Genomic DNA, 56,120 nt, shown 5'->3' with positions numbered 1-56,120 from the left:
CTCCCACCCTCCTCCCAGAACTAAACGCCACGGTGTGGGAGAACAGATGATAAAACTCACACATTCACCACAAAAATCTGTGGCAAAAAGAATATATATGTGTGAATATATATATATATATATATGTATATATATATATTTTATATTTATGCCAATGTACTCAGTCAGTACAAAGAGCAAAATAGTTTACCATTTCCTAAATACAAAATAGAGCTTTCCAAAAAAATGAAACACACATTAGATATAAACCATCCAAAACTTGAACGATTGAAAACTGTATTCAAAATTAAATGACCCAGAGCAGGTCTCTTTCTGAAAAGTTCCCTTCATATCGGCAAAATAGCCTGTACTACTGAAAACACGACGACGCAAGGGAGGCCTCTCAAGGAGAGACAGACAGACCAACGGCAGACACCAGAGACAGACGACAGGGAGAACAAGAAACCCAAGCACGATTCTACACCGTTCAAGGCAGCACACGAGTCAGAAAACACATACCGGGGGGAGGGGGGGGAGCCCATCAGATCGTGTCTAGGCCAAGCTCTTCTCTGTACACAAGGAACACAAAAGAAAACTAGGGGGGGCTAAAAAACACCCACACCCACCCACACCCCTGACAGATGCCACTAACAGTGACTAACGGGGGGGTGGGGCTAAATCCAAGCAGGGGGCTGTGGCGAGGGCCCTGGAAACAGGCCGCCCCCTGCCCAAGAGGATCGGCCTTTCAGGCTGAACTGGGCAGAGACTCGTGACACCAGGGTGGGCCCGGCACCTCTCCTGCCTCTGATGAACCCCAGGCCACCTGTCTGGGCTTACATTTTAGACTTCATGCCAGCACCAAGTGGAAAAGGGATTGGGAGGCAGAAACCAGCTTGCCCAGAACTCCTCCCCTCCCTCCGCAGACCGAGGGGGCAACTTCAGCCTTCCGCCCCGTAGCAGCTTGCTGACCTCCTCAAAAGCTGGGTTTCTACAGGTGGCAGCATATTCAACAGGAAAGGGACAGAGCGGTAACTATGAGGAAGGAAATTCTGCTGATATCCTAATTTAGGCTTTCAAGTTGACTCACCTCAGCAAACTGTCCCCCCCACCAGCCCACCCCAAGAGGAAGGTTTACGTCGCACAAGCCTTCTGAGCAGTGCCACTCCGCCCTCTCAGTTCCTGCCCAAACACCCAGGAGAGAAGCCCAGGAACCGCCATCAGTCCTGTCGTGTCACTGTCGCGCGTCCCCCCCCCCCCCCCCGCTGGCTGCTGCAACGCTCCTCTTGCCTCGCCTGGTCCAGTGGAAACCATTTCCACTTGCAGCTGCCAACCACGGGACCTGTCGTCATCAGAGACGGCCAGATCAGGATCTGGAGTAACAGAAAGATACACGGGGCCCATCCCCAGGAGCTCCAGTGGCTGTGAAGAAAGGAAGGGAAGGACGGACCGGAGCGCGCTTCCCTTGCCCAGCAGCAGTGGCCCCTGAACAGCCCGGCTCTGCGTCCCCCCAGCAGGGCTCGAGACAGGCGGACCGCCCGGGCCTGGGCACAGCAAAGTGGAGCTCTTCAGCTTCTCTCCCGAGGCTCCTACCCAGCGGTTCAATGTGGGTGCACTTGCAAAAGTGGGGTGGAGGCTACGTTTGGCCTGGGGTCCAGGTGATCCTTTGAGAGGGGGGATTTGACTCCAAACATCCAATAGTCACAAGAGCTGAAGGGATCTTCCCAGTCTCCTTTCCCATCAGGGCGCTTCTGAAATGGTAAGCGGGAGTGTGGGGGTGAGAAAGGACAAGGGCCGCCGAGTTTAAACACTTCTGCCTCTTCACAGCCACCAACACTGCCTCTTCCCCCCTCCCTTGCTGAAGACTGACAGACAAGCTGGCCCCTGACCCCTGCTAGCTACTCCACCTCTCTGCCGCCCAACTATACTTTGCACTCCTTCCCTTACGGCACTGCTGTTTCTGGGACCGTCCACACAACATTGCCCTCTATTCACCAGGCGTCTGTTCCCCTCCCCCTTTCGCTTGCTGTTTCCCCCAAAAGTCGTTAAGCGTGATCTTCTTGGAACAATCGCGGTCAAAGTGCCTTTGGACACTGGGGGGCAGGAGGTGTGCTACGCCCTGACTGCTCAAATGGCTGAGACTGGACCAACTGAAACGGAACCCAAACGAGACAGGAGAGAGGCTGGGTGGGAAAGCAGAGATCCTGAAGTCTCCCGGGTCTCCCAACCTTCGACGGGGCTCAGGCGTCCTTTGTGGGCAATGTTCCCAACAAGCCACAAACTGAGAAAGACTCGTGGAGCTGCATTGGGAGCCAACGAAACCAGGAGAGGCCAAGCGCCATCAAAGCTCAGACAATCTGTCCTCAGGATGGCTGCTCCTCACCTGGGTAGAACGAGAACCATCCTGTCCCGGGCAGAGAAAGAGCCTTGCCCAAATCTCCAACTTACCCCAGGCCATTAGAAGGAGCCGGCCATATTACTGTTCCCCTGGTTCTGGAGAGACACCAGCAGGTCATCGATCTTCTTCATGCTCTGATTGGGGGTCATGGCGGAAGGCAGCTGGGTGCTCTCCGACAGTTGCTGAGAGAGGAGCGTTGTGACAGACTGCTGAGCCTCACCCTGTGGCTGACTGATGGAGAGCATCTGATCTGACATGGCAGCTGGTCCAGATGTTAAGAGCTGGCCACAGTCTGTGGAGGAAGACAAGTGGTATGCATTTGGAATACGCCGCGCCTCGTCACTGAGCTCCAGTCTCTCGGGCAAGACCAGCAGCCGCTCTGCAGCACGCACCCCATCCCTGGGCAGAACCCTTGTCCCGCCCGACCAGCCCTTGCTCCCCCAGGCACGGAACTAGCCCCAGGTGTCAAGAGGGAAGAAGCGCATCCTGCGTCTCCTCTGTGAAACACCCACAAGACTTCCCGCTCACTCTCCTGTACCTGTCTGTGTCCGAACCCTGATGCACGCAGGCACCCTTGCCTGTTCAAAGGAGCCCCTCCTCACCAGGCCCTGTATCCAAGATCGTGCCATAGAGGCACACAGAGATGCTCCCACAGCCCTGCTCCAGGACACCGGCAGAGGGAGAGTTCACAGATTAAGACATTCAGAATGAAGCAGAGACTGAGGACAGATCCAGAGCAGCCACCCGGAGGATTCTCTGTCGCCAGCGCCCGCCTGGAGGCTTCCACTCCTTTTCTACTACCCTCAAACAGAAATTGGCACCTGTGCCAAAAGGGCTGCTACCCCAAAGGTTAGGCCCTTGGACACCCACACAAAGCTGACTTCTACTGACTCAGACTCCCTGGGTCCTTCAAGGTCAGCATTGTCTACTCAGACTGGCAGCAGCTCTCCAGGGTCCCAGGCAGAAAAGGGTCTTTCCCGTCACCTCCTGCCTGGTCCTTTTTAACTAGAGATGTGATGCTGCCAGAGACTGAACCTGCCAAGCAAATGCTCTACCACTGAGCCACGCAGGCTCTACGGTGAAAGCCTGGAGGTAACACTTTGGCACATTTTACGACTGGGTGTTCCTTGGCTTGGCCTGTCCAGATGCGACTGTGTACAAGCCCAGTTCCAGGCCCTCCATACTTACTGTCTTGGATGCCGAAGAGGAATATCCCAGATGTCTGCTGAGATGAAGCTGAGGAGTTCTGCAGCTGGTTGAGGGCACCACTGTGTGTGTTGTGGAACAAAGCCGCCTGCTGCTGCTGCTGCTGCTGCTGGGGGGGTGACGAAGTGCTCTGGATGTTGGCCATGCTGCCCTGGGAAGAGTAGAGGGAGGGCTGCTGCAGCTCCTGCTGGCTGATGCTGCTCTGCAAGGCAGACATGGAAGCGGAAGAGATGAAGAGGGTGACCGGCTGCTCTTGAGAGCCGGGCGAGCCCTGGACCAGCTGCATCTGGGGAGAACTGTGGAACAAGGTGGGCTGCTGTGGCTCGGCTTGGGCAGAGCCCTGTCTCTGGCTCTGGAACTGCATGGGCTGCTGCTCCTGATTCATGCCAGTTGGGGGGTGAAAGAGAGACTGGCTCTGCTGCTGCTCCTGGCTGGCCATCGAGCCGGGACTGGCGCTGAACATCATGTTGGACTCTTGAGACGTCATTGGGCCCAGGGAATTCTGACTGCTGAACCGCATATTTTGCTGCTGCTGCTGCTGCTCTTGAGTTGAGGCGCTGTTCTGAAGAGCCACGAGTGAGTGTGAGGACTGGAACATGGCCCCCTGCTGGCTTGGGGACACCCCAGAGGGAGGGAGGGAGCCGAGGGACACTTGCGGCTGGAACAGGCCCTGCTGCGGGTTCTGGGGTTGCTCTTGGGAAAGCAGAGGGCCCTGGAGGTGGGAGAGCTGAGCTGCTTGCTGCTGCTGCTGCTGCTGCTGGAATGAGGGCTGCTGCTCGGCACTCGCAGATGTCTGCAGGGAAGAAATGGCGCTCGGGGTGGCGAAGAATGGCATCTGCTCCTCCTGCGTGACAGAGCCACTCATGGAACTCTGGGTGAGGAACATGCTGCTCGGCTGCTGGTCTTGCACAACCGAACTGCTCTGCAGGACTCCCATGTTGCTCTGGGAGTGAAACATTGGAGGCTGCAACTGCTCAGAGGAAGAGGAAGTGCTCTGGCTGTGAAAGAGTGAGCCCTGGGTTTCCTGCGAGATGTTCTGGGCATCTCCCATCGGGCCCTGAGAATGGAAAAGCTGTGCCTGGGAGTGGGGAGCCTGCTGCAGAAAGCTCCCGGTCTGCAGAGACATCATCTCCCCACTCTGCTGGAACAGGGCTCCCCCTGGCTGCTGCGTCCCGCCACCCTGGACGGCCATCATGTTCTCGGAGGAAGGGAACAGATTGACTTGAGACTGACTCTCTCCGCTGTGCTGCATCTGGACCATGGCCTGAAAGACGGTGTTCTGCATCTGCTCGGCCTGGCCTGAGGCCTCTTCGTTCTCAGCGGAGCCAGAAGACTGAAACAAAGTGGGTCCGCCGGCAGAGACCTGCTGCTGGGGTGGGGTAGCAGCTTCGTTGCCAGACACATTGGCTGGAGAGAACAACTCACACTGCATCTGCATGTCTTCTGAGGCCGACAGCCCACCCATCATGTGGGAAGCTTGCTGGTACACAGGAGGCTGCTGGAGGCTTCCGTTTCCCGAGGAGGTGGTAGAGGAGGAGAACAGGTCCGGCTGCATCTGGCCGGCAGCCTGGCAGAGGCCTTGCTGCATCTCCAGCACCATCGCTGCAGAGGTCTCCATGGCCTGCTGCTGGCTGGACAAAGAGCTCTCGGGCTGCTGGCGGGCGCTCTCGGTCCTCCCGGAGAGAAGGTCCTCTGCTCTCGAACAGGCCGACTCTGAGGAGGGAAACATCCCCGGGCTAACACGGTTCTGCATTTGGCTGACCTGCTGGAACATCTCTACGTTGAGCTGTTCCTGAACATCCTCGTTGTCCGAGCCAGAAAACAAAACGGAGGACAGCTGCTGCTGAGCTTCCAGCACTTGCTGGACCAGGTCCACGCTCCCACTTCCTCCGCTGCCAGCAGCGCTGGGCTGGAAGTTCCCCGCCTGCAGCTGCTGGATGGTGTTCTGCAGCTGACTCACCCCCTCCGCCGAGGAGAACATGGTGGACGAGATCTGCTGCTGCTGCTGCTGCTGCAGGGCCTGGGCCGACTCCTGCAGGGGGGGCTGCTGCTGCTGGGAAGCCTCGGCCAACTGAGACAGGGTCATCGCGGCAGGGTCTGGCGGGGCCTCCCTCGAGGAGAACTGAGTTGCCTGCTGCAACAAGGCGTCACTGTTCTGCAGCTGGCCGGGAGCCGAGGCGGCTGGGAAGCTGCCCGGCTGGGCGATGTCTTGCGTCTGGAGGCTGGGCATCCCCTCTGGAGCATACGCTTTGGGCTGCAGCTGCTGCTGTTCACCCTCCGAAGCCAAGGCCAAGTGAGAAGCCGAGGAGGAGAAAGTGCCACTTCCCAGCATGGTGGGCAGGCTGCTCTCCAGCGCCGCTGAAGAAGGCCCAACTATGCTGCCTGCCTGGAGCGGGAAACACAGCAGAATGTTCACACGTTAACATGTCAGCATATAAAAGTGTTGCTTGATAAGACACCAGGCTGGTGATCTAATTGACAGTTCATGACAGCTACGTTAGCTAGTTCATACCGGTTCTGACCAGAGCAAGAATGCCTGTGCACAATGACTCAGCATTGAATGCTGACTGGTGTTTGTTCTGTGCTGATATGTATAGAACTGTGAATGGACTGTACTGTTTCTCTCTGCTTCCAAACGTGGTGTCTGGCGAAGCACTCAGTGTGAATTATGTAAACAAATGGAAGTAGTTAGCACAAGACAGTTTGGACTGTTGCCTTCTGTTTCTTAAGACCTCACCAACTCAGAGCTCATCACCACACAACCGCGACATGGCATGCTTGCCTGGTACCTTCCTTGCTCCAAGCTCAAGGCCGAAAGCGTGAAGGGCTATGCCTGATTTGCCTTAAGTGATGAAACAGCAGGTATTTATGCCAAAGGTGCACGTGGACAGTGTCTGGAAAGGCACAACCCACCCGTAAAGGTCTTCTTGGAAAAAGGCCACCCCTTTCACACACGGCTGCCTGGACCCAATTCAGGAAGGCATTTGAACCAGCGTCTAGTTGGGCAGGGCTCTAGAGTCCAGTGGAGTGAAGCGACACAAGAGCAGCCCTGCTGGATCAAGGCCAGAGGCCCATCTCGTCCAGCATCCTGCCCCACAGAGTGGCTGAGCTGGATTTCCTGGAGGGCCAACAGCTAGGTGATAGACGCCAAGGCCTTTCCCAGCTGCCGCCGCCGCCTCCTCCTGGGACTGGGATTCCAGAAGCGGACTGGATGCTCCGGTCCTCTTCCGTCACCACAGCCAGTAGCCATTGATGGACCCATCCTCCAAGACTCTGTCTAACTCACATTCAAGGCCATCTAGGCTCAGGCAACCACTAAGCCCACCGGCAGAGTGACTCCTGCAGTTTAGCTACCCATTAAGTAACCATTTCCTTCTGTTTTCCTACCAGGTTTCAGTAAAATACTCTCTTGGCCACTGCATGAGCAAGCCTGAGCAGTGACACCACGCTCTGGAGGTCATTTGTTCACAGGGCTGCCTCAGTCAGAGGCAACCTGATGGCACGTAACACACACACACATCTGCTGCTGCAGGCGGAACTGTATGCACCTCCATCGCCCCCTCCCCCTCCTGTCTTCTTCTCTGAACTGCAAGGTCCCGGACTCTTCAGCCTTTCCTCCTAGGAAAGGTGCTCCAACCCTTGCCTCCCTTTTCTTTACTTTTTCCAGCTTGCTCACTGCTAATCCCAGATCATTTATTAACAAATCAAATAGTCCCACCACAGATCCTGCAGAACCCTGCTGCTCACGTCCCTCTGCTGCGAGAACTGCTTCCTCTTGTTTAAAGAGGACATGTCCTCTTATCCCATGACTGCTGAGCTCATTCAGCCATCTCTGATGAGATACCCTGTCAAAAGCTCTTTGGATGTCTAGCTATAGGATGTCTACTGGATCGCCCTTGTCTACTTACTCATTAACCTGTTCAACAGGATTCATTTTCCAGCACACTTTGTTCCTCAATATGCTTAAGAACTGTTATCTTAAATAACAGTTTCTACTAATTTACACAGAAGAATTAAGCAAACTGCAGTTAAGCAAACTGGCACGTAATTCCCTGGATCCCCTCTGGAAACCCCCCCCCCCTTTTTTGCAATTAATATTTTTATTTTATTTTGCATCAAGAAAAATATACTTTATTCAAAAAATTATTATCATTATCAATTAATAGCAGTCAGATGAACAACAACATTGATAAACACTATATAATTCAACTCAAGGTAGGGTCTCAGTAAGAAACAACCAACAACAATAAATCAACAAACCACAACCAACAACCAATGAAAAGAAAACTCACCTAATGCAGCCTAGAGGAGTATAACGTAGCTTACTAATAGAACGCGAAATCCCTATATTTTTGAGGTAGCTTATAAGCCTGCTTTTGGTGTGAAGACACATATTCAAAGAATATAAACCACTTGTCCATAAAGTCGTTTACTCTTATCGGGTTATCAAATACAAGGAGCTGAGTCGGCAGTTTATCAGAGGCTGTCCCATACTTTTGCTCTCCAGTGTGTCAAAGTAGGTATCTTATTCAATTTCCAATTTTGTGCTATGAGATATTTAGCAGCCATTAGTAGTAATGGTAATAATTCAGAGGTCTGTTTGGTCAGGGTTATTTTAGGCCAATAGTGTAACAAAAGAGACTCAGGAGAGTTAGGCAGTTTATGGCCTGTAATCTTTCTCATTTCTTCCAGAACCTTTTCCCAAAGAGTATTGATTCTAGGACATGCCCACCAGCAGTAAGTAAGTGTTCCAGGGTTGCCACATCCCTTCCAACAAAGGGGAGTGGTCTTATATTTACATTTAAATAAAAGTTCTGGGGTGAGGTACCACCTCGCATATAGTTTGAATGTTGCAGTTTTAGATTTGTGGATTTAGTAAGAAACATACAGGAGTTCCAGATTTCTAGCCACTGATTATCAGTTAATTCAGGATTGCATTCCTTATGCCATGCCTTCTGAATTGTAGATATTTCTGTCTATGACTTAGTGTTAAGTAGGCTATAAATGATTGCCAGTAAACCTTTTGAACTAGGATATTGTTTTTAAAAAAATAATTAGCTTGTGGTAAATTTGAAAGTGTTGCAGCCATGAGATTTTTATACCGTATTTTGTTTCAATCTGTTGTTGTGTCCCTATATTACCATTAAAGATGAAGTCACAGATTCTGAAGATCCCTTTATTTCTTATGTTCAAAAGGAAGTGTTTTCTGCACCTGGAGGAAACCATGGCTGTCCTAAAAGGGCTGCAATAGGAGAAAGTCCTGGCACTAAAAGATGTCTATACTTACACCATAATTGCAAAGTAAACCTTAAGTAAGGGTTGGTTAGTTTTAAGATGTTTCCAAGGTTAGATGGGATCCATAAAAATTTGTGGAGATGAGCTGGGAGCAAATCCATCTTTTCCATCTGAAGCCAAGGTTTGGCACAAAATGGTATAGCATAATAATGTATGACTTTTAATTAGGAGGCTATACAATATTTTTCTAGATCAGGGAGTCCCAACCCCCCTAATCTAGTTGGCCTAGTTAAGGTGGCAAAGTTAATTCTCGCCCTTTCACCTGACCATAAGAAACTCTGTAAATATTGTCTCCAGGTTTTAAAATCATTAAATGTCAACAAAACAGGTAAGTTTTGGAATAGGAAAAGAAATTTTGGTAATAAAATTGATTTAAAAAGCAAAACTTTTTCTACAAGAGTCAGGTTTAATTTGGTCCATTCCTCAAGAGTAGACTTAACTTGCATTGTGAGACTCTGGACCCCTTTTTAAAAAGCAGTGTGACATTTGCCAGTTTCCAGTTGTTGAGCACAGAGGCTGATTTTAGTGATGAGTTACATATGCTGGTTAGCAGATCAAAAATGTTGTATCTGAGTTCCTTAAGGATCTCTGGGTGTGAGCCACTTTGACCTGGAGACTTTAGTTTCCCTAGCAGTCCTAAAACCTCATCATTCATCACCTCAATTTTACCTAATTCTTCAGACTTACCAGAAGCAGTGGCACTGATGCAGGTAAGGTGACCCACATTTTCTGCAGTGAAAACCAACACAAAGTATTCATTCAGTTTCTCTACCATCTCACCAGCTTCCCTAAGCAATCCTTACATCCCTTTGTCATCTCATGGCCCAACCGGCTGCTGATATATTTGAAGAAATGCTTGTCTTTTTTTTTTTTTTAAGCAATCCACTCCTCAGATTTCTACTTTGCTTGTTTCGTCAGCTTACATGTGTGCTTCATATGCACCTCTTGCTGCTGCTAATGTTGTCCATAACGAACACCTGAGAATGCAGAAGCATCCACTTACCTTAAAGACCGGAGGAGATGGTTTCTCAGCCGCAAGTTCCATTGGAGCAGCCTCTTCACTCTTGATCCCGCTGCTTGGCCTGAGTGGAGTTATCAGGGCACTGGGAAGGATATTTACCTTCTCCAAGTTGCAGCCACTGGGATTCACTGCAGGTAGAAACACAGAAAATGAGCTGCCACCCAGGGCCACAAGAGACCATGACTGGGATGGGGAGATATCCTTTAGCTTTCACTGCTCTGTACTATCACACTAAACAGCATCTTGGGAAATCAGCTCTTTTCACACACGTTCTTATACCAAGGGATGTAAAGTAACAATGAGTAAAGGAAGTAAAGTAAAGCTTTTCAGGAATTTTTTACTTTGTTACAGAAATGATCCTGTGAAGAACACATGGAAGAAAGATTAAAACCTCCACTTACAAGCACCAGACTAGCCAGCAAGCAGATGAGTAACATTAGGATGTAAATGCTGACTCCGTGTGGCAGGGGTGAAAAGGGCAAGCCCCATATTAGGGATTATTAGGAAAGGGACTGAAAACAGAAAAGCCAATATTGTGATGCCCTTGAATAGATCTATGGCGAGGACTTATTTGGGATACTGCCTGCAGTTTTGGCTGCTGCTTTTTAGAAAAGGTAACTGCAAAGCTGGAAAAAAGTGTGGAGAAGGCAACAAAGACAATCAAGGGACTGGAGCACCCTTCCAGTGATGAAAGGTTAGAGAGGCTGGGCCTTTGAAGTTTGGGGTGGGGAAGCAACTAAGGGGTGGGACATGACAGAAGTTTATAAAACTATGCATGCACAGGGTGCAGAAAGCGGATAGAGGTTTTTCTTCCTCCCCCATAATACTGACACACATGACACTGTCTTATACTGAATCAGACTGTTCGTGCATCAAGGTCTGCATTGTCCACTCAGACTGGCAGCTGCTTTCCAGAGTCTCGGGCAGAGGTCTTTCCCATCACCTCCTGGCTGGTGCTTTTAATGGGAGATGATGGGGACTGAACCAGGGACCTTCTGCATGCAAAGCAGAGGCTCTTCCACTGAGCCATACCCCCTCCCCAATACTAGAACTCATGAGCACTCAATGAAGGTGATGGACAACAGATTCATGAGAGACAAAAGGAACTACTTCCTTACTCAATGAGCAATTGACCTATAGATTGATTACTACTGGACGCAGCAATGGCCACAAGAATGGATAGCGTTTAAAAGCAGGTTGGACAGATCCATGGATGAGAGGTCCATTAATAGATACCAGTCACAATGACTGAAGGGAACCCTCCATATTCAAACCTCTGAATACCAGGGCTTGCATCAGGGTGCTGCCTTGGCCTCTAGGCCTTGACTGCCTGGCACCTCTGATGTTCTGAGGAGTCAATGCCACCGTCATTTCATCATGGCAGACAGAGAGTAAAAAAGATCAAATGGAGGTAAGGGCCTGAATTGGGAGTGGGATGCAAAACTTCCCCTGAAAGTCTGCAGGAAGTTGCTGTAAATTAAAACAGCCTCCGGAACCCATTTGCTACAAGTCAGATACCTGTGACGGCTTCGTCAAAAGAGCAGGGCTGGGCTGGGCTGGCGGTCTCCTGCTTCACGCTAATGTTCAGAGCACCGGCTGCAGAGGCAAGGAAAGACACCACCGACTTTCAAAAGAGATGAAGCAAGAGGTTTCCGAGACAAGGCGGAAAGGCTTATTTCAAAAGCCTAAGCGTCCCCCATAATAATTAGCCCCTGCAAAAAGGAAGTCAGTGCCATCGGGTCAAGACCTGGCTTTGACAGAAGGCCAGCCAGGCCCTCAGTCTCTTCCCTCCAAGCACCAAAGAGGGCGGGGCAGCCTCCCCAGAAGCACGCCCCAGCTGAGCAACAGCAGGGGCACGGGGCAAATCAGTGCCATCGGGTCAAGGCTTGGCTTTGACAGAAGGCCAGCCAGGCCCTCAGTCTCTTCCCTCCAAGCACCAAAGAGGGCGGGGCAGCCTCCCCAGAAGCACGCCCCAGCTGAGCAACAGCAGGGGCACGGGGCAAAGAAGGTGCTGCCAGAGCCGCTGCTTTGGTTCCTGTCAGACGTTACAGAGAAGCTCTAGAGGGAAGGTTTCCTCTCTCTATCATGATACTAGAAGCCGGGATCATCCACTGAAGCGGAAAGGTGGGAGCTACTCAGACAAAAGGAAGTACTTCTTCACAGAGTATATAGTTAATTTGTGGAACTCGCTGCCACAGGATGTGGTCACGGCCACCAACTTGGAAGGCTTTAAAAGGGGAGTGGACAAATCCATGAAGGATGGGGCTACTGATCGATGGCTACTGATCATGATGGGTTTCTACTCCCTCCACTACCAGAGGCACGGTGCCTCTTGGTTCCCCATGCTGCTGTGGTCTTCCTGTTGGCAGACGGTTGGCCACTGTATGTACAGAAAGCTGGGCTGGACAGGCCCTTCGTCTGATCCAGCACAGCTCTTGTGGTCTTAAAGAGAAGAGAGGCTGTCCAGAAGTACTGGGCCAAGGCCCCCTTCCACAGTGTCAGTCCTTTATCCATACCTGTGTCTGGAGTGTACGTAAATGGCTGTATGTCATGCGATCTCCCAGCATTGGTCACCACATAGATTCCCACGGAAACAGGTGCAGTTATTTGCTGGTCATGATATGGTGGCACCTTCACAATGACATGGTTCTGTATCCAGAAAGAGAGTCCCATTAAAACAAATCTAAAGAGCCTTACAACTGCAACACCAAGAGTGAGAACACCACTGCGAGATCCGTCCAGACCAGGTAAAAGGGAACCCACAAAATCAGGGTGGGGTGGGGATTGTGCCTCTGTTGAAACATCTTTTCGACTCGGCCTTAAGATGGCTGGCGGCATTTGCCCCCGATCACAGGTGGCTCTCTGGAGCACCCTCTGCTTTGCCTGCTCTTCCTCTCCCTGCCGTCTCTGCCCTTTCCACTGCAGAGCATGTACACATGTGATAGGGCATATCGCGTGGGGCAAGGACGAGAGTGTTGGACTGGAATCGGGGAGGCCCAAGTGTGAGTCCCAACACTGCTAGGGAAGCTTGCCGGGTCACCTTGTTGTGAGGATAAAATGGAGGAAAGGTCACCTTAGAGGGTTGTTGTGAGGATAAAATGGAGGAGAAGAGAATGATGGAAACTCCTTTGGGTCCCCATTGGGAAGAAAGGTGGAATATAAATGAAGCAAACGGATGGCCAAAGAACATCAACATGGTGCCTCCCTCCCGACTGTCGCTATGGCTTATTCCTCTCCTCCAACAAGCCACCTACCAAAATACTGGCTGGCCTGGGGCTCAGGGCAAGCAGGGGCATCACTGGGAGAAGGCACCAATGTGGATAAGGGAGGGGAACCGAAAGCGTGGCCTTGGCACCAGACTTGGCCGCCACACTGAGCGACCTGAGGTGCCACCTCTTTTTGCCACTGCTGCGCTGAAAAAGCCACAGGGAAGCAAACAGATGAACCACTCCTATAGGAGCAGCGTCTAGAGGGGTTCGTGAACCCCAGAACGAGCCCCCAGCACCAGAAAAAGGGTCTCAGTAAAGCAAGAGTCATGGAAGAGGAGTCTGGTGGCACGGGAGACAAGTTACGGAAAAACAATCAACCACACGAAGAGAGCTTTGGAAATAAACGGACCTCTTATCTCAAAAAAATCAAATATAGGGACTTTTTTGGTATTTTTTTATATATGTGCATATGTATGCATGTGTGTGTGCACCTGGAAGTCATGGCGATCTCTGGTGGATGATCCCAACCGGGGGCCTGGAGGATATTCAGAGAGGTGGCTGAATAAAGCCTGCCCCCACCTCTGGTACTCCAAGGGGATCTCCCATCCAAGTACTAGGCAGGGTCAACCCTGCTTAGCTTCCGAGATCTGACGAGATGCGCTTGCCTGGGCTATCCAGGTCAGGGCAAATCTGGGGACTTTTTGAGAGCCTTCCGGATATATGATAACAGGATTCTTTTAATCAATTTTAAAAGAATACATTCAGGAGCAAAAACAGAACTGTATCCCAAGCACACGAGAAAGCAAATACCTGATGGAATAGCTCCATGTCAATTTCTGCTTCTGCTTTCCAAGAATTTTCATCTGTTTGGAAGGAAAGCGCAAAGACAAAGCTTATTTGTAGACTGCCCAGGCAGTGGTGTGACCCAGCAGATTCCATGGCTACCCACTAGCACAACTACTTCCATCTTGCCCCCACCCCCTGCTCCATCTTGGGGACGCACCAGACACATTCTCCTGGAAGATCACTTTGGTTCCCTTCAGAAAGTTCTTGCCGATCAGGAAGACGTCCTCTTCCCCCTTCACAGAGCAACTGTGCAGGCTTTTCTTTAGGATCTCTGGCACACCTGCTGGTTGAGCTATGAGGTGAAAAGAGAGGCGCCTCAATTAAGAGCGGGAGAGCAGCGAGAAACATTCCCAAAGTTCTCCATAAGGAAAACGAGTGCTGTTGTACAGCACTGCACAAGGAAAAACAGAGCATCACTGACTTGTAGAACACTCTGCTTGAGCAAGATACTTTTCAGGTCCAAAAGCCTGCTTGCATCAGTGATAATTCCTCCTGGCAGCTGATGCAGAATATACAAGAACCATCATTTATTTATTTATTTATCGCATTTATACCCCGCCCTCCCTGCAATGCAGGCTCAGGGCGGCTCACAGTCAGTACATAAAATACAGTTAAAACTACAAAAAACAATTTCATTATTAATACAGTTGGCGAGGTATCACAGGCCTCGCCATTAAGTCACACAAGGCCAGCGAAACGAGATGGAATCTCTGCTCTGGAAACTGCCTAGTGCAAGTTTCAAAAACCAAGCAACAAAGAGGACTTCACCATACCTACTGGTTGGTTGGGGGCACTCATTTTCCCTTTGAAGTTATGTTTTGGCAGATTTCTAAATGCCACTAGACAGGGGTCAATTATTTTGCCTAGAAGTATGTTTCACATGTTTTAACGTGGTTTTCATTGTATTGAATTTTATATTGTTGTACTGTATGCAAATTGTTGGAACCCGCCCTGAGCCCGTCAAGGGGAGGGCGGGATACAAATCCAAATAAATAAATAAATAAAATAAAGTATCTTACACCCATTAGTTTGCCTCCAACAGCTAATAAATATTTCTCAGTAAAGAAGCCACCTGCCTCAAGCCAGGGGGACGGTTCTCTTCTGCAGGAGAAGTGCAGGCACAACGTCCTCCGGCTGCAACTACACTCTTCTCCAACGTCTCCAGGAGGTCCAAGGGAGCTGAGATCCTTTCCACACAGATGCTGTGTGGATAAACCTGCCCATCAATCTCCAATTTTGACATATTTATTTCCTTCATTATGTCTCCCCCCACACACACACCCGAATTAAACCCAAACAAACAGTAACCATATAAACTAAGCTTGTTACTTCTGTTTGGTCCTTGAATCTGTTAAACATTTTCATTATGCTGTATGCTAATTTACTGCTCACTCTCTACCTGTATGTATGGACTGGTGAGTTCCATTTCACTATATCTGAAGAAGATTGCGTGCACGCAAAAGCTTATACCTTGAATAAAACTTTGTTGGTCTTAAAGGTGCTACCGGACTCAAACTTTGGTTTGATAAGGCGTGTAACTAGCCCACGGCACTGCTTGTCTTTGCTACTTACTGCACAGAATTGGGGTGGACGGTGTCTGTAGCGTCAGAGTGGAGCCATCCTTCCGAGGGATGTTAACGCGGAACACCAGTCTTGCTCGAGTGCTTTTCTTCTTGGAGCCCACAATGCCTATTCGTGCTTCGACATCAGCATTCCTCAGCTTCAGGATTCCTACACAGTCAACCCTGGCACAACAGAAGAGTAGCATTACTAACATGGGGTTTTCCTTGTGAATACACAGACGGAAGAAAGCTTCCCAGATCTCCAGCCAAAACCTTGATGTTTGAGCCAGAGTTGTTGCCACAAAGACAATCAGAGCAGCCACAAAAAGTCACCTGGTCTCTGGGGGCTGTAACAACTATAACCAGAGAGACAGTTTTCATTCTGAAGAGGGCAGATGTTGCTTAAAATCCCTGCTGCTCACACAAACTTTGGCTGGCCTTGGGCAGTTCAATCCCTGCCAGCAACCTACCAGAGGAGTTCAGGGGGAGGAGATGGCAGTCCGTTACTTTGCACATTAAACATTTTAGGTTAAACGGACATTAAGAACACTGAACTTTTAGAAGCAGCAAAACCAGAATCTACGGGCCTAGGTCTAGACTACATCTTCCAGTGGAAGTGAACTTTTCTGCCTCTCCCTTCCCACGTGTCTCCATGAAATGCTGCTCCTGGGGGCGAGGGGGAATGGGTGGGAACTGCCCCTTCCCTCCTTAGACTAGATCCAATTCACTGGCTGCTGCAAACTTAGCTGTTTCCACCAACTGAGCCTCCACTCCGAGGATTTCTACCCTGGAGCATCAAGAGGTCAGCGTGATCAAGCCAAAGAACATCAGGAGGCTCTTGACATATTGCACACAAGCATATTTCTCTGGCAATGACTGCAGTGTGAGAGAAGAACATTTCAGCTAGATGCCACTGAATTGCAGCTGGTGTGGATGCACCCAAGAGCCATGACCGGAGAATCCTAAACTCCAGCCACGAATAAGCAGCCTGCTATATGTTCCAATGGCTACTGCCTCTCACACTGCAATCACCATCAACCCGCCCCACCTACTAAGAGCAACGATTTCAGCCACACATAGCCCAAATCCTGCCAGTGCAGATATTCAAGGCCTGAGGGGGCTGTGGACAAAACGCCAGCTGCTTTGCTTTCCCCCCCTCAACGGCAGCTAACAAAAAATAACTGTCTTCATAAAAAGCAAAACAGTACTTTGGGCCCAGCTGAGGTATCAGCAGTGCAACTGAAGGGACAGATGCAATTTAACCTGGCCAACAGGTGGCAGAGGGAAAGTCACCCGGGCAAGGCAACCCTGCTGGCTGAGTGCTCATCACTGCAGCAACCAGTCATGGTTCCAGGACTGCTTTGCATCTCCCTGATGCCTGAAGCAGATGCAGGAAGGCGTGGACACTCCACAGTGCCTACAGGACCTATTTGTCAGTGGGTCAGGCTCTCATTATCAAACCAGCTTCTCAACTGAAATATTTCTTTAGCATCTACAGCAGATCTTTTGGGCAGTGTTCCCTCTAAGCTGAGTTAGTGTGAGCTAGCTCACAGTTTTTTAGCCTCTGGCTCACACATTTTTGTCTCAGCTCAGGAAGGAGGGCTCCAGAGCAAACTAATTTAGGCAGTAGCCAAATGGCTGGCTCACAACTTTAATGCCAGTAGCTCACAAAGTAGAATCTTTGCTCACAAGACTTCCACAGCTTAGAGGGAGCATTAATTCTGGGTCCTTCTCCGCCTTCCTCTTGCCCAGACAGATGTACAGATTTCCAGTATGATACCCTGTGCACCTCACCGTGCAGGGCGAAGGAAGACAGCTAGAGAGAAACAGGAAATGCGAGGCTGTTCTGTCTCCTACATTCGCCAAGCACTGCAAAAAAATTCCCTTCCAGGAAAAGAGAGAGAACTGGGCAAAGTGGTCCTGTTACCTGTCAGAAGCCAATGGGACACCCAAATAATAAGTAAAAATAAAAATGCAAACTACAGATTTATTTTACAGGACTGCACACCCATAGTCAAAGCAGAAAATAGCTTAAGTTATCTGTGAAGTTGCAAGAATTGTGAAGAGCAACGTTCACAAGATCACACAAAACCTTTGGGGGAGGGGATCCTGCACAGGACCACCAGCACAGTGAAACTCCTCCACCTTCCCCCTCACTTCACTGCTTACTCCCAACTCCAAATCATTAATGAACAAGTTAAAAAGCAGTGGACCAAGTACTGCTTGGATCCTGCACAGGACCACCACCACAGTGAAACTCCTCCACCTTCCCCCTCTGCATGCCACCTCAAAGGCCCCCCAACCCTGCTCATGAGGGATGACCCCCACCCCACTGGTGACAGCATGAAGGAGGAGCTGGTGGCCTGTGGTGAAAATTGACACACACCCCTTCTGTCAGCAGACACCTCCCTGCTGGATCCATCCTCTCAGATAGAGCCACAACTCAGGAGGGATTTGAACACAGGTCTCTTAGCCCACTACAATCACCACCCTCTAGATCCCACTAGCTGAATGAGTGGATGGCACCAGACTCCAGGATAGTTTGCTTCAGAGTAGCCAAGCCACAAGACACCTGCCATTTCCCAGAGTCCTCTGCCAGGCCTACGTTATGTGCGCAGCAAAGCAGACACAGCCAATCAGAGGAGTGGCCATATCAGGGCCAGCTCTGTGAGCACCTCATTGCATAATACTTGGCTAGCTTCAGACAGCAGCCTAGTTGAAGAAGAAGAAGGAGGAGGAGGAGGAGGAGGAGGAGGAGACACCCTGTGAGGTAGGTGGGGCTGAGAGAGCTCTGACAGAAACTGCTCTTTTTTCAAGGACAGCTCTGACAGAACTTGTAACTGACCCAAGGTCACCCAGTGGCTGCATGTGGAGGAGTGGGGAATCAAACCTGGTTCTCCCCAGATTAGAGTCCGCGCACTTAACCCCTGCACCAAAAAGCCCCCTTTGGCAGCAGCACAGCTGAGGCCCGTGTCTGGGCTTGCCACCACAGATACATCCACAGCCAGCCAGAGCCAGCTCCCTGGCAGCTCCCCCACCCTCCTCTGACACAGGCTTTCAGCCTTCATCTGCATCATCTTGCAACCGTCGACCCAGAAGAACATCACTGAAAACTTGCATTTTCCAGAAGAGCCTTCGAGGAGCAATTGCGTTAAAACCAGACTAGAAAATCTTGCCAAAGCCAGTATCATGAATTCAAAGTAGGCCTTCAGCATTTTCCTTGGATAACACAAACCAACCTAAATGAAAATTATCAGTCGACAATGCAGAGCTGGGAAAAGTACAGAAGAGGCCAACCAAGACCATCGAGGTGCTGGAGAACCTTTCCTATGAGGGAAGACTGAAGAGCCTGGGACTTTTTAGGTTCAGGAAAAAACCCACAACTGGGGGGCGGGGGAGAGAGGACAGATGTTTCTAAAATTATGCATGGGGTGAAGAAAGTGGAAAGAGGGAGCTTTTTCCTCCCTTTTCCATAATACTAGAAGCCGGGAGCACCCAATGAAGCTGATGGGCAATAGGTACAGACAAAAAGAAATACTGTTTTACATTCAGTGAGCAATGAAATTGTGGGATTCACAGCCAAGTGACTTAGTGATGGCCACAAGCAAAGATGGCTTTAAAAGAGGGTTAAGCAGATTCATGGAGAAGAGGTCCATCAACAGCTACTAGCCATGGTGAGTAGAGGAAACCTCCATATACAGAGGCAGTCAACCTCAGAATCCCAGTGCCAGGAGGCAACATCAGGGAAGGGGCCTTGGCCACTGTGTCGCTTGGCTCTCCAGGGCAACTGGTCCACTGCTGCGTGAAACAGAAGGCTGGACTAGACTGGTCACAGCCAGTTCCTACAAACTGCTAGGGAAACATTACATTTCCCTTCATCACATGGCTACTCTCCACTGGCAACTACTCTGATGGAATTGCTAGGAAGGAGCTTGCAGATGCCTGTCTTCAGCACCTCCACCAAACTGTACAAAAGCAGGGCAGCCACGCCTGCATGCAGCACTCTCGAGCACAGAAGTGAGGTGGCAGCTCTCGCTCACGTGCAGCGCCAGTTACGAGAAGAACTCCCAAAGTTCAATATCCATGTATGTTCAACATCCCTCAGATGTCTGTGCCTATCAAACACCTCACCTGAAAAGTTACCAGCTAGAATTTTCAAAAGTGGGAGTATCTGCAGTACACAGACAAATAATAAACTGAGAATATGACTTACGCCAGGGTCATGCTGTTGTTTGGATCCAGGCCCACCTCAATGACAGTAGTGCCTTCAATGTCCACTTCTTTGCAGGGTGTGGTGTTTCGACCCATAACCCTGCAGGCCTGATAGAATCCATGAGGCTTCACCCGGCCAGAGTCGTTCCCTACAAACACCTGCAGGGTCACTGCCTCGTTGTGCCCTTCCAGCTGGAAGAAGAGAGGAGGCAGGCAAGAGTGAACAGAGGGAAACAGGTGAAGCAGCACATCTGCAAAACGCTGGTTACTCTGAGCATAACACTAATGGGCGTTAACAGCCAGTTACGCATACAAAGTATTACTCTTGCCGCTATGAAGAGTTCAGGCTATGTTAACCCATGGTAATCTTATCCAGCTATACATAATACCTCACTTATATTTTATTGAAGAGGATTAGACAGACAGAAATCAGCATTCCTGTCTCTTAAATTGAAATAATCTCTTTGCAATGTTATTGTTTTTCAATAACCTAAGATCTTTGGGAAACGGAAGTGTTTTCAGAACTCCAACTTGCAGATGTATTGTTTAAAAAACCAGCCATTATGCAGGAACACTTCATGACACAATAGTGCCCCCCACCGCCAAAGCAGCTGCAGTTTTTAACAGCTTTCCTTAGAAAATCTACATATATCTGAGCTATTTAATCTCTACTACAGTAGTCAACTACGGATGTTGAGCTGCAGGGTTTCTCAAGGGTGGAGTGGGTGGAATACGTAGCCAAGCGATTTACATGTTTTTAATCCAAAAATGAACCTGTGCCTGGTTGTATTCTATGATGCATGCAACACCCACAAACATTCATATCTGACTGGGACCCAGAACAGCCTGCATCACACACAGTGACTACTCCAAACAGAGGCTGGATGGCCATCTGACAGCAATGCAGATTCTGTGAACTTAGGCAAATCATGAGAGGGAGGGGCAGGAAGGGTTGCCTCAGTGCTTAGTTCTTGTGGCCCTTTTTTACACGCCCAGGGAAATGCTGATTGCCACTCTGGGGTCAGGAATCAATTTTTCTCCTGGCCAGTTTGGCCGGAGATCCTGGAGGCTTCTTGTCATCTTCTGGGCGTGGAACAGCAGTCACTACGGATGTGGAGGGGGAGGTATTTGTGAATCTCCAGCATTGTGCAGGGGGTTGGACTAGATGGCCCTGGAGGTCCCTTCCAACCCTATAATTCTAGGACCAGAAATGGACAGCATTTTGCCAGCTGCGTGGATGGGCTGCAAAGCTCCCCCGCCCCCAAATTCTGCTTCACCTCCACACCGAAGTGATATTTTACAAGGCAGGCTTCACAGTGGCACCCGCAGGCACAGAGTCCTGTTCAGCACTGGTATTTATTGCCTGAGAGCTTCCTTGTATCTGCTCTCAGGGAGGGGGAGGGAGAGTATATGCGTGTGGGTACCCACACGCAGCACACCTTGCCTGGCTTCTCTGTGCATTCATTGCAGGGCTGCATGATGACAGCACCGAGGGGTCTATATTTAACACACCTTCCGCCCAGCAAGAAAGGCTTCTCTGTCTCGGTCAGGGAGACAGCCAGTTCTCTGCTACACTCCAAACAACAAAATAGCCACATCCTTGGGAAACATGGAACTGTGTACACAAGTCCTAGTTCAGTGCCGTTTGAAACTTAGAATGGAAACAGCGTGATTGGAGGCCAGCTCTGGGCAAGAGTGAACGGCAGGGGGCTTTGTCACCCGAAAGGACAGGACGATGGCTCCCCACGAGCCCGCTTTTGGCCCCTCCCCCTCCCCTCCCGCCCTACCTTTACAGTGGGGAACCCCTGCTGTGTTCCGTCCTTCACTGAGCCCCGGCTGCCCTCAGTCAGGTAGCGAGCTCGGTGCTGGGTCTCTGGCTGCACCAGTATCTTCAGCTCCTTGCCCTCACTTTTAGAAGGGTACTGACCACATAACAGAGGGCTCTTCTTCCCTCCAGTTGCTTTTGCCACTTCTGATGTTCTGAGGAGTCAAAATAAACCATTGGTCATGTTACCAGAGGCATTCCTCCAAAGACAGCAAGAGCCCAAAGGGCAGGGCACGGGCCTATGAGGTGCTATGGACAGGGAACAGTCGGGAGGAGAAGTCTCTGTCCTCGCACCCTCTCCATATCAGGAAGGAAGCCATCCTACATGTCTAAGGTGATAAAGAGGGCTTCCACTTCAGGACTGGGGTACTGCTGAGTGTGCTGAAGAGAAAGATACACAGCTGCATAGCCAACAATACTAATATAAGCCCAGCCAGCTGACAAGCTACCTGAACTGTGCCATTTCTCCTTTACTGTGACCAGCTGAAGCAAATACTGGTCACTGAATATTGGCTATTTCAAAACTTTCCTGACACCATCTCCCAAAAATACTGTATTATCTAAATATATACCACTAAGCAGAACTCTCACTTCATACGGGAGACCTGAACCCTCGTTGACTAAGATGTCACAAACATCAGCAGTTTTAGAAAAGAGAAAGAGTCCAGTAGGCACCTTAAAGGCTACCAAAATCTGTGGCAGGGTAGGAGCTTTTGTGAGACACTGTTCACTTCTTCAGGCACAGCTAGAATGGGAGTCCATCTATCCTATTTATCGGAAAGTAGAGTGATTAAATAGGACAGATGTACTCTCAGTCTAGCTGTACCTGAAGAGGTGACTCGCGAAAGCTCCTCCCCTGCCACATATTTTGTGAGTCTTTAAGGTGCTACTGGACTCTTGCTCTTTTCTACTGCTAGGGACAAACTACCACGGCTACCCATCTTGATCTATCTCCACGGAAGGCACTGCATTTAGCCATACAGAATGGAAATCCATCAACCTTGTGATATAAGGACGGACTCACGTTCTAGTTGTATCTGAAGACGTGAGCAGTGACTCATGATAACTCCTCCCCTGCCACAAATTTTGTTAGTCTTTAAGGTGCTACTGGACTCTTGCTCTTTTCTACTGCTAGGGACAAACTAACATGGCTACCCATCTTGATCTAGCAGCAGTTTTGAAATGGATACAGCTGAGCCACAAGAAAAGCACTCCTTTAACATGCATACATTAAATTGTGACAAGGCTACTCCCACTGGGGCCATGTGGGTCATACTCCCATTCAGTGCAACTGGCAAATGTTGCTTCTCCCCACTCAAAGAGACTGTGCGTCTTCTGTGGGCCATGACGTTTTTCTTCTACATGCTGAGCACACTCCAACAAAGCTAAATCCATTTAAGACTCCCTGAAGTCAGTAAGAATTAAATTTGCTTAACTTTATTGCATCATGCCCATCTTTTCTCTTTCAAATAAATGTTATTTATAAAGGGTGAAAGGTCATTTTCATCCCAAGCTGAAAAACCAGCACAGGATTTCACTGCATTGGTTCAGATGGAATAATCCACTTTTCTCCCTTCAGCCTGGCCTTTTCAGATGCAAATTAATCAAAACCCTGCCTAGATGTCAGCAATGCAGATTCCGAGTGGCATCCAAGGTGAAGCAGGCAACTCTGGTGCCAAGACGAAGAGCCTGCTTTGCTGCTGACCTTGCAACAGTTCAAGTTTACAGACACACTTGATGGTGATTCTCTGGGGAAGGAGGCTGATTTATTGGTTTTCAGAACCGTCTCTCTCCAACTGGTGTGCCTGCTTTCACAAACACTCAGCCTTTGGCCAGCAGATCTGCAGAGAGGCAGCATACACATGTTCTAAACAAATCTAAATAATAATGCTTGGAAGCTGCACCACACAATCAGTTCCGTAATTGGAACCTATGAGAAGTCCTCCAAAATATGCTTTTTTCTGGCGATCCTAAGGGATCCAGAAAATAACAGACCAGTGTTGAACTAATACTATGGCTCCTGAATCTTAAGAAATCACGGTTAGGCATGCATGTCTAAGAGGCTGCCGAGGAGGCTCCAGAAGTGCTACCAGTCTTTGCTGTCCAGACATGCAGAGCACTAGCAGGGACCGGCACAAGCTGATGTCGACCGAGCAGTTTGTACAGCTGGCATGCCTGGCCACCAATATCCAAGGCCAGCCTTGTGCCCCAAAGGCCAAGGGGCACATTTCTTCTTGCACTCTTGGATGCACACTGAGCATCAGGATATAGGCATGGGAAGCCTAAGCCAATTCTCGTGATCAGGCACCACACCAGGATCCCTTGGTGTCTTATGGGTCTACAATGGGAGCAAGAGGGGCTAACAGAAAAGTTAATAGAAAAAAATGAAGATTGGTATGTTTTCATAGCTGTTTCCAGCACTGGATGCTGTCACAGATGGCCTCGCCAGCAGATCTGTAGATGAAAGACTAAACTCTAGTGACTGCCTGAGAGCCCTGCAAGTTTATCAGGGCCCTATTTCTGCTTGTATCAATGCAATGCAGTATTTATTACCTGAGACTTCACAACACACACATTCAATACCCTCCAGTTGCTTAAAGGCTCTGCAAAAAAAGCTAAACCCTTGCTACCAAAGACTTTTAGCTAGTTCTACATGAACTGCATCTGTGCATTCTTGAAGGCAAGGCATGTTTCAGGATTTGATCTGTCTGCAGGCTCCAAGCACAGCACTGGCCTACCTCTGTGCAATCCCATGCAGCTTTGCCTTGCAGGCTTGCAAATAGAACACACACTGAAGGGGAGACAGACCTGACAAGGGATTATCTTTTGATACGTGCAACCTGTACTAGATATAAACCAACCATAGCAGCAGCTGCAGAAAAACCTACTTTCAAAGAAGTGTTTGGTCAGCTCTTGCATTTGTGGACAGCTCTTGAGGACAGGAATCTTTCAAACCTCATGAGAAATCAAGCTGCTATCTAAAAACAGGCCAGCTGCCTGCCTGAGGTACAGAATCAAAGGACTTGTTTTTGTAGCTTGTGGTTATGGCTCTTTCTGGCTTTGGTGCAACGACACCCTCTCTTTGTAATCTGTACTAATAATGCTAATTCAATACCAGGATTTTAAACCTTAGTCTGTTTGTGGATGTAAAATTCATTGCTGCACAAGCAATGTGTGTAACCAGCAGAAATTCTCTCTATTTCCTATGAGAAGTGGTTAGACGCACGTTGTGTGTGAACTCTCCACAAAACACGTGCACAGGCTTCTTGTCAAACAAGCTGCTTCTCTTTACCAAGGCTCTGCTTCACCATGAAACCAAGAATCATGTCTCCAGCAACCAGAGGCGGATACTCTCAACTAGGTATTATGCACCTCATGCCTCTAATGCCTACATTTTCAGAGTTATTTACAGCAATACCAAATCCCAGACCTAAATAATACATGGCAACTCAACTGGCTAGCTCACGCACGCGTCCCCTTGGCGACAGAAAACGAGGCTTGGAGACCCAGGCTGAAATTTAAAAAGCCCTGATAGCTCACTGGGTGGTCCCTCAGTTGTGGTCCCTCAGCCATGTGGCTGCTGCAAGACGCTAAGGCTCTACTCTAATCTCAGCATCCTTGTGAAGGGGTGGGGGGACTCTGCAAACAAAACACACCAATCTAGCACTGAATTCCAGCAGCCAGTTTGCTGCCCAATGTTACCTGGCACCAAAGTAATGTGAGATTATGCTGCTTTCAGGGACTCCTTACAGCTGCCGGGAGTGACAGACTGCACACAGCTCTAGCCTCCACAAACGGAACTTGCTGCCTGGAAGAACTCGCAACCTCTAACCCTACTCAGCTTTCCTGGCTGATTTGGGATAAAAGCACAAAATGTTTACTGAACTCTCATTTTGTTCTCACAGAGTTATCAGTTGTGCCTAGGAGAACAGAAGACTGTAGGTTGTGCTGGGAGCAAAAGGCTACCCCACCCTACCCAAAAACATCCTTTGGCAGCATCAGGAAAACCACCGTGGACAGTCATCTTTCCCAGGATAAAAGAACATTTTAAAAATATACAGAGCATGTAAAGGAATCCTGCCACCGGATTATGAGGCACAACAACAAGAACAGGATTGTATGCTGATGGGCTGTGGATTGGATCCAAAGGTTTTGCTGGTCAAGCAGAAGACATTTCTGCTCATGCAATCTCCTTTGTGCAGCGACCCACATACGCAGCCTCCCCAAAGGCACTGGAAGTCTCCGGAACCAGTTTTGGGGGGCTGCAAACGAGGGAAAGGGGAAAACAACACACACAACACTCGGAGAAGAACCTTTCTGCTTGCGCAGTGGGATCATCTTTGATTCAAACCATTAACCGTAAACTGCTATGCACTTATGTGAAGAGAGTGTGAAGTGGGAGAGATGAGGAACCACCACCCAGGCATCACCACAAACGATACACACACACACATGCACACAACCGAGAAGCACACAGCGAAATAGGATTAGAGGTTTATTTTTGAAAAAATCAAATACAGAACTGAAGTGACATGGAACACAAATTTGGTTCAGCACATCTTAACATTTTAGTAAGTGTTAATATAACAAGATCAAAATCAGCTGTCTTTAATTGATGGAGCGAGTGAAACAGAAGGAGGCGAAGCGCAGACTTAGATCCTCACAAACAGCTTTGTTTGGAACTGTTGAGGAAGACACGGAGGAGCCGATCTCAGCTTCAGGGGTTATGTTTTTTAACAAGTTTTTTTTTTTTAGTGAAAACCTTCCTATTCACTAACCAGGTTCCAAGGGGAAGTGGCTAGACAACTGTTCCAGGACTTGTTAGTTCAATGGCTGCTAAAACGGCCCACTCTTATGCCACATAAGGGTACTTTGGATTTTAGCATAAGAAACCATAGAACTTATTAAGTGCCCACATCAGCTCTCCCACACATCTGAGAGAAAACCTGAGCTGAACATTAGAAAAAAGTCAAGGTCATGTTTTTAGGGTTTTTTTTTTCTTTTTCAAAATAACACATGTTGATAGAACTTAAAAAGGCAGATACCAACCCATTTCCTGCTTTCAGGTTGCTTTTGCTGTCCGTGCTGAGCTGAGAAAGGACATAGTGAGGAGCTTTGGCACTGTCAGCATCAAAGATATCCATGGTCGATTCTTCACAGTCTCGGCGTTTGATCCCTGGCCTCTGCTTTGGATTTCGTTTTCGTGATTTACGCGGCACCTCAGTGTTATCATTGTAGGAACTGGTGCTCATGTTACTGAAGTTGGAGGGGGAATCCTCCATCCACATGCTGCAGCTCTGCTCGGACTCCAACGTGCACCCCTCATCCTGGCAGGACATCTGGCTGTTGTCCAGCAAGTCTTCTGGTGGTGGCGAGATGTACAAGACCGTGTTTCTCTTCGGGGTGGACTGTGGCTGCTGCTGCTGCTGCTGCTGGGCTGTGTGATTGGTTAACTGGTTGTCACTTACCCCTCGGTTACTTACCCCCATGGCTGAGGAGCAGCTCTCCACTTGCATAGCTTTGCTGTCAGTGACTGAGGTAGAGTAAATGGTGGGGCTGGAAGAGGTGGTAAAGGAGCTGCAAGCACCGCCCATGGAGGAAGAGGAAGGAGCTGAAGAAGCATCTGCGGTGTACAATTCAGAAGTAAATACAGGGCACATGTTCCCAACTGTGCTGGCTATAGCAGTCCCTTTGAAATAATGTGATTGGTCAACTGATTTTTCCCCCAAATGAATATTTGGAATTTGGCTAGTTTCGAATTTAAACACTTCAAGCAATACAAGGCTTAAGCAACAAAAAAAGTATTCGGGAAGTGTTCAAACGGTACTTCCATTTCCACAAGTATGTGCGGCAATCAGGCTTTTTAAACATTTCCTTTAAGTCATAAAAAGGCTGCAAGCAAACAAGAGCACTTTTATTGCCTCAGCAGGACTGAGCAAATTCAAGCCATTTTTATCTAAATCCCCAACACAAGATGGAGAATGCTTGTAGGCCACATTCAGTGCCAATCATTCAGCATTTGAAATTTTTGAAAAAGGTGGGACTGTGCTTAGCCACAAAATATTAAAATAAGTTTCTAACCTATGAAGCAGAGAACTACAGGTCATTTTTAATGCAGACACTCCCTGCTTCAGAGGCAAATCCTGGAATAAAAATATGAGAAAATAAATGAGAAAAGAGCTGCTGGTTATTCCAGATATCAATTATTAAATGAAAAATAAAATATAGAAGTAACTTAACTGTAACAAAATGGAACTGGTACCAATCACTATTTTATGGCCTTTGGACAAATTGCATCACCTGAGATTTTAAATCAGAGCATGCTCAGCACTTAAAGGCAAGAGACGGAGTTCTGCGCCTCCCTTCTAGGAACATGTTAGTTGAGCTTCTGAAAGACATGGTGAGCAGGCCATGCCTCAGTGAAGTGAGACTCTGCCCGAGAGCAAGCTGGAGCAGCGGAGGAGGAGAGCTGGATGGAATAACAGCTATGAGAAGGATTTCTGAAAAGCAGCGCAGGCAAGAAGGGGGCTTAGATACAAAAGGGTCTGTCCACTAAGCCTTCAAAGAACAGCTCCGACTGAAGCAGACTGTGGACCTCCTGCCACACTCCGGATTTGTCCCGGAACACAGAAACAAAAATGGCATCAACAGGTTAACTTGAGATATTCACCTATCTTTGAATCATGCACTAACTAGTAGCCATTTTCTTTACTAAATATGGAAGATGGTAGCTGCTGGAGAGAGCAAAAGGGTGTTTCGACACTTCTGTGAAAGAAGAATTCTGATGGTGACATTAATTCTGGAGTATAAAACCTCAATTCTTTATTCTGGCCAATGAAGACCATTGCAGATTTTGTTTTGTTTTTCTAAATGCACTGAATGGGCAACTTGCATGTTCATCTCACACACTGCCATCTTGGCTGAGTTAAAGCATTACTACTGCAGTAGGAAACCCAAGAAATGTAGACCAAGATCAAAGCAGACTGGTCTTCTATTTAGTTTTAGTTGCCAAAGTTTCAGAAGAAAATTTATCAGTCAGTTCGGTACCAGCACATTGTCCCACAACCCATATCCAACCAATCTCTGCAATAATCTGGAGCTATTGAGTGATACCAGTTCCATTTTCTGAGTCTGTTCCTTGGCAAATGCAGTGGCTGAAACTGGAAGATTCAGTCACTCAAAACTGCATTTCATTTAAAAAAAACACTTTTCAAATCCTTTTTGTATTCATGCATTAATGCAGTGCTTTAGATGTAAAATTTGCTCATTTCAGTGACTATGTAGAGTTGCTGATTTGCAGCCACTTTGCTTTAAATAGATTGCTACCCGACATTTGGTTTTGTTAAAACAGTACTAATTTTCATTAAGTTTGTAAACTCCCACCCACTCTGGAACACCAGTATGCAGCTTGCATATCTTAGGTGTTTGCTGCTTTCTTTCTGCATGCTTAATAATTTCCCCAGTGCATGCATTACACCTAAGGTATGCAATGTGCTTCCCCTTTCTGGGATCAGTCCCCCCAAAGGAAACCCCATGCAGAACATCATCATCTTTGGATGGCTGTCCCAGACAAAGATGATAATAAAATGGTCATGCAAGTTGGGAGATTGCCTTGTCTTCAAGCAAGGTGCAAAGAGCTCATTCGCTGAGCCTGTGACTAGCCCACTATTCTGGCAAAAGTTTCCTTCAGCAAAGACAGCAGGTTAAACATTGTGTTGGCGCTGGCAAAGAAGCAACCATGCATCTATTCAAAGTGGAATGATTTACACCAGTCCATACTGGGGTGGGTATGCCCAGCAGGAAGCATTTATAGACTAATATCCTATTCAAAAAGCCAATGATTGCTTTGACTAAATAAAATTATGATGATGGACACACGTACCCTCCTCCAAGTGGAATTCCCTCTAAAGCGGTTGCATGAGGAATTTAGAAAGAATGATGCTGCTGCTCTTACATAGGTCATCAGGGCCCTACTCTTCTATCACTAGCCCTGAGCAACAGTTCTGCAGATCACAACCAAGACAGTTCAGGTGATCTAAACAAGTGCTTGGTTTACTCAATAGTCACAGCAGTGTCAAGTCAGATGCTTGACTCTTTGGATGCTTAAAGCGAAGTTTAGCTAAAACACCAGAGAAGAGGAAAGCATGTGAGTCATCATGGAGGATAACCTAGAGCTGCCTTATCCTACAGTTGTGGTTGAAGCCAGGTGGTAGACGTCCTCCTCCTGAGGCTGAATGAGGCTCAGCCAGAGCAAAAGGCTGAGCATCACTGAGATGAACCAAGCAATTTGGATGCAATGTGAACTAAGCATGACCTTGAAGAGTTTAAAATGTAATGGCTCGCCCTTAGCTGATCTCACAGAACGAAGTTCTCTCAGTCCAACTTTAAAATACATTCTAAACCACCCCAAAGGATTTAGAAAAATTTTGAAGCCAACTCTCACCCCTCCCCCCCTTGCAAAAAATGGGCAGCCACTGAGAAGTGAGCCCAAAGGAAGATTTAGAAAAATTTAGAAGCCAACTCTCACCCCTCCCCCCCCTGCAAAAAATGGGCAGCCACTGAGAAGTGAGCTACACAATTAGCTTAAGAACTTGTCATCTCACTGGGCATCTTTACGCTGGACAACACACCATCTTCCCATTAAGCCTCCCCCCTTTCACTCTAGGATGGAAGGGATGCCTCAAGAAGCACAAACTCACTGTTGGGGGATGGTTGCATAATTTTACTGCGTTTTGGGAAATACAAGATGAAACACAAATATGGATCAGTTACATCTTAAAGCCATTCTATACATCAACACATGGAAGCTGCCTCCAACTGAGCCAGGCCACCAGTCAACACAGGTCAGTACGGAATGCTCTGGCACAGCGCAAAGTCCGGGCCACCCTCTTCTCCATGCTGCAGGGCATCTCCCTTGGCAAGGCTGCATGAGCTCACAGCCTATCAACATGGCCAAAGGCAGGTTTGAACCTTAAATGTCCTTTCCCTTTTTATGGCAGCAAAGTGGGATTTGTTGGAGCCTCCCCTTTCCCCTCCTCTGAACTGGAATCAGGAGCTGACAAAGAGGCCCAATTAGCTACTGGAGTTACTAACTGAAGCGATCCTAGCCTCCCAAGGATGTAGAGTGCCGAGATCATACATAAGCCCTTTGAAAATTCTGTCCTTCATCCACTAACTGCTAGCTGCAAAGTGATAGCTGCTATTTTTAGGCAAAGGCTGAAGGAAGCCGAGTCCACCAGGGCACAAAGATTCTCAAACCAAACAAGTGTCAGTCTCGTGTTGAGAAGGTATCTGGCAACTCCCTTCTACACAAGACGTCTCCCACTGTGGAGAGAGTAAGAGCAAAGGCCTGAAGTGCCTGTCAGGTTTCTAAACCTTGTATGTCAGCAGTGACTAAGCACAAGCAGCTGATGGGCAAATCTGCTGCTTTCCAGAACCCTAGCATGCATGTCGTGCTCTTCAGGAAAGAGAATGAAAAAATGAGCATTCAACAACAAAGGGATTCCAACAGGCCCAAGCCTCAGAACCTGTCCCTACATTGGTGTCATTTATGATGCCTGGCAGAATCCGCTTTCAGTATTATCTAAAGCTTTTGTGTCAATTAATTTTGCAGGGCCAGTTGACGCAGAGAGGCAGTTTTGAAGTGCCACTGTCAAAGGCAGATGTGTGAACCAAGATGTACAAAGTGGCTGCAAACCTGCTTTCAACACCTTACATGCCAGCTTGGGCTTTCTATTTTTCTTCAGCTTTATTTACTGAAGTAAAGTCAAAAGCTTTACAAGAGTTTAACTTCAATCAGTCAATCCACTATTTAGAAAAAAAACAAAAAGAAAAAGAAAGGAAAAAGACTTAAGAAGTCTGAAAACGAGACCGACCTACACCCTGGGTGAGATTGGATGGGTTAAGTGTCTCTCGCACTATTTGTCTTCACTATTGACAGACACTGTCACACAACCCACCACACGATGCCTGCCTCTGAATGGCGGAGCTAGAATGCAAGTTAAGTGTATTAATAGAGAAAACAACTAGCATCCCAGCACATATCATCAAGCAATCCAATTTACTTCACAAATTCAAGACAATTCAAAGTAGGCTGGTTACTTACATTAAGCCCCAAATTCCCCCTTATGTTCACATGCCAAAAACAAATTGCATTTAAGAGAATAAGTGCAGGATTCAGTCTGCTTTGACAGACAGAAAACCCGTCACTTCAGCACTCATCTTTACAGGTGCACAAGTGGTTATTTCTTACCTGGGATTTTTGCTGGGTGACTCGTGTTCACCAATTCAGACAACGGGGCCTGCCACTCAACAGTGACAAGCTGCTGCAGCCAGTTAGCAAGCTGGAATTCTGAATCCTCACAGTGACTGCTTTTCACCCCAGCTTCCTCCCAGACAGAAAGCAGATGAGTTCTGCTGTGGTATCTTGCCTGATGTCTGTTTCTCAAGCTCCCCTAAGCTACTCAAAATTGCTATCCTGAGTTCTGAAGCTGGTGAGAAACATATCCATGTTCAAACTATCACAGAACTGCTTAATCAGCAAAAACACACAAACTATTCCCTGTAAGGATAGGATCGTAGCTAACATACAAAGTCATCCAAAACAGCAGCTCCTACAAGAAACGTGTCTCGTTTATAGGTTTTAGGAAATTTAAATTAAAATCTGTCAGTTTTTTAAAAAAGGTTTTCTAGATAAAAACAGAGGTACACTGACGAATAAAAGGTCATCTTTCACTGAATCCAGGAGACAGAAAGAGTAGGTAAAACTTGTTACAGGTGCAACCTTTCCATATGGTACATGCCAACTCAGGAAGATAAAGCAGTCCTTCCTAAAACAATCATCTGATGTCACCTAAGCACCAGGTTCTCCTGGGCTTGCCTCTTGGATCATTTATGTGCTAATGCAAGCCCAAGACTACTCAACAGGAATACCAGGCACTGCACCAACATGCAGGAGATGAGCAGTTATAGCATACCTTCAGCCTGCATTCCCAAAAACAAAACAAACCATCCCATCCCCTACAAAACACTGTGCTTTATTCTTTGCATTCTCAGTGATCTTTGTTAATTCACTTGCCAATTTGTTAATTCAGAAGAATATGAAACTATCAGAATAATCTCAGTACTCGTTTAGCAGCAAGAGCTGAACTAAACCCAAGGCCTCATTAACAGTTTCACCTTTGAAATATTTTTCCCAAACAAAAAGAAAAGAGGAAGACGTTCCAGCTCTTAAAGAGATAATCCAAGGAAGACATATCTCAGTTCTTATAAGCAGAAATAAAGTGAAGGCCATTTCAAAGTCTTCCTCATATTCAGTGTCCAAAAAACTACTTATCCATAACATGACAGAAATGGGTACTTCTGATTAGCAGACTTTTGCAGTAACTGCTAAAACAAGCCAGAAAATTCTGAAATAAATTTTACTTCACTACAAACCTAAAATTAAAAAAGGCTGAAATAAAAATTAAAGCTGTACCTAATCATGCATTTCCAACACTAAGCATGCTAAACAGAATAAAGGTAAACTACCTCTGGCCTTTCCTCCACCTTCCAAAGTTATGGCCTCTCTTTAAAGAAAGATGTGCATAGCATGTTTAAGAGATCTGCTGCAGTGCCATAAAGTTTTACATCCAACGGTGAAATATTTGTGTGGCAAATCGGAGGAAGGTTACTCCTTACACACACACTTTCATAGCATTTTCTCACCCTCCATGCCTCTCTTACAGAACAGTTCACAACTCTGGGACACAAAACACAGGGGTGACTGAACTCTTGCACCTTTTAGCAAGAGACTGAGACTGCACAGGAAAAGCACTTCAAATATAAAGATATTTCCTTTGTACAAGCCCCCCTGCCCACACCCCAGGTTCAGGAGGTAGGCACCTTTTCTTCCCATGAAATAGGCAGAGGGCTATCTGGAAATTCCAGTTTGCTAGTTGGCTGATCTGTAAAGAAACCCGCTGTCTGAATGGATGAACATGAAACACACCTTTTAACGTGAAAATAATCAAATGTGCTCTTGAAAGGCAATTGCCAAGACTCCATTAATTTTTTTAACTGATTTGCAAATTGGAAGCCAAACATTAATAGCAGAACTAGCAGTCTGTTCCTGCAGGCCCTCATACCTGAAATCAGCCAATCCTGTTCCTCCAGAAATCTGAAGTTAACTGCAGCAAACCTTTTTGTAACCCGTGTATGTGTGTCCCAAAACCTCAGATCAAAGCACTGAGACAGACTTGGGGCAATCTGATTTGCAGCCCATGACTAGGGAAGCAGAGAACACATGAAGTTAAGTTTCAAGTGAGGAAAGACTGGCATCGGCAAAGGTAACTGCATCAGTGAGCTTAAAGAAGGGAGGGGGATCTTTTGTGTCGCACAGAACACCACTGTAGCTCCGCAGCCAACTTTTGAAAAGATGGTTTGAAGCGATAAATTTGGGGTCCTGCTATCATCTGTAAGACTCATTTCAAGATAAGCCAGATCAGACACAACAGGCTTACACAAAACAAACCATGAGATTTGTTTTCAGGACACACAGGAACATACTCCCACAACGCTGGATTGTCCAAGGTCACCTTTCCCTCCCAGCCATTTGACATTGTGAACAGCTAAAATCTTTCCTATTTGCCTGAAAGAAGCAGCGGAGTGGGGGGGGGCCGCCCTCCTGGCCACTGTCTGAAACTTATTCTGTCTCCGAGTCCCCACCCGAGGCTACCCTGAGAGAATGTAACCAAGCAGGTTATTTCTCCAGAAGACATGGACAGGCAGGCAGAACAGCTCTGTACAAGGCAATATGGCCACTCCGGGGTCAACTGTGTAAAGAGAAGAGACGCTTCCCTGTGCTTTCCACTTCAGCCTCAAGGCGCTGGTCCAGTGGAGCAAACAATCTACAGAGCACTGGACAAACAGCAGTCACAGCCACTTCTGCTAGCCAGTCAAGCTACTTTACCCAGCCTGGAGAAGCACATGGCTGGGCACACTCAGAAATGTGACCACCACCTCCCCAGGAAGAAATAACCAGCAGGAGGATGGCATGCATGGCATTCTGACCAGCCAGTGAAGGTCACCCTGATTTCCAGGACTCAGGAGGCCCCTGCTACAATTCAGCCACTAGCCAGGGACCCTCCGCTGGAGCCTTCCGACCTGCTTGCAAGGAAGGAGTACCCGTGCTCTGGCTCGGGTCTTTCCCCCCTCCCACTCCGGGAGGCGCTCTGGACCTACAGTTATTTTAAAGACTCTCCCAACTGCCCTCCACGTAATAATGTTAGATCAAGGCTGCATTTAAGTGATGAGAGAAATGGATTACCATGCTGACCCTCCAGCTGCACTTCAAGCTGCCCTCTACCTATCAGCACCTATATATTTTCTGAAGAGTGTGTTTTTCCCAGTGGCTCGATGACTTCCTCAGCATCCAAATGAAGTCCTTCATGAAGGCTGCAAACATGTTTTGGCAACCTCATACGTGGGGTAATTCCCTTCACTACCCTTTTTTGGGGGGGCGGGGAGTTTCTCGCCAAGCCATTTGAATGTAAAGACCTGGGCAAACAAAGCATTGCTCTTACAGTCATCTCATCTCACTCTGTACACTTTTCAGTCCTGCTCACTTCTTTCTGCATATTTTTGCAGCACATTAACGTTAACCCTGCAGTTTCCAGTCACTCTATAGTGAAGCAACTGGTCCCTGCTGAATACATGGGAGTTAGACTCCGCTGTGCCTAGACCCAGTCCTTCAGCCATGCAAACAGACCAAGGTCTCGCAGTTCTTCTAGCCCACACTTCCAGGGAAGATTACTGTGATGTGAAGGTGAACCGTATGCTACCAGTTCGGAAACTTTACAGGACACAAATCACAGCAATCCAAGAGAATTATTTTGGGATGGAGTCTTTACAAATGAACTAAAGATGTATTTATGCCATACTTATATGCTGAAAAGAATCTGCTACCCAAAATGAATGCTGTCCTGAAAATTCCTTTGGATTCTATTATTACGGTCCTTAATCTAACACTCTCGTAGCTACGAAGACTACTTCTTTTCCATTTTAAGCGAACTCTGTGTGTTCAGTTTTTGAAAGGAAGTGGATTGACTGTCAAGACAATTAAAGCTGCCCAGAAGTAACAGACATTCAGTTCTCCTTATCAAGACCATCAAAAGTGTGAAAATGACATTAAAATACAGAAGCCAATAGTTACATTCATCTGTGGATTTAAAGCGTTTGTTCATTTCCCAAAAATTCACTTAAATGAAGTAGACTTTAAGTGTAAAACAAGTGATGCTGTTTCAGATCTTCCATAACACACAATTAAATCCACAGATTTCGTTAGAAAAAGTCTTAAAATACACCAACATTGAGCAGTGCTGTAAAGTTTCTACATCAAGTTTAAATCTTGCACTCTCAAACCAAGTGGATGCTTTTCCACAGAAGCCCTTTCTGGATCACTTGGTTCTGCTATTCTCTGCTAGAAAAACCTTAGGGGTATTACAGAGTATACCCGCTGGGGTCATCCATGTAATTTTGGGCCAGAAGGACAAAGACCCCCCAAAATAATCTAATATTGAGAATAGTCCAAAGGTAAAGACAGAAGCTTTCCAGATGTACATCCAATGCTGACAAGAACTCTGATGTCATCTGGCCAGATCAGGCAAGCTGTAACAAAAGCTGCCCATATTTTTAAAGAGATGTGCGGAGTTTTATAAAAACCCACACTACACCAAACGGGGGTCCTCTCAAGCATGTGTCTGAAACAGTGCCTCACACAAGGCATTGCTTAATCTTTGGATTCAATTCAATGTGTAATTTGTGAATTTAGCTGACATCAATTGTCCCTTTATATACCTTTTAAGCAATGAAGAGATCGTACAATAATGTGGCTTAGCCACAAAATCTTTGCAGAGGGAGAAACACTATTTGTCATTGCATAACATCACAGAAACCACAAACCCAAAACATTGTTGCACGTTCTATTTTCTGCCCTGGGCTGCAAAGCAGTATTTGCTAGCATACTCTAACTCAGTTCTAAATTGGCAGCTATCACATCCAAAAAGAATAAATTTGAGGAGTCAGGCACCATATCTAGAGCATAAAAATGTGCCAAAAGCAGAGCAGAATATAAAGATCCTGCATTTGTTAGAATTATGCACCTTCCCACAAAGGTTTAAGGTGGAGCATGTGACATTTCATCTGCCTAACCTCTTTCTTGGGATTTTTAAGACTGCAAACTTTTCCAGCACTGCTCATGTTGTCAAAAATATTAATATGCACTTTAAACGTAATTTGATCAAAGGGAAGTACTTACCAGCAGCAACTACACCTGGAGGAGGCGAACCTGCCTCACCACCACTTGTTTGACTCATGGATGCTACCGAGAGTTCTCTGGAGGGCGGTAACTGCAACTCTTTTGGGAGAAGGTCATAGACAGATTCTGAAAGGGGAAAAGAAAAATATGTTTAAGGCTGGAACCAAGGGGTCCATATTTTAGTAATGCAGCACATCATGCCAGCAATTGCAGAGATCTCTGGTTAGTGAAATCCAGGAGACAGAAGACAGCTTACCCTCACCACCAGTGAAACATGTTCTACACCTCTGCATGGCAGATAAGGACACAAAGAGAATCAGGCTATTAGACAAAACGTCAGGAGAAAACTAAACCAATCTATCCGTATCTTTAAAAAACGTCATAAGCCCCTCTCTACCATGACAATCATTCAAACAATCATCCCGTTCCCCACGCTCAGTCAGGCTTTGGGCATATTTCTTGAACAGCATATCCACCCACGTTGTCAGACTGCAAACCAGGTCCTGTGACATGGGTTCACTCTTCAAAGAAGGGTTAGATTACTTGAAATTTGTTTAAAATATTTTTATGCTACCTCAACAAAAATATTCCCAAGGTGTCCTACAAAAAAATTAACAAATACCAAGTTGAAATTTGGGAGTGTGGGATAAGAATGCCAGTGATTTTAACGCAATGAAATAAAATACTTGATTTAAATAAGATTTCAAAAAAATGTTTATGTATAAACTTTGTGGCTCTTCCAAATTAAATCTATCGTACAAACATGCTTGACAAATAACTGTACATTTTATTTATGGCCCACTAAATTCAAGACTTAAAAACAAGCCAGGGAAAACATCTGACCTATAAAACAAAGTGCCATGAATAAAATAATAGTCAAGTATGAAGACCAAGCAAATCTCCCCACATGAGAGAAACCAGGAGGCGTGACTCTGTTATCTCATCAAGATTACCCACTGATCTGGTCGAGATCACTGGTCCAGAATACAGTGGTGTGAATTCTCATAGGAACTCTACTGACAGCACATATTCAACCGTTGCTCCGCTGGCTGCACTGGCTCCAGATTGAATACTGGACCAGATTCAAGGTTTTGGTATTGATCTGGGACCAACGCATCTAGGGGACCACCTCTCTTCGTATATCCCCCAAAGAGCATTACGCTCAAGGGATAAGCAACTGTGGGTGATCCCTGGCCCAAAAAGTATCCAGCGTAGATAGATTGTTTTGGTATTGATCTGGGACCAACTCTCTTCGTATATTCCCCAAAGAGCATTACGCTCAAGGGATAAGCAACTGTGGGTGATCCCTGGCCCAAAAAGTATCCAGCTGTCCTCAATCAGAGCCAGGGCCTTCTTGGCCCTGGCACCGACCTGGTGGAACTCTCTGGCAGTTTGGTGTAGTGGTTAGGAGTGCAGACTCTAATCTGGGAGAACTGGGTTTGATTCCCCACTCCTCCATATGAAGCTGCTGGTGTGACCTTGGGCAAGCCATAGTTCTCTCAGAGCTATTCTCTCAAGGGCAGTTTCTCAGAAGGGCTTTCTCAGCCTCACCTACCTCATGGGGTGTCTGTTGTGGGGATAGGAAGGGAAGGAGACCGTAAACTGCTCTGAGACTCCAAGTGAAGGGTGGGGTCTAAATCCAATCTCTTCTTCTGCTGAATGACATCCATGCCCTGCGGGACCTAAATCAGTTACACAGGGCTTGTAAGACAGAGATGTTCTGCCAGGACTATGGTTGGGGACAGCAATATTTTTAAGCTAACCTGGCTCCTTCCTTCCTTCTCCCCAAACCAGGAAAGGATACTAAATTGTGTGTTTGTTAGCACCATCTGAAACTGTCAGCTGAATTGTTAAGCCTATTTTAATCTTAATTTTTAATGTTAAAATTGTTGTGTATATTTTCAGAAATGTTGTTTCCCACCCTGAGCCCTGTTTATAGGGGAGGGCTATAAATCAAAACAAACAAATAAAAGCTCTAATTTTGCCCTCTGAACTCTGCAGTGTTTTCATTTCTCAGATCAGGGCCAGCTCCAAAAAGTGACACAGTCAGCCATTTGCCATTATTTGGAAGACAAAAAACCGGCTACCACAACAGCACCACACTTCTCAGTTTACACTCAAGATGGTCGGATGTAGCGCAAGAGAATTTTTGCTTAGCGCATTCCCACACCACTTCCAGGTCAAGGAAGCCTTGTCCAGCACTCTTGTACGTATTTAGAATCATACAGCTAAACAATATGAGTGTTCCTTGAAAGAAACTGTTCTGCTCAATATGTACTTGTCTGTTCTTCTGGAAAGTTGTGCGCATTAATACTGAACAGTATTCACTCAGAAGTTCTACTGTGTACAATGAGTTATCCCTAAACAAATGTGTCTAGAATGAATGCCACAGTATTCCAGAAGGTAAATAAAAACAACAGTTATTGGCGTTCTGTTTTTTAGTGTCATGTCTGCTTATACGTTTTCATTGAATTATTGTATATATAATTTGTTTTTAATGTTGAAATGTTTGATGTTTGCCACCTTGGGAACCCCTATTTGGGTGGAAAGGCAGCATAGAAATGTTTTAAATTAATAATACATTTGCTGAGTCCTTGAATCAGTACAGACAAAACCCAACAGGCACATGTGAATTTCAAAACTATTTTCCCTTATCTCTACATAGAAATAATTCTGTAGCACAAAAGACATTTGGGTAGCATTATCAGGGTGTGGCTTTTAAAAAAAATAAATTGTATTAAAAGAAGTATATAAAACAGCAATAAAGGCGTTTGGGCTTTGGCCACAGCGTGTTGAACTGGATGGGCCACTGGCCTGATCCAACATGGCTCCTTTTTTCTTCTTATGATCTCACAGTAATAGTAATAATAAATATTAAATAAGTGCTTACTGAGTGCCAGAAAGACCCCAGATATATCTTTCAAAGACCTACATAATTATATACTAATCCATATCTTAACAAAATATTGTAACATTATGTACACTGACAGATTCAACTTTTCCCAGAATTGTCAGAAGTTCTGAAATGTGCTTATGCTCCTGTAGGCCTGATTTAGGTGCCAACCAATACATTTTAATTGTTACATGAACCAATTAGTCTGCATGTTTATTCAGAAAATATATCACGAGAAGAAAATGAAGCTTACATTTGTTTTTAAGTAATGGTGTTTAACCAAAAGTTAATTTAAAACTCTGCCCTGAAACCTGGACCCTACATAGCAAATCGGGACCTTGTGAGCCAGGGGTTGATCCGATGATAACTGTTTTGGAACGTTTATTCTGCCATGTGCAGAGGCAGTATCCTGGCCCAGTTTTCATGCTTGGGTCTCGGCACACCTGGCAACTGAAGGTAAATGTACCAGGTACGGATCAGCTTTTGAAGGAAAGAATAACTGACAGCGTACAAGGCATAACCTACCATCTTCAGATACTGCTGCTTGCTGAATTGCTAGCTGGGCGAGGAGGACACAATGCGTGGCACACCCAGCTTTGAGAAATGAGCTTCTGTGCTGAGAAAGGCTAATCCCAAAGACTCCAATCATCAAACAAGACCAGTGGAGATGAATTCTACTGACTATATACACCAAGGTGCACGGAACGCTGTTACCTTCCCACCGAAGCGGTACCTATTTATCTACTTGCATTTTCTTGCTTCCGAACTGCTAGGTTGTGTATATACCTAGCCTCTATCTTGACTATATACCTAGCCTCTATCTTGGCTAAAATACAGAAGAGCTTTTGTTATTATATTTTTGCCTAATGCATAGTTCCACTTGCTTGAAGAGATTAGATGAAACTAGTCTCTTTGCAGAAAAGCCAGACATCTCAGTTAACATACTCTGTTCAGTTCTCCTTTGTTCTGAGAGCTGCAGACCAAGCCAAGCAGCCACCAGTCTGGAAATACAGGACCCAGAGAACTGCACAGTTCCTTGTGCTTCACTAGCTGTGTGCACCTAAAGGGACAGTGAGCCTGTGTTTCTCTGAGAGGAAGCCTGCTTGCGGCCAAGCAGCCCATCTTTGAAATCAGGGAAAATTTCCAAAACAACTTATGATATAATATGGGCGCCTGAGAGAAAATAAAGAACATTTAAAATCGTTAATGGCATCCTAAAATAGTTCTCTGGCTGATAAGAGTTTCAACAATTCCCTTCTAACAATATCACCCCTAAGAGTACAAAACTTAAAAAGGTATTTCTGTACTGTGAAAAAGGAACTAATTTGCCTTTCCTTAAGAGTTGTTGTTGTTCAGTCGCACAGTCGAGTCGGACTCTTCGCGACCCCATGGACCACATCACGCCAGGCCCTCCTGTCCTCCGGAGCTTGCCCAATTCCATGTTCGCAGCATTGATAACACTGTCTAACCATCTCATCCTTTGCTGTCCCCTTCTTCTTTTACCTTCAATCTTACTGTTCTTCTAATTCACGTTAACAAAGATATGTCTTTCAAAACCATGAATGATAACTTAGAGCGACAAGGTGCAGGACCTGAAGAACCCACTGCTCACTGCTGCCTAGTGTCAGCTTCACCCCTCCTGTGAAACAGAGCAGACAATTCTCCCTCTACCCTACCACTACAGCAGAGGTGCCTCCTCCACCTGTCACGCATGACCCAACCAGGCTTCTGTCCCATTCACTGTAACTCTCCTTCAGAACCACTGTCCTCCCCAGTCCTCAAGGTCAAGAACTGCAAGCTGTCCCTGAGACCACAGTCTCGCTTGAGACAGCTACCGTGATGAGCTTCAACTGCACAGACAGGCCATATGGAAGATGTGTTTAAACTTTAACAGTCTGAACAGCCTTGAGGAGACGGTGATACCAGGAAGCTGCAGTTCCTCTAGATAATGGAAAACCAAACAGCTGCCTAAAAGCCAAACCCTATTTGCTGCCCACATGTTCTTAGTGCCAACTACCAGGGGATTTATAAATGGTCACTGGACCATCTCAATTTCAAGCCGAACAAAAGCCGAATTGTGTACACCTCAGTTACTGCCACCTCGCTTTTCCCCTTGGCACTTAAAAAGGAAGACACTAACTACTCCTAATCCATTGCTGTGTTTTCATTTTTACATATACCTGAAATTCTAATCAAGAGTGCGTCAGGGAATGTACAAAGCAAAGCTAACACCGGAGCTTGCTCTTCCGCTCTAGCACATCTGAATGCACACTAGACCTCCAGAAAGGCACATGCTGCAGGGGAACAACTTCAACCAACAGGGGAAAGGGCCCTGGTACTTTCTGGATCGCCCATTAGCCTTCCTGTGTCAGACTGAGCCCCTCAGAACTCTCAGCCTAAGTCTTCTAAGCCTTTGACCAAGTCATCAACACTTTTCTGCGCTAGTCAATTCCTGTTATTTGTTTAACGGTGATTTTCAGAAGCCACCCCAGTATCATTGCAGTGCCCCCTATGTTTACAGCTAAAAATTATACAAAGAATATCATTTGTATGCTTTACAAAGCTGCTGAAACTGGATTTTTTTTTCCTTTGCAGAATTTGTGACATTCTACTAAAGCCCTGGAAAACAAAAGAAAACAGCAGAAGCAGGGACTGAGTATCAGAGCCCTAGTGTTGCTGAAGAGATATGGGGCTGGCAGGCCAAAGTCCAGTAACACACACAAGCTTACTGCTGTCTCATTGCCACTGAAGCTACTCTCTAAACATTTTGCCTCTAGATCAGGTGGGTCACTGGAGGGCCAGACAGCAACTCACAGAAAGCCAGATTTCAACCAGAGGCCAATCCTAGAATAAGTGAAAAGGCGCAAGAAGAACGTAAAAGTCCCCAACGTATCAGACCACATGGCCATCTAGTCCAGCATCCTGCTTCACACAGAAGCCACCTAAGTGCCCTAGAAGGACAATCAACAGGGCACAGAGGCAAACGTTTCCACAGATGTTGCCTCCTACATTGATTTCAGAGGTTTATTGCCCCTGGATGTGGAGGCTTACTTCAGTGACCATTATTAAAGCCCCCTCCAATGCTCCCTCTAAGCTGTGGAAGTCTTGTGAGCAAAAATTCCACTTTGTGAGCCACTGGCATTAAAGTTGTGAGCGAGCAATTTGGCTACTGCATAAATTAGTTTGCTCTGGAGCCATCCTTCCTGAACTAAGACAAAAATGTGTGAGCTGGAGGCTAAAAAACTGTGAGCTGGCTCACACTCACTCAGCTTAGAGGGAACACTTTCCTCCTCTTTATCCACAGGCAGCAAATCCAGTTAATCACCTGTTAAGTTTTTGTCCATCCTGAATCTATTGCCAGTTAACCTTCATGGGGGGACCCTGTGTTCTAGTATATTGGGAGAGGCAGGAAAAGTTATCTCAACCTACTCTCTCCACCCCATGCATACATTTTATAAGCCTCTATTATGGCCCTCTCAGCTGTCTTTTTTTAAACTGAGAAGCCCAGGCTCTTCAGCCACTGGAAAGGTGCTCCAGCCCTTTAATCCTCTTGCTTGCCCTTTGCTGCACTTTTCCCCCAGCTCCACAATGCCGTTTTTGAGTTGTGGTGAACAGAACGGCACGCAGTATTCCAAATGAGGCTGCGCCACAAAGGCATTACAACAGTGGCCCTTTTATTTCCAATTCTTTTCCAAATAATCTCCAGCACAGAGGGAGATTACTAGTTGCAGAAGCCCAGTTCCAGACGCTGAAGCCCTACCTGAAAGCCCCCTTTGCTCTATCAGCGAATGCCCATTTGCCTTCAAAAATGTATGAGCTGGAAGAGGATTCTCAGAAAGTTCAGATCCAAATTCCAGGACCTCTTCCTCTCTGCACAGGCACCTATAAATAGCACTCACTATTACTCATGTCCTTGCCAGATTACATTCTGTAGTAAACACAGCCTATGTTACCAACTTCATCAACGTCATTCAACTTGGCTTTCCTGCCATGCAAGATTTCAGGCTTACTTTTGGTAACCTGGTACAAGACGACACAGGATGTACACATGCAAATAAATGCACACATGCAATGTCGCCGACTACCAATCTGGTGTAAAAATATGGAACTACATTGCCACTGTTACTAATGATAACACAAATGCCCTTTATAAATATCTCTTTACTACAGTACCTGCAGTCCAGGACATTCCTAGCTCACTTCGCTTATGAGATGGTTGCAAAGCCCCAAATCAAAAGCTTAATGATAATCAGATCTGCTCCTTTTGAAATTATCTAGTTCTTTCTCAACAAAAACTACTGGATTTGTCAAGAATCATCGTCTGTTGAATAGAGTTTGAGTTCAGAGGCACCTTTAAGACCAACAAAGTTTTATTCAAGGTATAAGTTTTCATGTGCAAGACAGCTACCCACCTGAATCCATCTTCTGTTGAGTGAGGCAAGAGCATGGGTATTGCATCTGTTCTGCAGTCACTTGGGTAACTGATTAGTTTCGGACCTCCTCTCCCAATATGCTCTGCTGAGGCAGCTCTGCTCATCACACCAAAGCCTTCTGAATGTGCCACGCTGCAAATGGGTAACCCAGACAGCTGCTTGCACTCCAGGATTCTCTGCTGTGGCTCTCACACTCCTATCATTTCACAGACTGTGTAAAATGAAGCTGTTCAGGGAAGTATCCTATATTTGTAATTCCCTTATGTATTGGCCGTTTCCAGCTCTCCCATTGGTTGGGAAATTCCTGGAGATTTGAGGGGTGGAGCCTGGAGAGAGTGAGGTTTGAGGAGGGGTGGGACCTCAGACAGGTACAAAGCCATAGACCACCTTCCAAACCAGCCATTTCCTCCTGGGTAACCATTGTTGCTTATTTAATATATATGCAGAGTACATTATGCGAAATGCTGGCCTAGATGAATCACAAGCGGGAATTAAGATTGCTGGGGAAAAGATCAACAACCTCAGATATGCAGACGATACCACTCTGATGGCAGAAAGTGAAGAGGACCTAAAGAGCCTCTTGCTCAGGGTAAAAGAGGAGAGCGCAAAAGTGGGCTTGAAGCTCAACATCAAAAAAACTAAGATCATGGCATCCGGCCCCATCACTCCTTGGCAAATAGAAGGGGAAGTCGTGGAAGTAGTGACAGACTTCACGTTCCTGGGATCCCAGATCACCGCAGACTGTGACAGCAGCCATGAAATTAAAAGACGCCTGCTCCTTGAGAGGAAAGCGATGGCGAACCTAAACAGCATGATAAAAAGTAGAGACATCACCCTGCCAACAAAAGTCCGCATGGTCAAAGCAATGGTATTCCCAGTAGTCATGTATGGCTGCAAGAGTTGGACTATAAGGAAGGCCGAGTGCCGAAGAATAGATTCTTTTGAACTATGGTGCTGGAGAAGACTCTTGAGAGTCCCTTGGACTGCAAGAAGATCAAATCAGTCAATCCTAAAAGAAATCAACCCTGACTGTTCCCTGGAAGGCCAGATAATGAAACTGAAGCTCAAATACTTTGGCCACCAAATGAGAAGGGAGCACTCACTGGAGAAGACCCTGATGCTGGGAAAGATTGAAGGTCAAAGAAGACGGGCATGGCAAAGGATGAGATGGTTAGACAGTGTCATAGATGCAACGAACATGAAATTGAGCACACTTCAGAGGACGGCGGAAGACCGGAAGGCCTGGCGGGAGCTAGTCCATGGGGTCGCGAAGAGTCGGACTCGACTGTGCGACTGAACAACAACAAACCATTGTTGCTAATCTCCAGGGGAGGGTTGGAGATCACTCAGAATTACAACTGCTCTTCAGATGGCAGAGATCAATTCCCCTGAAGAAAACGGTAAGCTCTGTGTCATTATACCCTGCTGAGGTCACCACAGCAAATTGATGCTGAGTACTGAAGGCCAGGGCACCCGCCCAAAGCCTCTTTCTAGAGTTCATTATATTTATTTCCACAGCAGGCCTTATTCCTAGTATATTTTATGAAGTCAAGGTTCCCACACTCCTACTGTTCTGCAGAATTTAAGGCAGAATTGTTCCAGAGGGCACCTGTATGAAGTGAAAAAAGTTGTAATTGAGGACTTCATTTATATTATGCTCTCTTAACAAAAGTAGTCCTCTGAATTTGTCATCCAGCTTTAACCCAGCTCAGTCACTGCTGCTGTATAGTGATTCACTGCTTTGTTCTCCAATATCAAAATGCTGCTTTACTGTCTGTGTTAGTGCTTTTGCTAATTTTGTTAGTTCTATGTATAGTACTGTTCTTATTTTTACCTGTAATCTGCCCTAAGTCTCTGCAAAAGGTAGACAATAACTGAAGCAAACAAACTGATGGAAATCGCACACTTCTCCTGATAAACCCATTTCATGCCTTTTAAGGGACGGGCAAAAAGTTCAATACTTATTTGAAATACATCTCTTACCACTTGTGTTCCATATTTATGGTGACTTATTAATACTCTTCAGTTTTCGGTTTATAGAAAACTAGTTATATTTTCTATATACCTTTAGTTATTTCCTTAAATAGGGTATTACCAAGCAGGGGGGAAAGCTAGAGACTCATGCTAACACTAAAGAGTCACAGTGTCAATGTAACCACATTACTTTAAATTAAGTTTCTACAATTCAGTCTTGCAGAAATGCATCAAGTCAACTACTTCTTTTTTAAAAAGGAGGAATGTCCAAATTCCAAGAACAGTCACGACCAAATCAAGCTGCCTCAACTTTATTAATTGTATCTTAAAAGGTTATGCAGTAGACCCAACAGATATTCAGAAGAGACCATGGTTCTGTCCTGAACAGTGAAAGACAGACTTCCTGTCTCTGAGGTAATTCTGAGAAAGAAACAGCAATGACACCATCATTATCAGCAATTCATATCCCATCTTTTCAACATTCTTTTGGCAAGCATTCTGTTCAGGTTTTTAGCAATACTTTCTCAATGAAATGGTCAACCACACAGTGATATTTCACCCACACACCCAACAAGCAACAGAGAATATACGGGAACTACAGAGGCCAAATGCAGTCCACAGTGAACTTTAAAACAATATACTAAAATACACTATAAAATCATTAAAGATTTTACCTCATTTTGCCTGGGAGAATCATACTATAAACTGCTGAACTCAAGAGTCAAATCAATCTTAGTTTCGAAGGTAATTGCAGAAGTCACAAAAGCTTGCTAACTGACATAAGTACGCCACTATACTCAAAGTCCAAAACATGCCTCAAAAGTATTTGCAACAGCTGAATTTCAGTGGTGATCAGATTCCTCTGATTCTTATGTATCTGGGGACCTTGTCACTAATGACTCCTAATAATGCCACTGTCATCTTCCTTTTCAGATTCAGAATTAGTGAGACTGTCCCTCAAGGTCTGATTGTTTTCACCATTAGCTTGAGTAACCCTTGCCCTATATAGCTATTAAAAGCCAACATTTTTGTTGTTGTTCAGTCGCACAGTTGAGTCCGACTCTTCGCGACCCCTTCGCCAACATTAGAATGAGAGATTATCAGTGCCTAATTAAGGGCAGGGAATGGTTTTGATGAAGATCAAGGAATCAACACAGCACAACCTGTGGTAAACCCAGTCTTGCCAGTGCCTGTTTCTGCACCATGAGAAAGGCTCTTAGCCAATCCCAGTCCCCAGCCAATAGATCCCAACAAGGCTCCTCTTCCTCCACCACCACCACCAGCAGCAGACCAATTCTCAGGTGCTTTGTCAAGCCTGAGGATTTACATTCAGGCTCCTCTTGCATTTACAGTGCAATCCTAAGCACAGGTACACCCTTCTAAGTCCACTAAGTCAGTGGGTTTAGAAGGGTTTAACTTTGTTTAGGATTGCACCGTTAGTCTCTTAAAAGACCTCAGCACATATTTTGGCATCTCCCCCCCCCCTCCAAATTCCTACAGGGGAACAGTCTCTCTTATGTGAGCTCTATAGGCGAATAGGGCTTACCAACTGCCCCCTTCACATGTGGGCTCAATGTGGTTTACAGAGATCAGATTGACTGTATTTAAAATGAAATTAATTTTAGTAAGTAAATTAAAAGCTCACTCTAAATAGGAAAACACAACTAACTGAACAAGGGTAAAAAATCTGAATGCATGTATACCTTCTTTCCCTTCCCTGGCATTAAACTCACCTCTTAAGAAAGGCTCTCAAAATCTTGCATTCATTTTGTCTCACCCACTACCTTGGTTTCAGTGCTCAGGGATCATCCCTTGTTTTCTTAGGACCATGTACTCCTGACTGCTCTTCTGAGTTGTGATGGTTCCTTCTTCCTCATGAAGGTATGTTAAAAAAAAAAGCAGCTCCACACCCCCCCACACACACACACACCTTTTCCCGAGTCTCAGCAGACTCCCCTTTTCTTACTGTCTGCGGGAAGCTCCACTCTAGGCACTTGAGGCTCTATTATTGCTTAGGTGCAATGGTTGTTTTTTAACCATCAGGTCATAGACATCTTATGCGACCCCACAGAGTTTTCAAGGCAAGAAATGTCACGAGGTAGCTTGCTGTTGCCTGCCTTTGTGTTGCAACCCTAGCCTTCCCTTACGGTCCCCCATCCAAGTACTAGCCAGGGCTGACCCTGCTTAGCTTTCAAGGTGAGGTGAGCCTCTGGGCCATCCGGGCCAGGGCACGGGGTGACTAAGGGCTGCCCAGTGTCCTCCTCTGGCCAAGGCTATATCCATTTCTGTGGCACTGAATGGCTCTGCACCAAGAAGGTGACTCATTCCATTTGTTTCACAACCTTCCGCCAGCTAACCAACACAAGACTGCAAACTCAAGAATTACCCTGTCAGGTTACAAACCAGGGGTCGCCAACGTGGTGCTCGCTCGTGGGTGTCATGGTGCCAGCCAACTCCTTTTCTGGTGCCTGGCAAGTGTTTCTAGGAAGTCGGTGGGGCAAGGGTTCTGACTGGCTGTGCAGATTTTTTTAAATGTTGCTTTGGCAGCAGCTGCCACCACAGCACGCAACGATCTGCGCTGTGTTACTCAAGTTCAGCTGTGGCAATCATTTTGTGGCTGGCAGAGTGTCCTGCAACAGCCATTTTGTGGCTGGGCCCACCATGCCATGTCAGAATTCTAAATGTGCCCACAGGCTCAAAAAGGGTTGAGGGCCCCTGTTATAAACTACTGTACTCAAGTCCCGGAGTGGAAGGCATTTCCCCACACAACCAACTCTTGGAAAAGCTATCCCTGACCAAGCCTATGCTGGTCTCCAGCTTTATGTGAATGGAATAAATTATTGGGATTCTTATCAATCTGGTTTTCAACTAGGTGTTAGCACTGAAACAGCCTTCAGAAGTAATGCACTTAAACAATGGTTATAGATGTTACAGAACCAGTAAGAAAAACGAGAGGCCTTTTGCTTAAGGATCAGATTTGGAACAAATATAGTCTACTCTTCCCCTGGCCTACTGGGTTCTGCAAAGCTCTACTGTTGCCAGTGTTTTCTATAATCTACACTTTGATCACTGGGATAGGTTGTCATGAGGATTTGGGCTAGTGTCCCCAGCATGATTTATTTGCTTCATTGTGTGTGCCCCCCCCAAAAAAAATTAAATCCAAACAAACTTTTTAAACTTAGCTTGTTATTCCTGTTTGGTCCTTGCATCTGTTAAAACATCTTCATTATGTCCACCAGTGGGGCATGGACACTAGAAGACCTCCCACTGTTGCCCCCCCCCCGCACCAAGAATATAGAGCATCACTTGCCCCAGACCTGTTAAAACATCTTCATTATGTTGTATGCTAATTTGCTGCTCACCCTCTAGCTATATGTAGACTGGTAACTTCCATTTCACTGTATCTGAAGAAGTGTGCGTGCACATGAAAGCTCACATCTCGAATAAAACTTTGTCGGTCTTAAAGGTGCCACTCTGGACTCAAACATTGTTCTAGAGGTACGTTTAGTAAGTGGTTCAGCTGATTCAAGGTGCAATAATCAACTACACCGGGCTGCACTCCCTGTGAAGACTCATGTTTACAACCAGAAAATATACAGCAACTAACTCATGTTTACACTCTGAGAGTACTTGTGGACCAGCCTTGCTCTTGAACTGCCAGGTAGTAGTGGCTGCCATAAGGGCCTTTTATCATCTTAGACTAGTCAGTAAGCTGTGCCCAAAGTCTGACCTGAGCACAATAACAAATATCCAGGCCATGTTTAGATTAGACTGTTATACTGCACTCTGTATGGGGTTGTCTTTGAAAGATTCTTGAAATTTCTAGTTAGTCTAACCTGCAGACTACCTGATTATCTTGGGCAAATTGCTGTGATCCATCTTAATTGACTTCATGTTGGTTCCAGGTACAATGCAAAGTGCTGGTTTTTAACTTTTAAATCTAGAGCTAGGATTGCCGCCTCTAGCATCATCCCACATATTCATCAAGATCAGGTAAACCAGTTCGGTGTACCACTGTTTCCAGAAGTTCAGCAGATGGCAACACCTAGGGTATTTTCCTGTAGAAGCAGTGGAATACTGCACATACCAACGCCCCAAAGAATGTCCAACATCTTCCCTCTTGGCTTTTAGGAGCACAGTAAAAACTTTCCTCTCCCATACCTTCCTCTCTCCACTTTGAAAAAGTGCAGAAAAGGGCAACTAGAATGATAAAAGGATTGGAACACTTTCCCTATGAAGAAAGGTTAAAGTGCTTGGGGCTCTTTAGCTCGGAGGTTTACAATATTATGCATGGGACAGAGCAGGCAGAGAAAGTACTTTTCTCCCTTTCTCACAATACAAGAACTTGTGGGCACTCAATGAAATTGCTGAGCAGTCGGGTTAGGATGGATAAAAGGAAGTCCTTCTTCACCCAATGAGTGATTAATACATGGAATTCACTGCCACAGGAGGTGGTGGTGGCTACAAGCATGGACAGCTTCAAGAGGGAATTAGATAAGCATATGGAGCAGAGGTCCATCAGTGGCTATTAGCCACAAGGTATAGATAGGAACTCTGGGTCTGGGGCAAGTGATGCTCTATATTCTTGGTGCGGGGGGGGGGGCAACAGTGGGAGGTCTTCTAGTGTCCATGCCCCACTGGTGGACCTCCTGATGGCATCTGGTATTTTTGGTCACTGTGCAACAGAGTGTTGGCCTAGATAGGCCACTGGCCTGATGCAACATTGGCTTCTCTTATGTTCTTATACAGTTAACCTATGGTCTGGCTGCTTGGTAAACTGATTGGAATCTTGTTGCTTGTTAATACTTTTGCTGCTATTTGTTTTCTCTCATTATGCAACCTTGTTATTACCACCTCATGAAGATTTCATTGTGATTTTACAGTACTACAAGCTGCTTCAGAGCATTTTAGTGCCCAAAAGCAGCAATAACTCAAATAAACAAATACTGTCACACACTGCTAGACTGCTTCCAGTGAGCATGTGGAATAAAGCTATCTGTATTCCTGAAAGCTGTGAGCTTTTTCCTAACTGAAAATGACTACAAGTTTGAAACAAAGTATTCATAACTAGAACATGCAGTAGCTTTCAAGACGTTTCTGTATATGTGACAACCATTATACAAAACTATAAATAAAAAAAGATATCTCAGAGTGAAACACATTGCTCTTGCATTCTGGGAGCACGTCCAGTCAAGGCCATTATTCTGGAACAATCAGAGTAAATTTCAAAACCCTGCTAAAATGTGAGAAACAGCTTTACTAGATTATTTGCTCTCTAATGAACGAAGGTGTCAAATTCATTGGTTACAAGAGCCAGATCTGATATAAATGTTACTTTGGCAGGCCGGGCCATGTCTGCCATAAAATGTAATACCAGATATAAACTTTATAAATGACACAGGCAAACCCAATTAACAACGTTATTTTTTACTCAAAATACAAACAAAAGCAATTGATTCCTAGGCAGGAAAACTGATTTACTGGAGAATCCACAAAATCCCCAATAAATATATTTAATCACATGCAAGACTAGGCTTTTTCCAAGGGACCCCATCCCCTTCCCTTTCATTTTTTGACAGCTTTGACCGCACACACTTCACCGTGCGCACCTGCGCCGCCGCCGCCCCCCCCCGCCCCAGCAGCTTCCTAACTTCCCTCTCTCTCACCAGTTGCTCACGGGCCAGATAAGTTTGACATCCCTGGCTTAGAAGGAAAAACTCACTAGACGTACTCATTAGTGGGCCCTGTACATTAGGAATCCCCAACCTTTTTGAGCCTGTGGGCACCTTTGGAGGCGAAGCCAATCACAAACTGTCCCGGAGTGATGTCACGCATAACTTGAGCAGTCAACGTTTCAGGCTGAAGCCGTGTTTGGCAGGATGCCTTTTAAAACGAACGTCTTCTTCAGAAACATTTTCTTGCATACATACAGCTTACATTCAGTCATACTGTAAACATTTCTGTGCCGTGGTGGCAGCTGCCGCTAAAGCAACTTTAAAAAAAAAAAAATCTGCCAATCAGACCTCCAGTGGCCAGTCAGAAGCCCTGCTGGGCAAAAGCCCCCTGGCCCCACCCACCTTCTAAAAAAACGCTCAAAGGGCACCACGGGAAATCTTGGGGACCCCCGGTGAAAATTAATAGTTTGTACCTTGAATTACCCCTTTCTAGAAAGCGTAGAGTCAAGGATAGCACAAGCAATTCACATATGTTTAGTAGTTTCTACCATTACAGGCAAGATGGACGGGCTCCAATCATTACAATCTCTTTTCCTGGCTTCCTGCCACATCCCTTTGACTCTTATCAGAAGCCTGCAACCCTCTGCTATATTAAGTACAAAGATTCAGTCCACAAAAACAATGTTATATTTCCAAACAAATTATTAATTACTTAAACATTTAAAGGGGTTTTTTTTGCAGTTTACCAAATGAATTCCTTGTTACTTCAATAACACTAAACAGCAGTGGATTTTAAGATAAAAAGAGCCTTGAAGTATCTCTAACCATTCTGGAGGATCACAGCCCACTTCGTTAAATGCCTGATCTGTGGTCTTTGTTGAAGAAGATTCTAGTCAACAAAAGCTGATGCCACAATTAATCTGCCAGGCGTTAGAAGGACAAAAGATTTTTCTTTCCTGCGGTAATTGATTATCACTGATACCCCCATGGGGCTGGTAATTTTATCCTACTTGTACAAGACTTAGTGCCCCATACTCCTATAGTAAATGACACAAGGAAGCCCTTATGACTCACACAGGTGAAGAATGAGTTTCCAAAGAGAAAAGATTGTACTTTAAACTACTATATAAAAGTGCTGTATTTTTAGAAGTCACCTTCAGATACAAGTTTTCCATGTTGGATATTATTTTCATTCAGTATTACAGTTTTGTTGTTGTATACCAAGATTTTTGGAATATCCAAATACATTTAAATGGAATCAAACAACATTGTTTAGAAAGCAGATGATTAAAGAATTTTCAGTTAAGAACATAAGAACATAAGAGACGCCAATTTTGGATCAGGCCAAAGGCCCATCCAGTCCAACACTCTGTGTCACACAGTGACCAGAAATACCAGTGCCATCAGGAGGTCCACCACTGGGGCCAGGACGTTAGAAGCCCTCCCACTGTTTACCCCCCCCCCAAGAAGACAGAGCATCACTTGCCCCAGAGCCCCTATCTATACCTTGTGGCTAATAGCCACTGATGGATCTCTGCTCCATATGCTTATCTGCTTATGCTTATCTGCTCCCTGCTTGGAAATAATTTGGGGTTACAAAAGAGATGATTGAGGGGGTGGGGGTGGAAATGCTGTCCAGACATGAATGAGTAGCAACACTGTCTTGGCACAATGAGATTTCAGCTCTGGTGTTAGGAGCTCAGGGAAAAGGATAATTCAGTTGGTCAGTTGACAGTCTTAAAACAATTTCAAATCTCTCCCTTAAGACATCTGAAAAAATGAGCAGTGACTCACGAAAACTCATTCTCTGCCACAAATATGGTTAATCCTTAAGGTGCTACAGGACTCTTGCTCTTTTCTACTGCTACAGACAGACTAACATAGCTAGCAGGGGTGTGCATTTAGCATTAACCCAGCCAAAAACCCCTGAAAAATCCCTTGCAGGTATTTTTGGGGTCTTATTTAAGCAGAATACAGGTCAGATAATCTGATTGGCTATGGGTATAGCTGAGCCCAAATAAAGCCGACTTTTTTTTTTTTTTGCTTTTATTTGGGTATATTCAGCTATACCGAATAGCTGGTGGGCTCCTCTTGCACCTTGGTTTAAACCGAGCTGCAAGAGGAGCAGCCCAGGATTGGTCCGGGTGGCAGGAGGTGAGGGCTCAAACAACACTGCAGGAGAAGCCCTCCCAGCCAGGTCTGCATGCGGTAGGGAGAGATGTCCCCACCACACACAGATCCTGGAGCCAGCTTCTCCTGCAGCACGGTTTAAATTAAAAGAGCAAAGCCAGCCCCAGGGTCGGGCTGGCCTTTTGGGGGAAAATGGGGTTCCCGAAAAATCCTGAATCCAAATAACAGTGTGGTATTTGGAGCCGGGATTTTTCAGAAACGCCAAAAATTTGGCCGGTTCAATAGACCCAAACTGAAAAATACTGGGTTGGGTTTTTTTACACACCCCAATAGCTACCCATCTTGAGCTATCTATTTAAAATAGCTGGAGGTAAGAGATCCAATTGCTTCCAGTGCTATTAGATCACCACTGATGGCAAAGTAAATGCAACTCAGTCATGAAGGAGTTTATGTGTAGAGGCTTAAAGCACAAAAGTCGTTGTAGTTCTAAATATTCACCAAATACTTAAAACGCTGAATAACAGATATTCTGACGTAGGTTTACTTAGCATATTCCATTTGGGCAATATCTGCCATCACTCATTCAGAAGTGTTTCTAACTGCAAACACGTTTTAGCTTAAACTTATTTGGTGGTTACAACAGTCAAGTATTCCAAATCTATGCTTACCATTTATTTGGAGTTTGTGATACCAGCTATTGATTGGTGCTGGGAATACATTTTTACCCCAAAATGTACTGTTACTAAATATCCTGCAAATACATCAGTTACACAAAGATAGACTAACATATTCTTTCAGGGGGGGCCACCTTCAAAGCAGAGAGCTCAAGCTTAGGCCAATAAAGCAGGCAAGCACCATTAATTTGTTCACTAGCGTAGCCTCTGATGCCCAAGATCCTCCACACAAGCCTGGCTGTCTGTGCCCCTGCTTGCAGAGGTGAGGTGGGTGGCAATCAGAGATCTCTGGGGCATTTTCAGTGGCACCTCACCCGTGGAACACTCCTTTTCCTGCGGCTTGGCTGGCACCAACCCTACTCTCTTTCAGGCACCAGGCCAAAATGTTTCTTTTTACCCAGGCTTTTAAATGTAGGGATTTCAATTGTTTTTACAGTCTGCTTCTTGCCTGAGATCAGTTTTATGATACTCATTTTAAGCTGCTAAATGTTTTATGCTGTTTTTATGCTGTGGCTGGGCTTCCAATAGTTTGTTAATTTTTAACAATTTTATCTTGTTTATATTTTACTCTGTAAACTGCCTCAAGCAGGTTCTCTGGAGATGTGGCATAAAAATTTTCTTAAATCAAACAATCTCAGACACAAAATGCAAAATGGCTAAATCACAGCCACTCATACCCATATTTCAGTAAATTAATGACTTCAGCCTAGAGTGCACATGACTTCTACCCCCTCCCCATCTGACAGTAACCTTTGCAGATTCACAGAGTTTTATGAATTGCAGACTTGGAGAGTGTGAAGCCACTGCCCATGCTACTAAAAGTAACAGTGGCAGGACAACAGTGCTAACTGCAGAGTATCAGCTTTTAACCAAGCCCATTTCTCAGTTTTGAACAGATATTTCCAGTTTGTAAACCCTCATTTTATACTCACTGAACTAGCTAGAAGCTAATGCACTGGCAATGGCACCTCTTGAGACCTCTAAGGGAGGACTGCTCCAACGACTCATGGAGCTACTTACGCAGCCTGCCTAAATGTTGTCAGCTTTGCTGTTTCTCAAAACAAACAACCTTCGCTACGGTCATGTCCAAAACTAGGTTTTCCGAGTAAAAAAACAAATCAACAACCGAGCACTCCCAAGTGGCTTCGAACTGTTCTTTCCACCTTGGCCTTGCCAGTTTTGGGATGACACCCCAGGCCTACTGAACCAACTGACAAAGCCGTCTAGTCATTTGTGGATCTGAGCACCTGTCCCAACCGAGTCAGGTTCTTGACCTTTAGCCTATTCTACAGCGCAGGATTCCCCTTCCCCCCCCCCCCCGAAATCGCTGGCATTCGTCTCCCTTTCAGGTAAAGGCCCCCCAGTTTCTTGCAGGGCGAGGGCGGGGAGGAGGGCGCCGAGGCTCCATTCAGGAGCAGCAGCAACGGGGAAAGGGGAGACGGGAAGAGTTTGGAGGGCCAGGCGCCGGGCGTGTCCGGGGCAGCCCCTCCGCCGCC

General features: G+C 46.1%; 1 protein-coding gene across 2 annotated transcripts; it reads right to left on the bottom strand.

Annotated features, from left to right (window-relative positions):
* Positions 1 to 1,261: 1,261 nt before the first annotated feature.
* NFAT5 (nuclear factor of activated T-cells 5, tonicity-responsive) lies at positions 1,262 to 36,945 on the bottom strand. Of its 2 annotated transcripts, none has more exons than XM_015406734.1 (13): positions 36,846 to 36,945; positions 26,600 to 27,173; positions 21,513 to 21,705; positions 19,727 to 19,917; positions 15,524 to 15,696; positions 14,109 to 14,243; positions 13,916 to 13,968; positions 12,413 to 12,545; positions 11,415 to 11,492; positions 9,879 to 10,024; positions 3,563 to 5,966; positions 2,425 to 2,666; positions 1,262 to 1,727 (listed from the first exon to the last, which is right to left on the bottom strand). In XM_015406734.1, exons 1-12 carry the CDS (start codon positions 36,901 to 36,903, stop codon positions 2,434 to 2,436), a joined length of 4,371 nt encoding a protein of 1,456 aa, XP_015262220.1. In that variant the 5' UTR covers positions 36,904 to 36,945; the 3' UTR covers positions 1,262 to 1,727; positions 2,425 to 2,433. The 2 variants fall into 2 exon arrangements, with proteins under 2 accessions (XP_015262220.1, XP_015262219.1); XM_015406733.1 differs by lacking the exon at positions 36,846 to 36,945 and adding an exon at positions 27,632 to 27,647.
* Positions 36,946 to 56,120: the final 19,175 nt, after the last annotated feature.

Source organism: Gekko japonicus, unplaced genomic scaffold (genome assembly GCF_001447785.1).
Source record: "Gekko japonicus isolate JY-2015 unplaced genomic scaffold, Gekko_japonicus_V1.1 scaffold386, whole genome shotgun sequence".
Taxonomy (NCBI): domain Eukaryota; kingdom Metazoa; phylum Chordata; class Lepidosauria; order Squamata; family Gekkonidae; genus Gekko; species Gekko japonicus.
This window is presented reverse-complemented; position numbering and strand designations above follow the sequence as displayed.

Bases quoted from the DNA above. Each gene is read 5' to 3' on its own strand.
- NFAT5 (XM_015406734.1), bottom strand. From the start codon at position 36,903: ATGAGTCAAACAAGTGGTGGTGAGGCAGGTTCGCCTCCTCCAGGTGTA. The intron at 19,918-21,512 runs GTAGGGCGGGAG...CTCTTCTTCCAG, and splicing joins AGGGGTTCCCCACTGTAAAG to CTGGAAGGGCACAACGAGGC. The intron at 10,025-11,414 runs GTATCTGACTTG...TTCTACCTGCAG, and splicing joins TTTTGACGAAGCCGTCACAG to TGAATCCCAGTGGCTGCAAC.